Consider the following 68,973-nt stretch of genomic DNA (forward strand, 5'->3'; position numbering starts at 1 on the left):
AGCTTATTTGCTTGACCGGCCTTCCTACTCCTCTGCCCACATGCCCACCTATGCCTCTACTCCAAGATACTTATACAATAGAAAAACTATGGTAATAATAATATAGCCCAAGACAAAAAATATTAATCTTTCTAGACTGTATTAAAGTTCAGCACTTCGGAAAAATAGAATTATTTTGTATTTCAATAAAACAAAAATAATTACTGGTATCCACACACCCAACCAATGTAAATGTCACGGACGGTGTTAATTAGCTCCTTAATCACCATTACTTATTATATTTATATTTCACTTCACTTTATGCAATATGGCTTGTGTATTTTGTTTGGTTCTATATTGCCATTATTTTGTGTGTTGATTATCTTTCACTTTATTGTTTAATTTGCTATTCACTTAGTATTATTTTGATTGTTTGCACGCGTGCCTTATTATTTTTGTTTCTTCTTTCTTTCACAACTCACCTGGGTCCACCTGCACTCTTCACACGCGTCCCCACTTAATCACCCTGCCCTGGGAGAGGAGAGGATTATCTGCTGTAGTCCACTTTCCAATGTGGGAGGTCTCTGCGGCTCATATCTCATTCAATTATTTATTCATTTATCCTACATCAAGTTTATTTATTTTCCCACGTTTCATTCAATCACCATCAGAAGCTCTCTGTGCTAAAAGTGGCAGCACATTTGTCTCACACACATCAAACTCGCCTTTTCCTGCTTCCCAAGCCTTATCAACTTACTCAGACCCTCGTCAGCTTACTCAAACCCTCTTCAACTTTGGTTAACATTGCTCTGCATTCTAACAGCTATTCTTTCTCCTATTCTTAATTTCTTACAAGAAATGTATTCAGGTTTTTTTATCAATATGTTTTATTTATATTTATACAGATGTCACTCCATTATTCGTTTATTGAAGTCATATATGTACCTAACAAAATATTAGCCAATAGGCCATTGATCTCAATAATGATTCCCATAATCCTAGGACACCTTCTCTTTTACTCTTCCTTTCCATTCTTACTTTTCTCCTGTAAAGCATTTTATATTACTTGAGCTTACTTATTCTATAGTTGTAATCTTATACTTCTGCGGTATCTTACCCTTTTCCTACATCACTCATCTTAAAACCATGGTCTACTTTGACTTTCATTTCAGGTATTATATGCTAGGCACCAATAACCAAACATTTTCTGAAAGACTGTAACATGTCACCAGACTGTTTACATTCTCCTGCTTTCACAGGCTGTCAGGGCTGCACCAGGCTCTCTTCTAGCCTTTCGTTTCCTTGAATTTGACTTTTGACAGAGCTTGTCCATAACATGATGTTTAACAAACAAATTCTGGTTCTTCTTGTGGAGACACCATGACTATTTATGTATTACTATTATTATCCATCTGTTTATTCAATGTATATTTTGGATTACTTTTCTTATAATAGTCTTTCTTTCTGATTTCTGATGCTTGAGGCACTCTGTATAGAGCCAAAGATCCTCATGAATATGATAAATCTGTTGTTACATTTTTAAATATAATTCTAAAATGATTGCCAAAACATAGACATTTACCTTATATCACCTTCAAACTATACATATTCATAAACACACAAAGCACATACACATTGATATCTAAAGATAATTCAGATATCCGATCTGTGGCATGTTTTATTGACCCTGCAGTGTCTCAAACAGCCCTTATAACTTATTATTTAAGCTTATGATTATTTAGAATAAAATGTCAAATAATCCCACTCGATTATTTCATTATTTCACTATCTCAGTTTTCTTGATCCATTGTGAAAAAGTTCTGTTATTTCCTCCTCATCTGTAGAGGCTACATTAGCCCACTCCCCGGTCTGATATTCTCGTAGTAACTGTATCCAAATGTTGGGCGGACATTTAGCCTTCACGATGATGTGTACATCGTGCGGGTGAAGGAGGTGAATAACCATCTTTTCATCTAGAATATCCCAAAAAGTTGTGTTACCCTGGTTTGGTTTTAATTTTGGGAGGGACGCCCATATCATTTCTTTTTCTCCTGGGGAGAAGGGGACATGGGTTTTAGTCGTATAGACTATTGATTGACCTTCCTCTTTACTCTGTCTAGTTTTGACTTGCATGGGTGCAGCTGGGACCGTTTTCAGAGCGGTCAGATCTGGATACAATGTATTATTATAACCAAAATCAGTGATTGATTTATATTCCGGATTATATGGGGGAGGAGCGCTAGCAAAACCTCCTTTTTCATATTCCCATGCTTTGCGATCTAAATCATCCCAATCGGGCCTGTCGTCCTCGGAGTGATCTGTGTCGCGACGCGCTCCTAACACGGCAGCACATCGCGCACCTACACCTTCACCTTTTCTGACCACTTTTCTTGCCCTTCTAATTTGCCTTGTAGTTCTATTAATTCTATCGTATTTTTCACAACTTCTTCTCTCAATTCACATTACTGTTTATGATGATCTTCCATTTCTGTTATTTTCTTTTCTTGATTCTCACCAACCTGACACAATATCACAATTCCTTTCTCTGTCTTATCTGGTTGTTGTTGCTTCCACCAGTCCCGGAGCTCCTTCGGAGACCAGTCTTTCTCCCAACTTCCTTCCAACATTTTCTTCTCTACATTCTGTTTTTTTATTTCTCAAAAAACCAATAATGCTGGTGTCACTCACTGTGACGATTTATCTGAAATATTACATTATTATATATTATATTATGTATATATATTATAATAAAAACAAACACTCCAGTAAGGTACGGACACCCGTACATGACACTGGCTAAGGTAAGGGAACCCATAAACAACCATAAGCACCCCCGGACCTAGGACAGACTGTAACTTGCTAACTTGCTAACTGTTTTGTTTGCTTCACATCGTTTGCTGCTAGTTGCATGCCAAACGAGTTCGTTCTGTCCAAAATATAAGCTTTTTTCTTCTAATAAACTCAATAAAAATACAGTGCACTAGCAACTATTTCCCTTTCAAAAGTTGTAGTCCCGTTTCAGTTAAAACAAAATGTGTTCTTCAAACAAAGAAAATACTTGTGTTTCTTTTCCCTCTTTACCTGCTCTTATCACAAAGCTTCTCAACACAATCTCAGGTGCAGGTGCACTCTGCGCTATCCTTTGCCCGAGCTTTGTCCAGGAAAACTCACTGTAGCCATCTTAGTTCAACACGGGCTCTCCTTACCTGCGAGTCACACGGGTCCAGTTCACTTTGCAAGTGAACAGTCTCTTCTCAGAAACAATAAGGAAACTTGGAAAGAAACACAATCCCAGGTCGGTGTTAAAAAAAAGTTCTTTGTTTTCATATTAAAAGAAAACATTTGTATTTTCTCTGCACACTTCACAGCTCCAATTAGCACACTCAACTAATCCCTGCCCCCCTCAGAACCGTCACTAAAGAAAGGTACTCACAGTCATTTTAAATATGACATCCTGTAGTGTTTGTTTTCAAAATATGATCTTATTATCACTTGAACCAAATAAATCCTTTGACCCACTAATACCAAATTACAGTTAGGGGGGCCACAGATGTGATTTGAAAATACGATCTTCCATGTCTTTCTGTTGTGTTTTGACCTGGGGATCTGTAATTGTCCAAGTGGCTACTGCACATGTACTTATTTAATATTAAATGTGTTATTTAATTAGGCTTGGTTCTGATGAGCATGTACAAGACGTCAGCTTTTTAAATAACTGTGTGTATTGGATCATACACATTTTAGAAATACTCTCTCAAACTTCCCGCATTGGTACCTCACCAGGGAGGTAGAAAACAGCAATAGCATTGAAAAAGTGTGATTGTAGTTCTGCTCTTCTGCAATATATTTCTACAATATCTTTAACATCTTCTTTAACATTGTTTTAAAGGCTGGGACCAATATGGTGGAATATCTCCAACACACGGACATTGAGAGACTCGACCCCTTTGTGCTGCTGCTCAGAGACCAACTCTCAGTTGTCTCTGAGTAGGCTATGGATCAACTTCCTTTCCTAATATGAAGGAGACCATGGATACAAAACCTATGAAAAACAGGTGATTATTGTTATTCTTCTCATTATAAACTACTTAATACATCTCTCCCATAAAGTACAACAGGATAGTGGTGACGTCATTCAGGATTGGATTGCCATTGGTCAAAAGCCCTCTGAGAGAAATTGTGTGGCGACACTCCACACTCTTAGAAGAAATTGTTCTGCACAGAACCATAAAGGGTTCCTCGAGTAATCGCTCTGGTGGATCCCTTTATGGTTCTATGTAGAACCCCTTCAAAGGGGTTACATGAAGAACCCCCAAACATAGCGTTCTACACAGAACCATTCGTTTTAAAATGTTATATATAGAACCCATTCAAAAGGGGGACACGTGCTATACCTGAATTTGTTTTCCAAATACAATCTTTAAAAAATGTATGAGTTCATATATACAAACACACATACACAACGAAAAAATCGCACTACTAGTGAAGTAACTTCATTTACATTATATGCCACAACTCCTCAATTTGGAAAGCAAAAACAAGACATCTGATGTAAAAGTGTAAACTAATTACGAACAGCACTTTTGATTTTTATCTTCAATTCAGGGGCTACTTATTCGAACAGTAAACTGTATTCTCTCTTCAGAGTGACTGGAATGTTTTTGCCTACATTCAACTTAAATATGAAAGTTTCCAAAAACGGCATAGTTTTCTTTAAGGCTATTCAATGCCAAACACAAAATTCTCTCTGCTTTCAGTGCTTGTCCTTCAGCACAATTACACAGGTTCATGATGTTCTCATTTCAATACATTGTTTTCTTATTTAAACTATTTGACTTTGAGCTTACATTGAGAATAAAATCACTTTTGCAAGTAAAACCTGGCCAAGAAAGGAAGCAGCACTACAATAAAACAATACACAGAATACAAAGCAGTTCCTTCAAAAGTGAAAGTGATAAAGAGTGATGTCTGTCAGTAAATTACGTTGAGATACATATTGGTTATTTTGAATTAGGAGTCCAACTTCAATAATTTCTATTAACAAGCCAAAATACAGATCAGAATTACGGGTAATTGAAAATAATATGTAGCGCCTAGGTAAGCTTGGATGTGTTCAGAGAAACACTAAAAACGGACCTTCCTCACACCCGTCTTGTTGAGGTGGACGTGGTCATACAGGTGATGTGGCTGGATGTCTCAGTGGTGTGCCAGGTGGACGTTGGGGAGGAGGGCACATCTTCGGGATACTTCTGCGTTGATGGCCTGGATGATGTGCAGGGGCACGTCTGTGCGGGGCAGCAGTGTGGAGATGGTGATTTTGGCAGTTTGGAATTCCTCTGTGGCTTTCTTTGCCACCTGTCTCAGGGCTGAGGCCACATCGCCCCTGCGGGCACTCAGGTCGTTAGTGCCGGTGTGGATGAGGATGTGTTTGACCTGGCACAGCCTCCTCTTGGAGAGCAGCTCCAGGGCTCTCTGTGCTGTCGGGCACCAAAGCTTATTCACTTTTCGCCCAGGGAAGAGGCGCCTCTCATCCAGGAACTTCCCATTGGAGTCGCTCAGAATGACCACCTCTGTGTTGACCTGCCACTCCGGGTTTTGCGTCGGGAGTGGTGGGGGCAGCGGGTGTGTTTTAGGGGAGTGGCGTTTCAGGGGTTTGTGTATTAGTGGCAGGTCTGGTGATAGTAGGGGTGTCAGGAGTGGTGGGGAGTGTGGGTGGATCAGTGGGTGCGTCAGTGGGTGCGTCAGGGGTTGTAGGTGTTGTGGGGTCAGTGCAGTGCAGTCTCTGTGCTCCTCTCTTAGCTTCTCCAGCTGGCTCTGCAGGCTCCTCAGGTAGCTGTGCTGGGGTGTCCTGGTCAGCTCCTCCCTCGCTCTGTGCAGCTCCGTCCTCAGGGTTTGGCTCTGCTCCTCCTGGTCTCTCACTGCTGCTCTCAGCTTATGGATCTCAGCCTTGTGGTGCATCTTTAGTCCCTGAACTCCGCAAACTTCAGCTCCAGCACTGATAGGCATTCCTTTAGTGTTTTAATGTTGCTGGAGAGTTTTGGGGAGACAGGGGGGCAGTCTGTGGGAGATGGGGCACTGTCTGGCTCCGTGTGGCTGGGGGCAGACTGCAGGGTGGCCGGCTCTGGCTCGTGTTTCTCTACCTCAGTCTGCTGCTTTGAGGTGTGGAAGCCGAGAGATAATTGGTCCAGGCTGCTCTCGCTGTCCTGCACCATGATGGTCCCGTTGTGGTATACATTAAAAGTGAGCATCACACTGTCTGTGTCTTTCTCTACCAGCACTGAGATCTGCCTGCCTCTGCTAATGCCCCTCTTGTTGTTATTGGGGTATGTCTGGCACAGGGTTTTGTGAAAGGCGGTGGGGTACTGAGTGTAGAACAGTAGATTGTTCTTGACCCTGTTTTCTCCTTTACCGGTGTAGTCTAGGATGAGGGTCTCAGGAGATGCTCTCATCACAGCTTGTTTGTAGTCCTTATAGCCTGTGCAGAGCGAATGTCTTCAGGGTATCGGATTTCAAAAGGCAGCTCTGCAGTCAGACTGCTGTTCGATAGATTTGTATCAGTCTCAGTGGCAGTTGGGCTCTCTCCTACTGTCACTCTATTCAAATTGGAGCTCTGCATTTTCATTGGCTGAGTCAACTACTGAGAATGCTTATTTATTTTATTAATACATATTTTTTTGTTTAATTATTTGTCTCTATAGGTGAAAGGTCTTACCTCCAATTCTTGTCTTCAGCTTTTCTTTTCTGACTTTTCTTCCTGAACTGTCTCTCTGCTTTCTTCTTTTTGTGTTTCTCTTAAAATTATTATTTTTTGAATACTTTTTCTTCTGAATTTCTATTCCATGTCTTCTGTGTATGTTTATAGTGCTATATATTAATTTGTAAATGACAAATTAAATCCGCTTATGTATAAAAACAAATGTTTTTTAGGAGCTCATATTCCTCTCTCTCTCTCTCTCTCTCTCTCTCTCTCTCTCTCTCTCTCTCTCTCTCTCTCTCTTTCTCTCTCTCCCTCTCAATTCAATTCATTTGTATTGTCAAAGCAATTGGACATACATACATATACATACATACATACATACATACATACATACATCTACACGGAAAATAAATAATAGAATTATGAATCACAATAAGATGTAATGAAGTACAGAAAATGAAAATGTAAAAAAATGTGATCTTTAATACATACAAATAAAGAAAATAGGTTTACTATTTCCAGATTCCTTTTTTGAAATACAATGACATGCATAACAAACAAGTATTTACATTATATTTACAGCCGGTGCTCGTGTGTCACTGTGTCCCTCAGGCTGTGGTAGGCGCTGACATATTGGGCAGCCAGGGTGGCTGTGTGTCTCTCCCCCAGGAGGACTGGCGTTTTTCTTTTTTCTCAGTTTTGTCACAGGTTGGGTGGGCATCCATTATGTTGTTACAGAATTTGTCCCTTATTTTGGGCTAAAGCTTTCCGTGGAGGGGAACGTGGATCAGTTTGTACCATTTTTGGGAGAATCTGCCTTGTTGGGGCGGAGCTGTGACCAGGTGAACAGCAGATCGGGCATAGGTGGGCATGTGGGCAGAGGAGTTGGAAGGCCGGTCAAGCAAATAAGCTTGCTAAGGTACGCAGCAGCAGCAAGCATCCCCCACATCCAGCCAGCCAGCCAGTCTGGCTGGCAGTGACTGAGTGGTTGTCAGACGGCAAGCAACGGAATGTACGTGCTCTGTGATGTCATAGCAGTCAGCTGAGAGAGGCTCGTGGTGTCATCGCTGAGCTGGCTGGCTGGCTGGCTCTGTGTGTGTGTGTGTGTATGTCTCTGTGTGTGTGTGTGTGTCTGTTTGTCTGTTTTTCAGTCTGTCTGTCTCTCTCTCTCTCTCTCTCTCTCTCTCTCTCTCTCTCTCCCTCTCAATTCAATTCATTTGTATTGTCAAAGCAATTGGACATACATACATTCATACATATATATATATATATATATATATACATACATACATGCATACATGCTAGAAAGTCATTACTATGTTATCTTAAAGGCTAACTAAGCAGAACATATATCATTATAGAACAGAGTCCATAGGTCTACACATGGTTTTAGGGAACAGGCACGTAGGTCATACCGTTTGACATTGTTTCCAAGGTTCTCATCGTAAATAACAAACAGAAATCAAACTAGCTTCTGGCCTGACTTTCTAGCTTGACTCTATCTTTCCGCCTTATATACTTGGTGAATAATTGAGGAAGTAGCACCAAGTGACCACATTAGGCTGCCTGAGGGTTTCTGGGGAGTGTAGTTGTCTAGGGTCGGTTTTCTTCCCTAGAGTGCAGACCTTGCAGCAGACCTGGCCTGACATGTCTGCCATGTATGACCCTGCCCCTTGGTTTGTCCCACATCCTCCCCCCCAGCTGCGACCCCATAGGTCGAGCGACAGCCGCAAAAAAGCATGCACCCGGGACAGCCCATCAACATTCCCCATGGCCTTCCCTGGCCTGTGCTGCAGGGTGAAATGAAAATGTTGGAGACTCAAAAACCACCTCTTCACACGGGCATTCCTGTCTTTCGAACGATGCATCCAAGTGAGGGGGGCATGGTCAGTGATCAGGGTGAAGTGCCTGCCCAACAAATAGTATCGAAGACTGTCCAAAGCCCACTTCACTGCCAAACATTCTTCTTCAACTACCAAATAATTTATTTCATTGGATTCCAACTTTCTGCTAAGGAACAACACCGGGTGTTCGTGATCACCCATTCTTTGGGACAAAACCACTCCGATCCCCACCTCAGAGGCGTCCGTCTGGACTATAAATTCTTTCTGAAAGTCAGGTACCATTAAAACGGGGTTGCGGCAGAGCGCCTCCTGTAGGCTCCGGAAAGCCCGGTTTGCTGTATCACCCCATCTAACCATATTGGGTTCTGTAGCCTTAGTCATATCAGTCAGAGGGGCCGCTAAGGTAGCATAGTTGGGAATAAACCTCCGGTAATACCCAGTTAACCCTAAAAATGCCCTAACCTGCTTTTTATTGACAGGCCTAGGCCAAGAGTTTATGGCTTCAACCTTGGATATTTGGGGTTTCACCATACCCCTCCCTACTGTATAGCCCAAGTATTTGGCCTCTTCCAACCCCAAATTGCATTTGGTTGGATTAGCCATCAGGCCTGCTGCATGTATTGAATCCAATACCGCTTGGAGCTGAGACAAATGTGATTCCCAATCTGGACTGTGAATGACCACATCATCTAAATATGCTGCCGCATACGTCCTGTGTGGTCTAAGTATGTGGTCCATCAACCTTTGAAAGGTGGCAGGAGCACCATGCAGGCCAAAGGGCATCACTGTGTAGTGAAACAGACCATCTGGGGTTGCAAAGGCTGTTTTTTCTTTGGCACCCGGGGTCAAGGGAATCTGCCAGTAGCCCTTGGCTAAGTCAATAGTTGAAATATAGCGAGCATTCCCAATATTCTCTAACAATTCATCTACTCGGGGCATTGGGTATGCATCAAACTTTGAAATTTCATTAACCTTTCTAAAATCATTACAGAATCTCCAGGAGCCATCAGGTTTGGAAACCATGACTATAGGGCTGGACCACTCACTGTGGGATTCTTCAATAACCCCTGCCTCCAGCATTTCCTTAACCTCATTTCTAATAGTGTTCCTGCGAGCTTCTGGTACCCTGTAAGGCCTCATATTTACCTTCTTTCCTGGGAGAGACACAATGTTGTGAGAGACTAAATGGGTACGCCCCGGTATGCCTGAGAAAACTTCCCTATTACGTATTATCAAGTCGTTCACCTCCTTCAACTGGTCAGGTGACAAGGCAGCTGCAATATTCACCTTCGGTGTCCCTAGTGGCTGAGGGGGGTAAGTCAACATCAACACTTCCCTGTCCTTCCAGGCTTTTATTAAGTTGACATGATATATTTGTTCTGGGGGTCGGCGGCCGGGTTGCTGAACCTTATAGTTCACTTCCCGTATTCGCTCTATAATCTCATAAGGTCCCATCCACGTAGCCAGAAATTTACATTCTACAGTGGGAACCAACACCAACACCCTATCACCAGGCTGGAACACCCTCAGTGTAGCCTGACGATTATAGGCGAATTGTTGGTGTTCCTGTGCCTGCCTTAGGTGCTCTCTCACAATGGGAGTGACTGTGGCTATTCTCTCTTGCATAGCATTGATGTGCTCGACTACACTCCGGAAAGGAGTGGACTCGTGTTCCCACGTTTCACGGGCTATGTCTAATATCCCCCTGGGGTGCCTCCCATATAACAGTTCAAAAGGCGAAAAGCCCAGGGAAGCCTGTGGGACTTCCCTAATGGCAGACATCAAGTAGGGCAGCATGAATTCCCAATTTTTCCCATCCTTATCGATTACCTTTCTTAGCATGGACTTCAGGGTCCTATTAAATCTCTCAACCAACCCATCTGTTTGTGGGTGGTAGACTGATGTTCTCAACTGCTTAACCTGCAACAATTTACACAGATCGGTCATAACCTTAGACATAAAGGGTGTGCCCTGATCTGTTAATATCTCCCTCGGTATCCCCACCCTACTACACATCAACATTAGCTCTTTTGCAATACCTTTTGAAGCCATGGTCCGCAGTGGAATGGCTTCTGGGTACCTGGTGGCATAATCCAAAATAACCAGTATATACTGATGCCCTCTGGCTGATTTTGGGAGAGGTCCCACCACATCCATAGCTATCCTAGCAAAGGGGGTCTCTATGATGGGCAAAGGGACCAGTGGGCTTCTGAAGGCTGGTTTAGGAGCATGTAGTTGACATTCAGGACATGAGCTACAATGTTCTGTCACGTCTGCATGTACGCCTGGCCAGTAAAACCTCCTCAGGAGTCTATCCTTGGTTTTGTCCATCCCCAGATGTCCCCCCAGGATATGCCCATGTGCCAGATTGAGAACTGTTCGTCTGAATGGGGTGGGAACTAGCAATTGCTCCACAATGTCCACCCCTATCTTATTTACACGGTACAATAGGTCATTTTTTACCATAAAATAAGGATAAGCTGTTGGCGGGTCTGCAGTAGTCATAGGGGTCCCATTTACTACCTTCACATTTTCTATAGCATAGTGTAGAGTGAGATCTCGCACCTGTGCGCTGCCAAAATCAGTGGGGAGTCCCTCTAACACTGACACTTCTACATTGTCAGCTTCAGGGGTCTCTATGAATGGATTCTCACCCACCCTGCTAGTGCTGGGTTCCTCACCCTCCATAGGGTCATCTACGTCACTACATTCCACCCCTATGTTTTCAGTTTAATTTTCCCCAACCAAAACCTTCACTGTCGACTCAACTGGAACCAGGTCTACTTTTAGCTCTAGTTGTGGGATCGAGGCAACTTCTGGCTTACAGTTTTCAGTGTGCATTTCCAATTTACTATGTTTTCTATCTAGTTTTCCAAAATTAGGAAAATATCGTCCCAGTATCACATCATATGGCATGTTGGGTACCACACCGACTTCGTAATGTAGTTTCCCGGCCTCTGTCTGTATGTTTACAAGGGCTGTGGGATAGGGGCGTGTGTCACCATGTGTGCATGTGATACTGAGCTCCTGATGTCTATCCAGCTTGTTGGTCGCTACTAATTTTTCTGTGACCAGTGTAACCATACTGCCAGAGTCGAGTAGAGCAGCCACTTCTTTCTCATCGACTATCACTGTACACATGTGTTTTGGATTAGGTACTCCGCCTATGAAAACATCCGTCCCAACAGGGCAGGCATAAAATACCGGTTTCTCTTTCCCCATATCACACACATTACATTGCATTGGTTCCTCTCTACCTGGGCAGTGGGCCGCAATATGTCCTACTTTGTCACAATTGTAGCAGACAATTGGTTGTGATGGTGACCCCCTATAACCCTTAGTCTCGGCTTTAGGCCCCACCTTTGCCCCCCCCAGTCTTGCTCTTTTCTTCCAATCCAGCGCGTCATGTTTCCCAGAGTACTTTGGAACCATCTTACCCGGTCCGCTGGTTCGTCATGGCCTGGGGAACGAGTTTTTAACCTCCGGTACATGCTCTGCTGCTCCGGCTGTATAGAACCGCTCTACAATGGCCACCAAGGTGTCAGCGGACAGCACCTCATTCTGGCCAACCCAGCGTCGAACGTCCTTGGGCAAACAGCGTTGGTAGTTGTCAAGGACTATGGCCTCCACCACCTCGGCTGATGAATGGACCTCTGGCTGTAGCCATTTCCTGGCCAGATGGATCAGATCAAACATCTGCGTTCGGATTGGTTGTCCTGGTTGGTAGGCCCACTGCTGAAACCGATGTGCCCTCACTGCGGTGGTCACGCCCAATCGGGTCATTATCTCCGCTTTCAATTTATCATAGTCCTGGGCGTCCTTCAGCTCCAGATCAAAGTACGCTTTCTGTGCATCCCCTGCCAGATAAGGTGCCACAAGCCCTGCCCAGGAATCTTTTGGCCATCCCTCTCTCTGCTGTCCTCTCAAAGGTCATAAGGAAGGCCTCAACATCGTCCTGTTTTGTCATTTTCTGCAGAAAGTGATTGGTGCGGGGAGTGGAATGGGTTGCAGCCCCCTGTGGCCCAATCCTGGTTGCAAGTGCTTCAACACTCTCTTTCAGCTCTTTAGTCACCTTTTCCTGCTCTTCTCTAAACATTTTATTTGTATCATGCTGGACCTGCAGTGCTTCCTGATGCATCCGCATAGCATCCTGGTGAGCCACCTGCTGCACCCTGGTCGCTTCCTGTTGGGCTATTACAGCCTGTAGTTTTTTTTTTTTGGATAAAAAAATTCACTCAGCCAGTCTGGGTTTCATGAGGTGCTGCCCGCATTCTACACCAAATGTGACAAAACGCCTTGGCTGTACACATGTGCGGGTCTTCTCTGTGATCTTCTTAGGAGTAAAAACCAGTCATGACCCAGGGAGGAGGTTGCAAATACAGGGCTGTGCCTGTATGTTTACTTCAAACAAAACAAATCTGAAAACAAAACCTAACTCACACTGGAGTTGTAACTAATCTTACATAATCATTCTATTTTAAACAAAGTCTGGAATAAATAAGTCTTGGCTTTCTCCTTATGAGCTACCTCTGTTTTCCAGATAACTCACCCTATTGTCTCTCACTTCTCTCTCTCTCAGGCCCGCCTTATATACCTGGTGAATAATTGAGGAAGTAACACCAAGTGACCACATTAGGTGCTAGAATGGCTGCCTGAGGGTTTCTGGGGAGTGTAGTTGCCTAGGGTCGGTATTCTACCCTAGAGTACACACCTTGCAGCAGACCTGGCCTGACATATCTGCCATGTATGACCCTGCCCCTTGGTTTGTCACAATACATACATACATACATATACACGGAAAATAAATAATAGAATTATGAATCACAATAAGATGTAATGAAGTACAGAAAAAGAAAATGTAATAAAATGTGATCTTTAATACATACAAATAAAGAAAATAGGTATACCATTTCCAGATTCCTTTTTTGAAATACAATGACATGCATTACAAACGAGTATTTACATTATATTTACAGCCGGTGCTCGTGTGTCACTGTGTCCCTCAGGCTGTGGTTGGCGCTGACATATTGGGCAGAATGTGTCCCTTATTTTGGGCTAAAGCTTTCTGTGGAGGGGAACGTGGGTGAGTTTGTACCATTCTTGGGGGGCTCTGCCTTGTTGGGGCGGAGCTGTGATCCAGGTGAACAGCAGATCGGGCATAGGTGGGCATGTGGGCAGAGGAGTAGGAAGGCCGGTCAAGCAAATAAGCTTGCTAAGGTACGCAGCAGCAGCAAGCAGCCCCCCCATCCAGCCAGCCAGCCAGTCTGGCTGGCAGTGACTGAGTGGTTGACAGACGGCAAGCAACGGAATGTACGTGCTCTGTGATGTCATAGCAGTCAGCTGAGAGAGGCTCGTGATGTCATGGCTGAGCTGGCTGGCTGTCTGTCTGGCTGGCTCTGTGTGTGTGTGTGTGTGTGTGTGTGTGTGTGTGTGCGTGTGTCTGTCTGTCTGTCAATTCATTTCAATTCAATTCAAAGGTTCTTTATTGGCATGATCTATCACAATATTGCCAAAGCAGATACAAATGTTCTATCAATCAAGACAAAACATTGCAATACAAGATTCAGTGGAACAAATATAGTACACATTGAAATAAAATTAAGTAGGATATAAACCATATTTGTTGTTTGTATCAAAATTTGTGTCATGACATCAGAAAAATCACTGTTTTTATTTTGTTTTGCAAATGGAGTGCCACAGGCTGGTGTCTACACACTGTCTCGCAGGCTGTGGCAGGTGGATACATATTGCGCTGCTAAGAAGGCAGTGCGCTCCTCCTCTCCCAGCAGGACGGGGAGTTTGCAGCAATCGGGGATCATGCTGAACTCAGGGATATGCATTTTTAATATTTTAAAGTATGTCTCCCTGATTTTTGTGTATTTAGGGCAGGACAGCAGGAAATGCGCCTGTGTTTCGACCTCCCCTAGGTCACACTGGCTGCACAGCCGCTCTTCTCTGGCAACCCAGAATTTTCTGTAGCGGCCTTTTTCAATGGCGAGGCTGTGGTCACTGAGCCTGTATTTAGTTAGATTTTGTCTCTCTTTTATATTTTGGATTTTTAAGTATTCAGCCAATGTAATGTTTCTATTCAGGGCCCGGTAGCATTCCAATTTGTTTTGTAATTCTAATTCGTGTCTCTAATCTTTTGTGTATTTGCTTTTCAGGTACATGTCAATTTTCCCAATTGTTGTTGTTTTGGTCATTGTGTGTTCGGGCTCTGTGAGCCTCAGAGCCGTGGGGGCGTTTCTGTGTACGTGTAAGATGTTTTTATTAAATTCTAGGTGGAATATTTCCATGGGGCTTTTGTCCCAATTGTTGTTATTGAGGTTCATGAGGGGACCCCACACTTCGCTCCCATATAGCAGGATTGGTTGGATGATGGAGTTTAATATTTTAATCCAAATAGTTATTGGTATTGTTGTTTTCCCAAATTGTGTCTTTATGGCATAAAATGCCCGGCGTGCCTTGTCTTTTAATGCGTTTATAGCCAGGCTGAAGCTCCCTGACGCACTGATGGTCAGGCCAAGGTAGTTGTATCTGGTGCAGTGCTCTAATCCAGTGCTGCCCAGAGTGAAGCGGTACCTGTTTCCCTGAGATGGGGCTTTTTTCTGGAAAACCATAACTCTGGTCTTGTCCAGATTGACTGCCAGGGCCCATTTCTGACAGTACTGCTCTAGCAGCGCCAGGTTCTGCTGAAGCCCCTGCTCTGTGGGCGACAGCAGCACCAGGTCGTCTGCGTAGAGCAGGAACTTGATCTCTGTGTCATGGAGAGTTAGGCTGCGGGCGTCAGACTGCTCCAACACTGTGGCCAACTCGATGATGTAGATGTTGAACAGTGTTGGACTCAGACTGCAGCCCTGTCTCACTCCCCGCCCCTGAGTGAAGAACTCTGTTCTTGAGTTGCCAATTTGAACTCCGCATTTGTTTTCAGAATACATTGATTTAATGATGTCATAAACTTTACCCCCTACACCACTCTGTAGAAGTTTATAAAATAATCCCTTGTGCCAGATTGAGTCAAATGCCTTTCTAAAGTCTACAAAACAGGCAAATATTTTTCCTTTATTGTTTTGGGTATATTTATTTATGAGGGTGTGTAGAGTGTAAATATGATCGGTTGTGCGGTGTTTTGGTAGGAAGCCAATCTGACTCTTATTCAGGACACTGTGCTTGGTAAGGAAGGCCAGTATCTGGGCGTTGATGATACTGCAGAACACCTTCCCCAGGTTACTGCTCACACAGCTGCCCCAGTAGTTATTGGGGTCTAATTTGTCTCCACTTTTAAAAATCGGGGTGATCAATCCTTGATTCCCGACCTCAGGGAAACACCCGGCTCTCAGCACCAGGTTAAAGAGTTTGAGCAGAGCCTCCTGCAGCTGCGGGCTGCTGTGCTTCAGCATCTCAGGGCTGATGCTGTCGGGGCCGCTGGCTTTCCTGGGTTTGAGGATTTTGAGTTGATGTTTTAGTTCCTGTATTGTAAATGGGTTATCTAAGGGATTTTGGTTATTCTTAATGATTTCTTCCAATTTATTTAGGTTTTTTAATATTTTAACCTGTTCTGGCTTTGGATTGTTTTCAACATTTTGGTAAAGTTTTTCAAAGTGTGTTTTCCAGATTTCTCCATTTTGAATTGGTATTTCATTTTTTGTTTTTGGGGTATTTATTCTGCCCATATAGTGGTCTTTTTTCTTACTGAGGAGTTGCTTGTAGTGCCGCAGGGCCTGGCAGTAGCTGAGGCGAGCCTCCTGGTTGTCGGGCTCTCTGTGTTTAGTGTTGGAGAGATGTCTCAGGTGTTTCCTAGAAGTTTCACACTCCTGGTCACACCACTGTTCTTTTTTTCTTTTAGACGATTTCATATTTTGGTTTTTAATTGTTTTAATGTTTGATTTTAAAGCCAGTCTCTCAAATATTTCATTCAGTGTTTTGGTGGCTGAGTTTATTCCGTTTTGGTTTATTTGATAGTGTGAGGATTGATATCTGTCTAACATGTTTTCAATCTCATCACTATTCAGGGCTCTTGTGTAGTTCTCTGTGCTGGGCTCTGACCATCTCTAACTGGGTGGCAGGGAGACCAGTTTTGTGGGAAGTTTGGCTCTGACTTGTGGCTGCGCTGATCTTTTTAGGTAAAGTGTTATTTGGCTGTGGTCTGATAGTGGAGATTGTTGTCTGACTATAAACGCATTGTTGGCTTGTGGGTCCAGGTCAGTTATGGCGTAGTCCACCACACTGCTGCCCAGAGCCGAGCAGTATGTGAATCTCCCCAGAGAGTACCCCCTGGTCCTGCCATTGATGATATATAGACCCAGGCTTTTACATAGGCGCACTACCTGCTTCCTGCTCTTGTTTACCACGCTGTCGTGGCTGTGTCAGTGTGGAGGTGTGTGTGTGGCACAGCGGGGAGTCTCCGAACAGGTGTGTGTTCCCCTCTGTATTGATGTAGTCCATCTCTCTGCCAGTCCTGGCATTGAGATCGCCACACAGCAGTACAGAGCCCAGGGTCTGGAAGTGGCAGATTTCGTTTTGAAGCTCATGAAAGCCTTCCTCATTATAGTAGGGGGAGTCTGCGGGTGGCATATAAATTGCACATAGGTATATATCTGTGTTATTTTGTAGGGTGTCTTTTCTGATTTTCATCCACAGGTGTGTGTCTCCTCTCTGTACTGGGCATAGGGCTGCTCGGAGCTCCTCCCTGTACCACACGATAATCCCCCACGAGGCCCTGCCACACCTGACTTTGGGTTTTTTATAGGAGGGCACAATCAGCTCCCTGTATCCATTGTATCCATCCAGTGTATAGACATATCTGCACAGCACCAAGTCTCTACAAGAATGAAAACATCTGAACTATTTACAGTGTTGATCAGTTCAGGGCCTGTGCTCTTCATTCCAAAAGTTGAGGAGCGTAAACCCTGCATATTCCAACTGCTTATTTTAAAGGACATGTTAATATATTTTATTATACTTGTCTCTTCTACATAAGAAAGTTTAATTTGTGGTCTACAACTGATATTATATTACTATTAATAATTATATATGGATATACATAATAATCACTCAAAGATTTTATCTTTGCATCAAAATATCAGAATAATTAAATCACATTTTTTCTTACTCTCCATCTCCACAACCATATATATGTGTGTTGAGGCTCAGTTAACTCAGCAGTGTGGTACAGATGACACTGAGGAGTTGCCTTATCTGGGCCAGCTGGGCAGCATCGGGCCTCCAGGCTCTGGAAGCCGCTGCTGCGTGGCTGTGTGGCTGTGCTGGTCCCCGGCTGTCCGCTCTGCTGTGCTGGACGGGCCCTCTGGGGATGGGGGGGTGGGGAATGGGGCCGCGGGGTCTCAGGGGCTGGGGCTGGGGTGGAGCCGGTGGCTGGGGATGTGGCCGGGGGCTGGGGGGTTTGCTCCTGGTCTCACCCTTTGCTGCACTGAAATTATTCCATCCATTTTTCTTTTTTTATAATTTTTTTTTGCTGGAAGTTCCGTCAATACCCGCCAACCTTTAAAAGACATCATGCAGCCAGGCATCTCGGCTTGCGGCCACACCGTCCTGAAGACGCATGATATCGTCAGATCTCGGAAGCTAAACGGGGCAGGACCTGGTCAGTACATGAATGTGAGACCTCCTTGAAATACCTCGTGCTGCAAGCTTTTACGTCTCCTGGGTAACTTTATCGTAGCTCTTAATACTCTCTATCTGTCTGGAGGAGATATAATTGAAGTACTGTACACGTACCCAGCTACTGTCAACATCCATTGCTGCACTGATATTTTTCCCTCCCTTTTTCTATTTTTTTTTTTTTTTTTTTTTTGCTGGAAGTTCGTCAATATCCGCCAACCTTTAAGAGACATCATGCAGCCAGGCCTCTCGGCTTGTGGCCACACCGTCCTGAATGCGCCCGATCTCGTAAGATCTTGGAAGGTAAAAGGGGCAGGGCCTGGTCAGTACTTGGATGGGTGACCTCCTGGAAATACCTGGTGCTGCAAGCTTTTTTGTCTCCTGGGTAACTTCATCGTAGCTCTTAATACTCTCTTTCTGTCTGGAGGAGACATAATTGAAGTATTGTACACGTACCCAGCTACTGTCAACACCCTTTGCTGCACTGATATTTTTCAATCCATTTTTCTTTTTTTTTTTTTTTTTTTTTTTTTTGCTGGAAGTTCCGTCAATACCCGCCAACCTTTAAGAGACATCATGCAGCCAAGCCTCTCGGCTTGTGGCCACACCGTCCTGAATGCGCCCGATCTCGTAAGATCTCGGAAGGTAAAAGGGGCAGGGCCTGGTCAGTACTTGGATGGGTGACCTCCTGGAAATACCTGGTGCTGCAAGCTTTTTTGTCTCCTGGGTAACTTCATCGTAGCTCTTAATACTCTCTTTCTGTCTGGAGGAGACATAATTGAAGTATTGTACACGTACCCAGCTACTGTCAACACCCTTTCCTGCACTGATATTTTTCCCTCCATTTCTCTATTTTTTTTTATTTTTTTTTGCTGGAAATTCCGTCAATACCCGCCAGCCTTTAAGAGATATCATGCAGCCAGGCATCTCGGCTTGCGGCCACACCATCCTGAACTCGCCCGATCTCGTCAGATCTTGGAAGCTAAACGGGGCAGGACCTGGTCGGTACATGAATGTGAGACCTCCTGGAAATACCTGGTGCTTCAAGCTTTTACGTCTCCTGGGTAACTTTATCGTAGCTCTTAATACTCTCTATCTGTCTGGAGGAGATATAATTGAAGTACTGTACACGTACCCAGCTACTGTCAACATCCTTTGCTGCACTGATATTTTTCCATCCATTTTTCTTTTTTTTTTTTTTTTTTTGCTGGAAGTTCCGTCAATACCCGCCAACCTTTAAGAGACATCATGCAGCCAGGCCTCTCGGCTTGTGGCCACACCGTCCTGAACGCGCCCGATCTCGTAAGATCTCGAAAGCTAAACGGGGCAGGACCTGGTCAGTACTTGGATGGGAGACCTCCTGGAAATACCAGGTGCTGCAAGGTTTTACGTCTCCTGGGTAACTTTATCGTAGCTCTTAATTCTCTCTTTCTGTCTGGAGGAGATATAATTGAAGAATTGTACACGTACCCGGCTACTTTCAACACCCTTTGCTGCACTGATATTTTTCCCTCCATTTTTCTATTTTTTTTTTTTTTTTTTTTTGCTGGAAATTCCGTCAATACCCGCCATCCTTTAAGAGACATCATGCAGCCAGGCATCTCGGCTTGCGGCCACACCATACTGAACGCGCCCGATCTCGTCAGATCTCGGCAGCTAAACGGGGCAGGGTCTGGCCAGTACTTGGTTGGGTGACCTCCTGGAAATACCAGGTGCTGCAAGCTTTTTACGTCTCCTGGGTAACTTCATCGTAGCTCTTAATACTCTCTTTCAGTCTGGAGAAGATATTATTGAAGAATTGTACACGTACCCGGCTACTTTCAACAGCCTTTGCTGCACTGATATTTCTCCCTCCATTTTTCTTTTTTTTTTTTTTTTTTTTGCTGGAAGTTCCGTCAATACCCACCAGCCTAAAGAGACATCATGCAGCCGGGCCTCTTGGCTTTCGGCCACACCGTCCTGAACGCGCCCGATATCGTCAGATCTCGGAAGGTAAAAGGGGCAGGGCCTGGTCAGTACTTGGATGGGTGACCTCCTAGAAATACCTGGTGCTGCAAGCTTTTTTGTCTCCTGGGTAACTTCTTCGTAGCTCTTAGTACTCTCTTTCTGTCTGGAGGAGATATAATTGAAGTATTGTACACGTACACGGCTACTTTCAACAGCCTTTGCTGCACTGATATTTTTCCCTCCATTTTTCTTTTTTTTTTTTGCTGGAAGTTCGTCAATATCCGCCAACCTTTAAGAGACATCATGCAGCCAGGCCTCTCGGCTTGTGGCCACACCGTCCTGAATGCGCCCGATCTCGTAAGATCTCGGAAGCTAAACGGGGCAGGGCCTGGTCAGTACTTGGATGGCTGACCTCCTAGAAATACCAGGTGCTGCAAGCTTTTTACGTCTCCTGGGTAACTTCATCGTAGCTCTTAATACTCTCTTTCTGTCTGCAGGAGATATAATTGAAGAATTGTACACGTTCCCGGCTACTTTCAATACCCTTTGCTGCACTGGTATTTCTCCCTCCATTTCTCTTTTTTTTTTTTGCTGGATGTTCCGTCAAAACCCGCCAACCATTAAGAGACATTATGCAGCCCGGCCTCTTGGCTTGCAGCCACACCGTCCTGAACGCCCCCGATCTCATCAGATCTTGGAATTTAAACGGGGCAGGGCCTGGTCAGTACTTGGATGGGTGACCTCCTGGAAATGCCAGGTGCAGAAAGCTTTTTACGTCTCCTGGGTAACTTCATCGTAGCTCTTAATACTCTCTATCTGTCTCCAGGAGATATAATTGAAGAATTGTATACGTACCCGGCTACTTTCAACACCCTTTCCTGCACTGATATTTTTCCCTCCATTTTTCTATTTTTTTTTATTTTTTTTTGCTGGAAATTCCGTCAATACCCGCCAGACTTTAAGAGACATCATGCAGCCAGACATCTTGGCTTGCGGCCACACCATCCTGAACTCGCCCGATCTCGTCAGATCTTGGAAGCTAAACGGGGCAGGACCTGGTCGGTACATGAATGTGAGACCTCCTGGAAATACCTGGTGCTTCAAGCTTTTACGTCTCCTGGGTAACTTTATCGTAGCTCTTAATACTCTCTCTCTGTCTGGAGGAGATATAATTGAAGTATTGTACACGTACCCAGCTACTGTCAACACCCTTTGCTGCACTGATATTTTTCCATCCATTTTTCTTTTTTTTTTTTTTTTTTTTTTTTTTTTTGCTGGAAGTTCCGTCAATACCCGCCAACCTTTAAGAGACATCATGCAGCCAGGCCTCTCGGCTTGTGGCCACACCGTCCTGAACGCGCCCGATCTCGTAAGATCTCGAAAGCTAAACGGGGCAGGACCTGGTCAGTACTTGGATGGGAGACCTCCTGGAAATACCAGGTGCTGCAAGGTTTTACGTCTCCTGGGTAACTTCATCGTAGCTCTTAGTACTCTCTTTCTGTCTGGAGGAGATATAATTGAAGTATTGTACACGTACACGGCTACTTTCAACACCCTTTGCTGCACTGGTATTTCTCCCTCCATTTCTCTTTTTTTTTTTGCTGGATGTTCCGTCAAAACCCGCCAACCATTAAGAGACATCATGCAGCCCGGCCTCTTGGCTTGCAGCCACACCGTCCTGAACGCCCCCGATCTCATCAGATCTTGGAATTTAAACGGGGCAGGGCCTGGTCAGTACTTGGATGGGTGACCTCCTGGAAATGCCAGGTGCTGCAAGCTTTTTACGTCTCCTGGGTAACTTCATCGTAGCTCTTAATACTCTCTTTCTGTCTCCAGGAGATATAATTGAAGAATTGTACACGTACTAGGCTACTTTCAACACCCTTTGCTGCACTGATATTTTTCCCTCCATTGTTCTTTTTATTTTATTTTTTTGCTGGAAGTTCCGTCAATATCCGCCAGCCTTTAAGAGACATCATGCAGCCAGGCCTCTTGGCTTGTAGTCACACCGTCCTGAACGCGCCCGATCATATCAGATTTCGGAAGCTAAACGGGGCAGGGCCTGGTCAGTACTTGGATGTGTGACCTCCTGGAAATACCAGGTGCTGCAAGCTTTTTACGTCTCCTGGGTAACTTCATCGTAGCTCTTAAAACTCTCTTTCTGTCTCCAGGAGATATAATTGAAGAATTGTACACGTACCCGGCTACTTTCAACACCCTTTGCTGCACTGGTATATTTCCCTCTATTTTTCTTTTTTTTTTTTGCTGGCAGTTCCGTCAATACCCGCCAGCCTTTAAGAGACATCATGCAGCCAGGCATCTCGGCTTGCGGCCACACCATCCTGAACGCGCCCGATCTCGTCAGATCTCGGAAGCTAAACGGGGCAGGACCTGGTCAGTACATGAATGTGAGACCTCCTTGAAATACCTCGTGCTGCAAGCTTTTACGTCTCCTGGGTAACTTTATCGTAGCTCTTAATACTCTCTATCTGTCTGGAGGAGATATAATTGAAGAATTGTACATGTACCCGGCTACTTTCAACACCCTTTGCTGCACTGATATTTTTCCCTCCCTTTTTCTATTTTTTTTTTTTTTTTTTTTTGCTGGAAGTTCCGTCAATACTTGCCAGCCTTTAAGAGACATCATGCAGCCAGGTCACTTGGCTTGCGGCCACACCGTCCTGAACGCGCCTGATCTCATCATATCTCGGAAGCTAAACGGGGCAGGGTCTGGCCAGTACTTGGTTGGGTGACCTCCTGGAAATACCAGGTGCTGCAAGCTTTTTACGTCTCCTGGGTAACTTCATCGTAGCTCTTAATACTCTCTTTCAGTCTGGAGGAGATATTATTGAAGAATTGTACACGTACCCGGCTACTTTCAACAGCCTTTGCTGCACTGATATTTCTCCCTCCATTTTTCTTTTTTTTTTTTTTTTTTTTGCTGGAAGTTCCGTCAATACCCACCAGCCTAAAGAGACATCATGCAGCCGGGCCTCTTGGCTTTCGGCCACACCGTCCTGAACGCGCCTGATATCGTCAGATCTCGGAAGGTAAAAGGGGCAGGGCCTGGTCAGTACTTGGATGGGTGACCTCCTGGAAATACCTGGTGCTGCAAGCATTTTTGTCTCCTGGGTAACTTCATCGTAGCTCTTAATACTCTCTTTCTGTCTGGAGGAGATATAATTGAAGAATTGTACACGTACCCGGCTACTTTCAAAACCCATTACTGGACTGATATTTTTCCCTCCATTTTTCTTTTTCTTTTTTTTTTTTTTTTTTTTTGCTGGAAGTTCCGTCAATACCCGCCAGCCTTTTAGAGACATCATGCAGCCAGGCCTCTAGGTTTGCGGCCACACCGTCCTGAACGCGCCCGATCTCATCAGATCTCGGAAGCTAAACGGGGCAAGACCTGGTCAGTACTTGAATGTGAGACCTCCTGGAAATACCTGGTGCTGCAAGCTTTTACGTCTCCTGGGTAACTTTATCGTAGCTCTTAATACTCTCTTTCTGTCTGGAGGAGATATAATTGAAGTATTGTACACGTACCCAGCTACTGTCAACACCCTTTGCTGCACTGATATTTTTCCGTCAATTTTTTTATTTTTATTATTATTTATTTTTTCTGCTGGAAGTTCCGTCAATACCTGCCAACCTTTAAGAGACATCATGCAGCCAGGCGTCTTGGCTTGCGGCCACACCGTCCTGAACGCGCCCGATCTCGTCAGATCTCGGAATTTAAACGGGGCAGGGCCGGGTCAGTACTTTTATGGGTGACCTTCTGGAAATACGAGGTGCTGCAAACTTTTTACGTCTCCTGGGTAACTTCATCGTAGCTCTTAATTCTCTCTTTCTGTCTGCAGGAGATATAATTGAAGAATTGTACACGTACCCGGCTACTTTCAACAGCCTTTGCTGCACTGATATTTTTCCGTCCATTTTTCTATTTTTTTTTTTTTTTTTTTGCTGGAAGTTCCGTCAATACCCGCCAGCCTTTAAGAGACATCATGCAGCCAGGCCTCTCGGCTTGCGGCCACACCGTCCTGAATGCGCCCGATCTCGTCAGATCTCGGAAGCTAAACGGGGCAGGGCCTGGTCAGTACTTGGATGGGAGACCTCCTAGAAATACCAGGTGCTGCAAGCTTTTTACGTCTCCTGGGTAACTTCATCGTAGCTCTTAATACTCTCTTTCTGTCTGCAGGAGATATAATTGAAGAATTGTACACGTACCCGGCTACTTTCAACACCCTTTGCTGCACTGGTATTTCTCCCTCCATTTCTCTTTTTTTTTTTTGCTGGATGTTCCGTCAAAACCCGCCAACCATTAAGAGACATCATGCAGCCGGGCCTCTTGGCTTGCAGCCACACCGTCCTGAACGCCCCCGATCTCATCAGATCTTGGAATTTAAACGGGGCAGGGCCTGGTCAGTACTTGGATGGGTGACCTCCTGGAAATGCCAGGTGCTGCAAGCTTTTTACGTCTCCTGGGTAACTTCATCGTAGCTCTTAATACTCTCTTTCTGTCTGGAGGAGATATAATTGAAGAATTGTACACGTACCCGGCTACTTTCAAAATCCATTACTGCACTGATATTTTTCCCTCCATTTTTCTATTTCTTTTTTTTTTTTTTTTTTTTTGCTGGAAGTTCCGTCAATACCCGCCAGCCATTAAGAGACATCATGCAGCCAGGCCTCTCGGCTTGCGGCCACACCGTCCTGAACGCGCCCGATCTCGTCAGATCTCGGAATTTAAACGGGGCAGGGCCTGGTCAGTACTTTTATGGGTGACCTTCTGGAAATACGAGGTGCTGCAATCTTTTTACTTCTCCTGGGTAACATCATCGTAGCTCTTAATTCTCTCTTTCTGTCTGGAGGAGATATAATTGAAGAATTGTACACGTACCCGGCTACTTTCAACAGCCTTTGCTGCACTGATATTTTTCCCTGCATTTTTCTTTTTTTTTTTTTTTTTTTTTGCAGGAAGTTCCGTCAATACCCGCCAGCCTTTAAGAGACATCATGCAGCCAGGCGTCTCGGCTTGCGGCCACACCATCCAAAACGCGCCCGATCTCGTCAGATCTCGGAAGCTAAACGGGGCAGGGCCTGGTCTGTACTTGGATGGGTGACCTCCTGGAAATACCAGGTGCTGCAAGCTTTTTACTTCTCCTGGGAAACTTTATCGTAGCTCTTAATACTCTCTTTCTGTCTGGAGGAGATATAATTGAAGTATTGTACACGTACCCGGCAACTTTCAACACCCTTTGCTGCACTGATATTTTTGCCTCCGTTTTTCTTTTTTTTTTTTTTTGCTTGAAATTCCGTCAATACCCGCCAGCCTTTAAGAGACATCATGTAGCCAGGCATCTCGGCTTGCTGCCACACCATCCTGAACGCGCCCGATCTCGTCAGATCTCGGAAGCTAAACGGGGTAGGACCTGGTCAGTACTTGAATGTGAGAACTCGTGGAAATACCTGGTGCTGCAAGCTTTTTACGTCTCCTGGGTAACTTTATCATAGCTCTTCATTCTCTTTTTCTGTCTGGAGGAGATATAATTGAAGAATTGTACACGTACCCGGCTACTTTCAACACCCTTTGCTGCACTGATATTTTTCCCTGCATTTTTCTTTTTTTTTTTTTTTTTTTTTGCAGGAAGTTCCGTCAATACCCGCCAGCCTTTAAGAGACATCATGCAGCCAGGCGTCTCGGCTTGCGGCCACACCATCCTGAACGCGCCCGATCTCGTCAGATCTCGGAAGCTAAACGGGGCAGTGCCTGGTCTGTACTTGGATGGGTGACCTCCTGGAAATACCAGGTGCTGCAAGCTTTTTACTTCTCCTGGGTAACTTTATCGTAGCTCTTAATACTCTCTTTCTGTCTGGAGGAGATATAATTGAAGTATTGTACACGTACCCGGCAACTTTCAACACCCTTTGCTGCACTGATATTCTTGCCTCCGTTTTTCTTTTTTTTTTTTTTTTGCTGGAAATTCCGTCAATACCCGCCAGCCTTTAAGAGACATCATGCAGCCAGGCGTCTCGGCTTGTGGCCACACCGTCCTGAACGCGCCCGATCTCGTCAGATCTCGGAAACTAAACGGGGCAGGACCTGGTCAGTACTTGGATGGGAGACCTCCTGGAAGTACCAGGTGCTGCAAGCTTTTTACGTCACCTGGGGAACTTCGTCGTAGCTTTTAATACTCTCTTTCTGTCTGGAGGAGATTTAATTGAAGAATTGTACACGTACCCGGCTACTTTCAACACCCTTTACTGCACAGATATTTTTCCCTCCATTTTTCTTTTTTCTTTTTTTTTTTTGCTGGAAGTTCCGTCAATACCCTCCAGCCTTTAAGAGACATCATGCAGCCAGGCTGCTTGGCTTGCGGCCACACCGTCCTGAACGCGGTCGATCTCATCAGATCTCGGAAGCTAAACGGTGCAGGGCCTCGTCAGTACTTGGATGGGTGACCTCCTGGAAATACCAGGTGCTGCAAGCTTTTTCGTCTCCTGGGTAACTTCATCGTAGCTCTTAATACTCTATTTCTGTCTGGAGGAGATATAATTGAAGAATTGTACACGTACCCGGCTACTTTCAACACCCTTTGCTGCACTGATATTTTTCCCGCCATTTTTATTTTTATTTTTTATTTTTTCTGGAAGTTCCATCAATATCCGCCAGCCTTTAAGAGACATCATGCAACCAGGCATCTCGGCTTGCGGACACACAGACCTGAACGCGCCCGATCTCGTCAGATCTCGGAAACGAAACGGGGCAGGACCTGGTCAGTACTTGGATGGGAGATCTCCTGGAAATACCAGGTGCTGCCAGCTTTTTACGTCTGCTGGGTAACTTTATCGTAGCTCTTGATACTCTCTTTCAGTCTGGAGGAGATATAATTGAAGTGTTGTACACGTACCCGGTTACTTTCAACACCCTTTGCTGCACTGATATTTTTCCCTCCATTTTTCTTTTTTCTTCATTATTTTGCTGGAAGTTCCGTCAATATCCTCCAGCCTTTAAGAGACATCATGCAGCCAGGCCTCTTGGCATGCGGACACATTGTCCTGAATGCGCCCGATCTCATCAGATCTCGGAAGCTAAACGGGGCAGGGCCTGGTCAGTACTTGAATGTGAGAACTCGTGGAAATACCTGGTGCTGCAAGCTTTTTACGTCTCCTGGGTAACTTTATCATAGCTCTTCATTCTCTTTTTCTGTCTGGAGGAGATATAATTGAAGAATTGTACACGTACCCGGCTACTTTCAACACCCTTTGCTGCAGTGGTATTTTTCCCTCCATTTTTCTTTTTTCTTTTTTATTTTGCTGGAAATTCCGTCAATACCCTCCAGCCTTTAAGAGACATCATGCAGCCAGGCCTCTTGGCATGCAGACACATTGTCCTGAACGCGCCCGAACTCATCAGATCTCGGAAGCTAAACGGGGCAGGACCTGGTCAGTACTTGAATGTGAGACCTCCTAGAAAAACCTGGTGCTGCAAGCTTTTACGTCTCCTGGGTAACTTCATCGTAGCTCTTAATACTCTCTTTCAGTCTGGAGGAGATATAATTGAAGAATTGTACACGTACCGGGCTACTTTCAACACCCTTTGCTGCACTGATATTTTTCCCTCCGTTTTTCTTTTTTTTTTTTTTTTGCTGGAAGTTCCATCAATACCCTCCAGCCTTTAAGAGACATCATACAGCCAGGCCTCTTGGCTTGCAACCACACCGTCCTGAACGCGCCCCATCTCGTCAGATCTCGGAAGCTAAACGGGGCAGGGCCTGGTCATTACTTGAATGTGGGACCTCCTGTAAATACCTGGTTCTGCAAGCTTTTTACGTCTCCTGGGTAACTTTATCGTAGCTCTTAATACTCTCTTTCTGTCTGGAGGAGATATAATTGAAGTATTGTACACGTACCTGGCTACTTTCAACATCCTTTGCTGCACTGATATTTTTCCCTCCGTTTTTCTTTTTTTTTTTTTTTGCTGGAAGTTCCGTCAACACCCGCCAACCATTAAGAGACATCATGCAGCCAGGCCTCTCGGCTTGTGTCCACACCGTCCTGAACGCGCTCGATCTCGTCAGATCGCGTAAGCTGAACGGGGCAGGTCCTGGTCAGTACTTGGATGGGTGACCTCCTGGAAATACCAGGTGCTGCAAGCTTTATACGTCTCTTGGGTAACTTCATCGTAGCTCGTAATACTCTCTTTCAGTCTGGAGGAGATATAATTGAAGAATTGTACACGTACCCGGCTACTTTCAACACCCTTTGCTGCACTGATATTTTTCCCTCCATTTTTCTTTTTTCTTTTTTTTTTTGCCGGAAGTTCCGTCAATACCCTCCAGCCTTTAAGAGACATCATGCAGCCAGCTCTCTAGGCTTGCGGCCACACTGACCTGAACGTGCCCGATCTTGTCAGATCTTGGAAGCTAAACGGGGCAGGGCCTGGTCAATACTTGGATGGGAGACCTCCTGGAAATACCTGGTGCTGCAAGCTTTTTAGTCTCCTGAGTAACTTCATTGTAGCTCTTAATACTCTCTTTCTGTCTGGAGGTGTTATAATTGAGGATTTGTCCACGTACCCGGCTACTTTCAACACCATTTGCTCCACTGGTATTTTTCCCTCCATTTTTCTTTTTTTTGCTGGAAGTTCCGTCAATACCCGCCAGCCTTTAAGAGACATCATGCAGCCAGGCCTCTTGGCTTGCGGCCACACCGTTCTGAACGTGCCCGATCTCATCAGACCTCGGAAGCTAAACGGTGCAGGGCCTGGTCAGTACTTGGATGGGTGACCTTCTGGAAATACCAGGTGCTGCAAGCTTTTTCGTCTCCTGGGTAACTTCATCGTAGCTCTTAGTACTCTCTTTCTGTCTGGAGGAGATATATTTGAAATATTGTACACGTACCCGGCTACTTTCAACACCCTTTGCTGCACTGATATTTTTCCCTCCATATTTCTTTTTTCTTTTGTTCTTTGCTGGAAGTTCCGTCAATACCCTCCAGCCTTTGAGAGACATCATGCAGCCAGGACTCTCGGCTTGCGGCCACACCGTTCTGAACGTGCCCGATCTCGTCAGATCTCGGAAACTAAACGGGGCAGGGCCTGGTCACTACTTGGATGTGTGACCTGCTGGAAATACCAGGTGCTGCAAGCTTTTTCGGCTCCTGGGTAACTTCATCGTAGCTCTAAATACTCTCTTTCTGTCTGGAGAATATATAATTGAAGTTTTGTACACGTACCCGGCTACTTTCAACACACTTTGCTGCACTGATATTTTTCCCTAAGTTTTTTTTTTTTTTTTTTGCTGGAAGTTCCGTCAATACCCACCAGCCTTTAAGAGACATCATGCAGCCAGGCTTTTTGGCTTGCAGCCACACCGTCCTGAACGCGCCCGATCTCGTCAGATCTCGGAAGCTAAACGGGGAAGGGTGTGGTCAGTACTTGGATGGGAGACCTCCTGGAAATACCAGGTGCTGCAAGCTTTTTACGTCACTTGGGTAACTTCATCGTAGCTCTTAATACTCTCTTTCTGTGTGGTGGAGATAAATTTGAATAATTGTACAAGTACCCGACTACTTTCAACTCCCTTTGCTGCACTGATATTTTTCCCTCCATTTTTCTTTTACTTTTTTATTTTTTCTGGAAGTTCCGTCAATACCCGCCAGCCTTTAAGAGATATCATGCAGCCAGGCCTCTCGGCTTGTGGCCACACCGTCCAGAATGCGCCCGATCTCGTCAGATTTCGGAAGCTAAATGGGGCAGGGCCTGGTCAGTACTTGGATGGGAGACCTCCTAGAAATACCAGGTGCTGCAAGCTTTTTACGTCTCCTGGGTAACTTCATCGTAGCACTTAATACTCTCTTTCTGTCTGGAGGAGATATAATTGAAGTATTGTACACGTACTCAGCTACTGTCAACACCCTTTGCTGCACTGATATTTTTCAATCCACTTTTCTTTTTTTTTTTTTTTTTTGCTGGAAGTTCCGTCAATACCCGCCAACCTTTAAGAGACATCATGCAGCCAGGCCTTGCGGCTTGCGGCCTCACCGTCCTGAACGCGCCCGATCTCGTCAGATCTCAGAAGCTAAACGGGGCAGGACCTGGTCAGTACTTGAATGTGAGACCTCCTGGAAATACCTGGTGCTGCAAGCTTTTACGTCTCCTGGGTAATTTTATCGTAGCTCTTAATACTCTCTTTCTGTCTGGAGGAGATATAATTGAAGTATTGTACACGTACCCAGTTACTTTCAACACCCTTTGCTGCACTGATATTTTTCCCTCCATTTTTCTATTTTTTTTTTTTTTTTTTTCTTGCTGGAAGTTCCATCAATTCCCTCCAGCGTTTAAGAGACATCATGCAGCCAGGCCTCTTGGCTTGCAACCACACCGTCCTGAACGCGCCCCATCTTGTCAGATCTCGGAAGCTAAACGGGGCAGGGCCTGGTCATTACTTGAATGTGGGACCTCCTGGAAATACCTGGTGCTGTAAGCTTTTTACGTCTCCTGGGTAACTTTATCGTAGCTCTTAACACTCTCTTTCTGTCTGGAGGAGATATAATTGAAGAATTGTACATGTACCCGGCTACTTTCAACACCCTTTGCTGCACTGGTATTTTTCCCTCTATTTTTCTTTTTTTTTTTTTGCTGGCAGTTCCGTCGATACCCGCTAGCCTTTAAGAGACATCATGCAGCCAGGCATCTCGGCTTGCGGCCACACCATCCTGAACGTGCCCGATCTCGTCAGATCTCGGAAACTGAATGGGGCAGGGCCTGGTCAGTACTTGGATGGGAGACCTCCTGGAAATACCAGGTGCTGCAAGCTTTTTACGTCTGCTGGGTAAGTTTATCGTAGCTCTTAATACTCTCTTTCTGTCTGGAGGAGATATAATTGAAGTATTGTACACGTACCCGGCTACTTTCAACACCCATTGCTGCACTGATATTTTTCCCTCCATTTTTCTTTTTCTTTATTAATTTTTCTGGAAGTTCCGTCAATATCCGCCAGCCTTTAAGAGACATCATGCAGCAAGGCCTCTTGGCTTGCGGCCACACCGTCCTGAACGCGCCCGATCTCGTCAGATCTCGGAAGCTAACGGGGCAGGGCCTGGTCAGTACTTGGATGGGTGACCTCCTGGAAATACCAGGTGCTGCAAGCTTTTTACGTCTCCTGGGTAACTTCATCATAGCTCTTAATACTCTCTTTCAGTCTGTAGGAGATATTATTGAAGAATTGTACAAGTACCCGGCTACTTTCAAAACCCTTTGCTGCACTGATATTTTTCCCTCCATTTTTCTTTTTTCTTTTATTTTTTGCTGGAAGTTTCGTCAATACCCGCCAGCCTTAAAGAGACATCATGCAGCCGGGCCTCTCGGCTTTCGGCCACACCGTCCTAAATGCGCCCGATCTCGTCAGATCTCGGAAGCTAAACGGGGCAGGACCTGGTCAGTACTTGGATGGGAGACCTCCTAGAAATACCAGGTGCTGCAAGCTTTTTACGTCTCCTGGGTAACTTCATCGTAGCTCTTAATACTCTCTCTCTGTCTGGAGGAGATATAATTGAAGTATTGTACACGTATCCAGCTACTGTCAACACCCTTTGCTGCACTGATATTTTTCCATCCATTTTTCTTTTTTCTTTTTTTTCTTTTTTTTTTTTCTGGAAGTTCCGTCAATACCCGCCAACCTTTAAGAGACATCATGCAGCCAGGCCTTTCGGCTTGTGGCCACACCGTCCTGAATGCGCCCGATCTCGTCAGATCTCGGAAGCTAAACTGGGCAGGGCCTGGTCAGTACTTGGATGGGAGACCTCCTAGAAATACCAGGTGCTGCAAGCTTTTTACGTCTCCTGGGTAACTTCATCGTAGCTCTTAATACTCTCTTTCTGTCTCCAGGAGATATAATTGAAGAATTGTACACGTACCCGGCTACTTTCAACACCCTTTGCTGCACTGGTATATTTCCCTCTATTTTTCTTTTTTTTTTTGCTGGCAGTTCCGTCAATACCCGCCAGCCTTTAAGAGACATCATGCAGCCAGGCATCTCGGCTTGCGGCCACACCATCCTGAACGCGCCCGATCTCGTCAGATCTCGGAAGCTAAACGGGGCAGGGCCTGGTCAGTACTTGGATGGGAGACCTCCTAGAAATACCAGGTGCTGCAAGCTTTTTACGTCTCCAGGGTAACTTCATCGTAGCTCTTAATACTCTCTTTCTGTCTCCAGGAGATATAATTGAAGAATTGTACACGTACCCGGCTACTTTCAACACCCTTTGCTGCACTGGTATATTTCCCTCTATTTTTCTTTTTTTTTTTTTGCTGGCAGTTCCGTCAATACCCGCCAGCCTTTAAGAGACATCATGCAGCCAGGCATCTTGGCTTGCGGCCACACCATCCTGAACGCGGCCGATCTCGTCAGATCTCGGAAGCTAAACGGGGCAGGACCTGGTCAGTACATGAAAGTGAGACCTCCTGGAAATACCTAGTGCTGCAAGCTTTTACGTCTCCTGGGTAACTTTATCGTAGCTCTTAATACTCTCTTTCTGTCTGGAGAAGATATAATTGAAGAATTGTACACGTACCCGTCTACTTTCAACACCCTTTGCTGCACTGGTATTTTTCCCTTTATTTTTCTTTTTTTGTTTTGCTGGCAGTTCCGTCAATACCCGCCAGCCTTTAAGAGACATCATGCAGCCAGGCATCTCGGCTTGCGGCCACACCATCCTTAACGCGCCCGATCTCGTCAGATCTCGGAAGCTATAACGGGGCAGGGCCTGGTCAGTACTTGGATGGGAGACCTCCTAGAAATACCAGGTGCTGCAAGCTTTTTACGTCTCCTGGGTAACTTCATCGTAGCTCTTAATACTCTCTTTCTGTCTCCAGGTGATATAATTGAAGAATTGTACACGTACCCGGCTACTTTCAACAGCCTTTCCTGCACTGATATTTTTCCCTCCATTTTTCTATTTTTTTTTTTTTTTTTTTGCTGGAAATTCCGTGAATACCCGCCAGCCTTTAAGAGACATCATGCAGCCAGGCATCTCGGCTTGCGGCCACACCATCCTGAACTCGCCCGATCTCGTCAGATCTTGGAAGCTAAACGGGGCAGGACCTGGTCAGTACATGAATGTGAGACCTCCTGGAAATACCTGGTGCTGCAAGCTCTTACGTCTCCTGGGTAACTTTATCGTAGCTCTTAATTCTCTCTTTCTGTCTGGAGGAGATATAATTGAAGAATTGTACACGTACCCAGCTACTTTCAACAGCCTTTCCTGCACTGATATTTTTCCATCCATTTTTCTTTTTTTTTTATTTTTTTGCTGGAAGTTCCGTCAATATCCGCCAGCCTTTAAGAGACATCATGCAGCCAGGCCTCTTGGCTTGTAGTCACACTGTCCTGAACGCGCCCGATCATATCAGATTTCGGAAGCTAAACGGGGCAGGGCCTGGTCAGTACTTGGATGTGTGACCTCCTGGAAATACCAGGTGCTGCAAGCTTTTTACGTCTCCTGGGTAACTTCATCGTAGCTCTTAATACTCTCTTTCTGTCTCCAGGAGATATAATTGAAGAATTGTACACGTACCCGGCTACTTTCAACACCCTTTGCTGCACTGGTATATTTCCCTCTATTTTTCTTTTTTTTTTTGCTGGCAGTTCCGTCAATACCCGCCAGCCTTTAAGAGACATCATGCAGCCAGGCATCTCGGCTTGCGGCCACACCATCCTGAACGCGCCCGATCTCGTCAGATCTCGCAAGCTAAACGGGGCAGGACCTGGTCAGTACATGAATGTGAGACCTCCTGGAAATACCTCGTGCTGCAAGCTTTTACGTCTCCTGGGTAACTTTATCGTAGCTCTTAATACTCTCTATCTGTCTGGAGGAGATATAATTGAAGTATTGTACACGTACCCAGCTACTGTCAACACCCTTTGCTGCACTGATATTTTTCCATCCATTTTTCTTTTTTTTTTTTTTTTTTGCTGGAAGTTCCGTCAATACCCGCCAACCTTTAAGAGACATCATGCAGCCAGGCCTCTCGGCTTGCGGCCACACCATCCTGAATGCGCCCGATCTCGTCAGATCTCGGAAGCTAAACGGGGCAGGGCCTGGTCAGTACATGGATGGGAGACCTCCTAGAAATACCAGGTGCTGCAAGCCTTTTACGTCTCCTGGGTAACTTCATCGTAGCTCTTAATACTCTCTTTCTGTCTCCAGGAGATATAATTGAAGAATTGTCCACTTACTAGGCTACTTTCAACACCCTTTGCTGCACTGATATTTTTCCCTCCATTTTTCTTTTTATTTTATTTTTTTGCTGGAAGTTCCGTCAATATCCGCCAGCCTTTAAGAGACATCATGCAGCCAGGCCTCTTGGCTTGTAGTCACACCGTCCTGAACGCTCCCGATCATATCAGATTTCGGAAGCTAAACGGGGCAGGGCCTGGTCAGTACTTGGATGTGTGACCTCCTGGAAATACCAGGTGCTGCAAGCTTTTTACGTCTCCTGGGTAACTTCATCGTAGCTCTTAATACTCTTTATCTGTCTGGAGGAGATATAATTGAAGTATTGTACACTTTGTCTTAGGGACAGTCTGGCTAGCAGTGACTGAGTGGTTGACAGACGACAAGCAACGGAATGTACGTGCTCTGTGATGTCATAACAGTCAGCTGAGAGAGGCTCGTGATGTCATCGCTGAGCTGTCTGTCTGTCTGTCTGTCTCTCTCTCTCTCTTTCTCTCTCTCTCTCTCTCTCTCTTCCTCTCAATTCAATTCATTTGTATTGTCAAAGCAATTGGACATACATACATACATATATATATATATATATATACATACATACATACATCCATACATGCTAGAAAGTCATTACTATGTTATCTTAAAGGCTAACTAAGCAGAACATATATCATTATAGAACAGAGTTCATAGGTCAACACATGGTTTTAGGGAACAGGCACGTAGGTCATACCGTTTGACAATGTCTCCAAGGTTCTCATCGTAAATAACAAACAGAAATCAAACTATCTTCTGGGCTGACCTTCTAGCTTGACCGTATCTTTCTTAAGTATACAAGAGAGAAAAACAGGTGTAAGAAAATAATTTCTAATTTTCCTTCTACACATATATACATACATACATACATATGTAGCGTTATGTTGGGTGTATTTGGATAAGAGCATTTGGGCTCTGAGCTGAAGCACTGATCTAAAGAAGACCTCTCCCCCCCCAAAGTTATCAGATTTCCTTAGCTCATCAGCTTGGAACTGGTTTGCATCAAAGTGACAGTTTTGGGGAGGATGGCACCGAGAAGAGGCCAAATAGTTTGGAATTCTGCTATGAGATGTCTGGAGAAAGGGGCCTGTAGGTGATAAAAACTCTTTGAAGTGGATGAGAGCCGAAATCCCGACATAGAGCTACGAACCCAGGCCAACCGGCATTTCCAAAAGATGGCATGGATTGACATCAGTCATAAATAAAGCCTCCCTCCAATAGGACACTGGGGGCTGAAACCGAAATCCAATCTCAAGAACTCAGGGACCAATCACCTACTGATCTGACAGACTATAAGGAACAGCGGACAGTCTTTCTCTCTCTCTCTCTCTCACCTGAACCAGAAACTCGCTGCCACAGCTCAACCTGTAGCTCTGTTGCCAGAACCGGAATCAGAAACCAACCAAGTCTTTGCCGGCAACAGAAGAGTTAAACTGGGAGAAGGAGATTGAGCGAAGAATTATTTTAAAGGACTTTATTAAATAAATAACTTCACAGACCCACCTGATCAGTGGAGTTTTACAGCTGGACAATTGACTAAGTCGACTGAATACGAAAGTGTCAGTCACTTAAATAGCTATTTGAGTCTTAAGAAACTTGACCCTTGGAACAAACAGGGCCCTGCTTTCCTCAAAGACTTTGTCTTCAAGTAACTACGGTGGAACCCTGCTTACAAAGAAGATTTTGTGCACAACCTTGGAGCCTTCAAACCAATGGAAAATCTGTTTGGAAAAGACTCTACATTCGCGAAACCCCAACTTCCAGGTGCATCGACTGAGTGGAAGTTCTTGGACAAAGCCGAACCGGACTGCCTTTGTTCCAAACCACACGGACCTCGTGCCGTGTGCTGTTATCTGAGCCCGAAGCCAGAGAGGCCTCTCTGCGACGAAGTTCACATAAGTTTAACAGTTTGGAGTTTGTGATTCATGACATTTGAGAAATCAATTAGAAATGTTAATCTGTGATTCATAACTCTAGAATGTGTAATATCATTTAGTTTTCTTAAATATAAATGTGAGTTGCATTAAACTGTTTTGTTGATAATTTTAGAAATAAAATCTGTCAACGCCGAGAAATATCTTCTCATTCCTGTTTAACTGTTTAGTCTGAAATTGACACAAGTTAATAGACATTAGATTATTGGTGGCCCTGCCTATCCTTAATCATTGAATAATAATCAGTTAAGGGAAATTGTGGTAACAAATAGGATCTTTCTCGGCACCTAAACGTAAATGAGACTGATATATATATAACGAGAAGTTACCTGACATAAATACTAACCTGCGTAGTTATTTAATGTCTGACTAATAATACTAACGAGAGACTCACCTTCGTCTTACTAACCGGTATTGTAGTCAATGTGTTTATAACCTTTTTTGTTTAACGATTTGTTAAACGGAATGTACGTGCTCTGTGATGTCATAGCAGTAAGCTGAGAGAGGCTCGTCATGTCATCGCTGAGCTGGCTGGCTGGCTCTCTGTGTGTGTGTGTGTGTGTCTCTCTGTCTGTCTGTCTGTCTGTCTCTCTCTCTCTCTCTCTTACTCTCTCTCTCTCCCTCTCAATTCAATTCATTTGTATTGTCAAAGCAATTGGACATGCAAACATACATACATACATATATATGGAAAATAAACAATATGTGTACATCTCTTTCTGCATTAGTGGTGCCCTCACAGATGTGCAAGTTACATGACAGACAGACAGACAGACACTCACACACACTTTCACACACACACACACACACACACTTTCACAGACAGACAGACAGACAGACACACACACACACACACACACACACTTGTATACCTGACACGTATAGAAGACTGGATAGGGAGATATAAATAGCAATGGGGAGACTCTTGTACTTGGTGTGGCTCTATCCATATAGTGGGGCCAGCAGCCACTTAGCAGGTGCAGCAATAGAAGCTCAGCCTGGGGAGACTGGATTTAGCATTTCCTCTCCATTTTGATAACTATCCATAATCATTTCTGCAAAATACTTCTATGATACCTATGTATGTTTTTTACTTGTACTATATTATACTATCAAGTATCAGTGTACACATACAATGTGACCTGTTACATTAATACAGAGGCCACGGAAGGCCAGATCACTAATAGCCACTGTCCCCTGATATTACACTTTTTTACAATCACTTTGGCACTCATTTCAGAACCTTGATGTCATTTTTCAAAACTCTAGACACCCGATGATCAAAATGCACATTTTTCAAAACTCTAACACTTTTTTACAATTGCTTGGATACAATACACATCAACCTCAGATCATTTGTTCATTGAACTAAAATGACACAACTTAACATCAAAGTATTACCATTTCAAAATGCAATTCACACATTACATCTGAGATCACTGTCTATTCATTTCATTACAAAGATCTAACTATCAATTGATACAGCTGCTCAAAATGATAAGTGACTGTTGCATTACTCTTAATGCATAATTTTATGGAAACTGACAAACAATATTCCATGTTTCGATCATGAAAGTTTCAGGATAATGAGATCCATTGACATCAATAAACGAGGAGCATGAACCAGTTGGACTACATTATCTATGGATGTAATATTTCATCATCATTCATCATCATGTAGCACTTTTCCACACCATGTTTGCAGTGTGGAAGGAAAGTTAGAATTTTTTTCTCTAATACCTGTTTTTCTCTCTTGTATACTTAAGAAAGATAAGGTCAAGCTAGAAGGTCAGGCCAGAAGGTAGTTTGATTTCTGTTTGTTATTTACGATGAGAATCTTGGAGACAATGTCAAACAGTATGATTGAAGTGCCTGCTCCCTAATCCATGTGTTGATCTATGAACTCTGTCCTATAATGATATAAATTCTGCTTAGCTAACTTTTAAGATAACATAGTAATGACTTTCTGATTATAACCAGCTCTTTGATTTTTGTGTATAAAAGCTCTGACTGTTAAAATGAAGGCAGAGCGACTTTGGGATCTACTTGAGTCACTGTTCCTCTCCACGCTGCGTGTATTAAAGGCATTGCAACTAACGCTCCAACCTGGTTGAAGATGATTGTTCTTCCACATCAGATTTGACATTACTGTATGTATGCAGGCCCTTGTAATTGCTTTTCCAATACTGCCAACTGGTTATTGATGATTGATTTCACATTGTGGTACGAGTATCGAGTGAAATGAGTGCTATCCACCCCAGCAACACAGTGATAACATGGAGCCGGCAAGTCATCCAGGTCACAATAGAGGTCAAGCAGTGGGAGGAGGAAGACGTGGTGGTCAAAGGAATGGAAGGGGACATGCACCCCTTCTGAGAGGTGGTCGTGGGCCTCGTCATAGAGGAGGGCTTAGGCCTCACCAGAGAGGCAGCCATGGGCCTCATTTGAGAGGTGTTGGGGGAACGTGGTAGAGGACAAGGCCACGGACCAGACAGCGGCAGCAACAGCAAATAGTGTCCAGTGAAATCCGAGAAATAGTTGTAGAGCATGTTGTAAATCATGGCATGACCATGACTGAGGCAGCTACAATGATTCAATCAAACCTCAGAATCAACTCAGGATCAACTGTGGCCTCAATCATCAGAAATGTCCGTACTGAGAAGCGGCAAGTCTTCAGCATGCACTAAACATTAGGCTACTCTCAATTGTCAAATGACTGTATACTGCATACCAATGTGTAGCACAGAGTATAGTGTGCCTTTTGAAAGAAATGCAGACAGAGTGAAGCAGCTGATGACTGAGTATGTTCAGGTATGTTCAGTTTCAAGATGCCTCTTGTGAAAAATGGTTGTGAGAACCTGAACCTGAACACAGGGCTGATGGAAATTCAGAAGTACAGTAATCAATCCTTTGTTTTACACTAAGCCAGGTGAGGAACACTGCAGTTGACATTTTACTGTAGTTTTGTTCTTTTTTGTAGCTAATTATTGTTGCATGGCTTCAAAGAAACCTATGGTGTGATTTGATTGTATTGCATCAATACATTTCAGATTTTGTTCAATGATTCCACTGTGTCTGTAGTATTCTCTCTACTAGTCCTTTTACAGTGATGTATTTATGTGTAGTACCATAATGAAACATGTATCACATATTTTGTACTACAATATTTAATGATTGTACGAACAACTACACAGTGAAACTATCGGTATCTTCTGTGTGGGTGATCTAAATAAATGTTACTATGGTATTTCATGATAAATGAATTATTTGAACCAACAAGTCTGCAAGTGCAAGGTTTCTTTAAAGATATGAATGCACAATGCAATGTTTTGAACATTGGACAGCCTGTGTTACAAGTGATGACCGTTTTGAGTTTTGTGTCTAGAGTTTTGAAAAATGACATCAAGGTTCTGAAATTAGTGACAAAGTGATTGTAAAAAACTGTATATTCATCCTATTTAATGTGCTCTTTTAAAATGTACTTTTCTTTTTTATGTTGCCATTTTTGTTCTACCAATGTTTCAGTTGTTAGCCAAAGATTGACAGAGTACATCTCATACACACAGGCCAGACAGCAAGGATTTCTTTTTGAAATTCAATTACAAATGCTGCATGAACTCATCAATACGATTAGAGCTCCTGAAAGCAATATAACTAACTCACTCTACAGCATCTCATTAGCAGTGAAAAGAAACCAAGAAAGTTGGGACAGTCGACTGTTTACCACTATGTAACATCACCTTTTCTTTTAATAACACTTATTAAGCACTTGGGCACTGAAGACACCACTTGGTTAAGTTTAGCAAGTGGGATTTCCCCCCATTCATCCATTATGCATTTCCTCAGCTGCGCAACTGCACAGGGCCTTCGTTGTCTTAATTTGCACTTCATAGTGCGCCACACATTCTCAATTCGGAGACAGGTCAGGACTGCAGGCAGGCCATGCTAGCACCCGCACTCTCTGCCTACGCAACCATGCGCTTGTAATCTGGGCAGAATGTGGTTTGGCGTTATCCTGCTGAAAAATGCAGGGATGTCCCTGGAAAAGACGATGTCTGGATGGCAGCATATGTTGCTCCAAAATGTGTACATCTCTTTCTGCAAAAATGGTGCCCTCACAGATGTGCGAGTTACATGACAGACAGACACTCATACACACTGTCACACCCACACACACACACACACTTTCACAGACAGACACACGCACACACACTCACTTTCACACAGAGACAGACACACAAACACAGAGACAGACACACACACACTCACTTTCACACAGAGACACACAAACACATACACTTTCACACAGACACACACACACATACATACATACATACATACATATATAAGGAAAAGAAACAATACATTTAAAAATCACAAAAAGATGTAATAAAGTACAGAAAATCTAAATGTAATAAAATGTGATCTTTAATACACACAAATATGTATGGCTGGTCGGATGCGTCTTGGACTCGGGTTCCTCTTCATTACGTATAATGCTTTTGCCTTTTGCTATAGCTTTCCGTGGAGGGGATCGTGGGTGAGTTTGTACCATTCTTGGGAGGCTCTGCCTTGTTGGGGCGGAGCTGTGATCCAGGTGAACAGCAGATCGGACATAGGTGGGCATGTGGGCGGAGGAGGAAGGCCGGTCAAGCAAATAAGCTTGCTAAGGTACGCAGCAGCAGCAAGCAGCCCCACCATCCAGTCAGCCAGCCAGTCTGGCTGGCAGTGACTGAGTGGTTGACAGACGGCAAGCAACGGAATGTACGTGCTCTGTGATGTCATAGGAGTCACCTGAGAGAGATGTTTGTGATGTCATCGCTGAGCTGGCTGGCTCTGTGTGTCTTGCTGGCTGTGTGTGTGTGTGTGAGAGAGAGAGAGACTTTTTGACTTTTATCAGACTTCATTGCCTGTTTGCAACACGCAATAATTCATACAAAAGAAAATAAATAAATAAATAAAAAATAGTGTTCCCCTTTGTTTGTCTCCCCCCAACAAGCATTAACTCCGCCACTGATCTGTACACTTTTAAAGAAAGCAACCCAATACACACAACAAAACAACCATCAAATACTAAACCCTATAAATGAATTACATAATAAAAACCAACTCCCCGTCATACAATTCACAAAGGGCATCATTAATACACCAGACCTGTTCAAAACTCTCCAAATCATTCATCAGCCTGTAATAGTTAAACTCTAGTCTGACTCTGCACTTGACCAGCATGGCAAACACTCTCACTGCATCCTCACTGCCCTCCCCACACACTCTGTTCTTCCTAGTCTTATAGACGGCCATTTTAGCCTGGCCCAGCAAGAAGTTTACCAGCTGGTCCACATGTTTGGTCTTTCTGGTGTATCGCGCCCCTAAAATAAAAACCTTTGTGTTAAAAATCAGGTTAAGATCAGTAAAAAGACGAGTTAAAAGACTAAAAATGGGTGACAACCGAGAGCAAGTGCTGAAACAGTGAAACACGGTCTCTCTCTGAGCACAGAATGGGCAGGCGTCGGACACAGCAGGGTTAAGAACAGTAATAAAAGAATTGACAGCAATAATGGTGTGTAACACCCTCCACTGCAGATTGCCAGCTCTCTTATTGAGGGGGGCTTGTACAGGCTTCTCCAGGCGGGCGCAGTGTCTTCCCCCAGCCCCAGCCTGTAAAGTAATTTTAGGAATCACAAAGAAACAGTTGAAAGTGCTAAATAAGTATTTTGATGCACCATATTAATTTAGGAAATTTACATGTTGTTTTTCATCAGCTTCTGTATTTGATGGCTCAATATAACTGGTTGCATTAACAGCAACGGCACACTACAAGAAAATAACATTATATTTAAACATTCAGGACTGGTTTAGCATCACCTCGAATATCCCTAGCCCTTGAGGTCGATTGTTATTGTGGTCTTCAAGACCAGTGCTTCTCAACCTTAGTCCTGGAGGAGGCCCACTGTCTGCTGATTTTCATTACAACAACATTGTAGGTTATATCAGTGACTGTGGTCCTAAAGTACCCCTATGCCTGCTGTTTTTTTTCCAGTTGAGCTCTTAATTACCTAATTGGCTTAACTGAAGCCATTTAACCCTTTTCCCAGGTCTTTGGTTGTTGATGAGTTACAAAGAGCTGGATTGTGGCCCGCCATGACTGGAAGTGAAGAACACTCACTCTAGGCCTTTAACTTAATGTTCATATGTAGGGGCCTATCCATCTGATTTGTTTTTGCACATGTATTAACAGAAAAATTGATGGTACGTGAAATCATCTGAGCTGAAAAATATAATGTTCCACCAATAATAAAATAAATGTATTAATTAAAATTATAGAGATAATAGAATGTTCACAGATTATTAGTTCAGAAAACAAAATATTTTTTTATATCTTAAATAGAATTAACACTCAAATCAGTTGTAGGGTAAACAAGGTCTATTTTTTGGATTGATTTTATAATTATACATGTATGGCTGCATGAAGCTTACCTGAGAATCTGATATTTTAGTAACTTTGTTGCTTCTTGTTGGGTAGTCCACGTTTGCCGCCGTTCTTTTTCTGTAAATGTAAATCAAAAGGCAATAATTACATACTGTAATTAAAATACAAAAAGTATAAACATTGTATTATTATTTTTGTATCCTGTTTCTCCATCTCGATGCTGTTCTTTTTGGAATTGCATATCTAGGTTTACTTAAATACTGTTTATAAGATTGTAAACTCATCATCCAAATTTCTTCATTTGCCAAACTTTATGTAGTGCGCTTGCAGTTTCAGAAGAAGAAAAAAAACTGTAACAGATGGGATATGTAGTACTTTATACTCGAGTGGTCTATGCGATTACACCCTGTTGGTGTTATTAAGAACGCCAAGTACCAGAATGCAGAGCGGGACTGTTTTTTGTGCCGTGACTTGTCGGGGGAAAAACGCGCAGAAAAAACGGACGAGAAGGTGAAGGTAGTATGGCGGTGATGCACGCGTTGGTGAAGTGGGAAAGCGGGGTCGACAAAGACTCTTACAGCGTGATTCCCACTGCTTGCTTTCGCAATTTTGATTTATTCAGCATTGCTGATGATGACGAAGAGACGACTCGAAACTTCAGAGCAGAGTGGAGAGACACGAACAAACCTCCAAAAGGTGGATGGCCTGTCCATGAAGCGCAGATCATTATGACTGGTAACAATGTTTATTTAAAAAAAAAAAACATTAAAGTCTTTACATGCTATTTGATATATACAATCACAGTATATTTGAAATGAATGTTTAAGTTATTAATGTGTTGTACTTCTAACATACTCTTATAACATGGTAGGTGGTGGTGAGGGCACTAAAAACTCGTCATACATGACTGGCATTTGTAAGAACGATTTATTGTGTGTTGTGCTTTACAATAAAATCCCCCAAATCACAAAATAAATTAAACCAGATATAATTTAACTTCAGTTTTGATTCAGTGTTGGCTGTTCATCTTAATTTGTATGGTCAAAGCACAGTATTTTTATGACAAATAAATATAATCCCCAAATATCTGTGGACATAATGCAGGGTTTTATTTATTTTATTTTTATTTTAGGAAAAGAAGGCGAACTAAGAAGAAAACTTAATGACCTAACAAAAATGCCCTGTCCTAAAATGAAGACAGTACCTAAACCAAACAAAAAACTTCAAATTTCAGATGATAGTGACCTTGATGAACCACAGTTACCGGTGAGATAATTACTGCAAATATTAAATAAATGTATTGCAGGATTGTGTTTGCAGGATTGTGTTTTTTAAATCATTTTCATATATATATATATATATATATATATATATATATATATATATATATATATATATATATATATCTATATATATATATATATATTCATTTTAAACTCTTTTTCTCTCTGAATACAGCACAAAATAAGAAAGAAAACCGATGGAGCTTCAAGAATTAGATCCCGTCATATTCTACAGACATTTAAAGAGTCCAGTGAAGTTGAGCTACAGCAAAACGTTAAGCAGCTCGAAAAGGAAAACACAAGACTTAAAATTGAAAACCAATGTCTTCGAAACCGTATGGTTGATGGTAAGTTTTTTTATTTATAGCAAATAATTCCTTACCTTGATAAATGTTATTCTTCAGTAATTTAGATTCCAGAGTAATGTATTATAGTTGATCATACTGAAGTAATCTAGAACCACAATACAGACTCTTAATGTGCACTGTCTAATAGTTTAATAATACTGATTATTAAATAAAGTTTTTCAACATAACTTCATAATCCTACATTAATGACTATATGCATTACATTAGACCTGGTAATTCTTGTATTTTATCTCTTTTATTTTTTTCGTAGCTAATGTTAATGACCCACAAAAAGGTCAGTTTGCCAATAACATAGAGCAAGTCTCTCAAGTATAATTGCAGGCATTGATGGTTTTGTTTTCACTTTGTATTAAATATATTACTAGAAATGATTATCATTTAATACTAAGGTTTTTTTCTCCAGAGATTCCAGACCTTTTGGACAATCTGAAAAAAATTGTAACAAAAGCCACATTTATCAGCGATGAAGACAAAAGTGTGTCACCATCAAGTGGTTCTGACAGCCCCACAGCAAATTGTTCTGAATCTGACAAAGAATCACCAAAACAGGTATAACACTCTTGGTCTACAATATTACAAAGACAAGGTAAAAATATATATATTGAAAACAAATATTGGTTGTAAACAATCTAATGATGCTACATTATCAGTTATATTCATAGTTAAAGTTGATAATAAGAATGTAATTGAATTATGGGTGTCACAGATTCACTGACTTTATTATGTCTGTAAATTAATAAACTTAGAATTGAGACATACTGTGGTCTTTAATAACACATTTCTGTAACATAATCACAGCCTTACTGATAATGTATTCCACTTAACATAATATAAGAATAGTTTGGGGATAAACTTGTTTTTTATTTACCATTGTCTTTTAGGTGGAAATATTCCCAGGCACTGGAGTTTACATTGACAAACTGTCCTGGATCCTTGCAGAGAGGTGCAGCACGAATACGTCATATGCAAGAACCCTGACGGTTGCTGTCTTTGACTTTCCAACATTACTAAAGAGCAATCTTCGTGGTGGTGGCAGCAAGAGAGATCCAACTTCGGAGACATTAAGATCCTCATTGATGTTATTGAGGATCATATACAGCTGCCTTCGGAAGGACACGACGTGTTTCAGTTGCGGGGCTTTGCAGCCCAGCGGGACCCTCTTAATGCCGGACATCAGCTGCCCGAGCCGGTGCGGATGAACGGAGGGACGTTAGACAGCGTTACCTTCCGGGCAGGAGCAGCGAGCGGCAACACCGGGGTGAAAGTGTCGTCTAACACTGTGCCATTAGCCACTAGCTGATTCAGCAGATCAGTGGTTTTTAAGAAGATAACAATGGCAGCAGACTTGATATTTTCACACCCTGCTACCTCCCCAACCGCTAACACACACTGCTCTAGGGGGCAGAACTGCACCGGAGCGATCTTGACTCCATGGCGTCGGGTCAGTTTTTCAAAAGACGCATTCAGGGGGTCCGACCCCCCGACCCGGGAAGAACTACCGGTACTCCCCCCTCCCCTCCCCTGTTCCCCCACAATAAGAAAAGCACTGAAAACAGAAGACAAAATAAACAAACTGAAAAAAGTAAAGCAACAAAAAAACGCAGCCAAAGGACAGAGCTCTCAGCAGCACTCCCGCTCACTGCAGACCCCTCCCACACACTCCCAGCTGAGAGAGAGAGAGAGAGAGAGAGAGAGAGAGAGAGAGAGAGAGAGTTAGTGTCTGTCTGTCTCTCTCTCTCTGTAGATGCATCATAGGGAACATATGTAACAATCTCTCTTTTTGTTTACCAAAAATGAGAATGAACGTATTTCAAGTGGGTGTTGCCTTGGTTGGAAACGTTTTAAGATTATTTATGAAGTGTAAAGTGGATTTGTCTCAGTTCTCCGTAGTTTTCAATGTATGTGCCATTCAGTAGCGTTCATGTTACAGATGTGCCCTATGCAGTGGTAGGGTCAATAAAATGTCAGTAAAACTTTATTTTAGCAATTATGGAGGGGAAGAACTGCAAATAGAGGGTCCCCACTAATTATCTAACTTACCAACAACGTTTCAAATTAGGTCTTGCGAAGCTGCCAAATAATGCTGTATAATCGTATGTGTCTTCATACACCGGCTGCTATAGTCTGATAGCTTTGATTATATATATATATTTTCTCGTGAACCACAAATGCTATTTGCTTGATTTTTACAGAGTATGTTATAAATACCATTGTTATGAAGCCTGACAAATTGTATGCTGTAATTATGAATATTTTCAAATCATTTGTTTGTTTTTCCTAACATGTTACAAATGTTCCCTATGTGAAAGATGCATTATATCTTAATAACGTCTAAACAATTAAAGATATACAGATTATTATTTTCGGTAAAGTTATAACACATTGCTATTAACTATGTGTGTCAGTAAAAGTTTAAAAAATCCTAATAATTTTTTATTGATCCTGCAAAATAGGTGTTTAGGGAACATTTGTAACATTAGGGTTACGATTTGCCATAGACGTGGAATGAGTTTGATTGTGATGTTAAATGGGGTTTAAAGACGCAGTCGCCTCGGTGCTGATTACTATTGCTGTGTTTCTCCACTTCTACTCCATGCTTGGGAACGCCCACATCCAGTGACGTCAAAACCGGTGGAAAAGCGGGCCGGTTCAAAAAAGATCAGCTGGATCCCAGGCCGAGCAGCAGCTCCGGCTCCAGCACCGGCACCATGTCGCTGGAAAAGCGCTAAGTGAGCTCACAGTGAGCTCAGTGTAATGTCTGCTCTGGTGAGCTCACAGTGTGACCTAGTCGTGAGTTCACGTCTTCACTGGGTAGTCCATGACAACTTAATTGACTCAATTCTTGGGCTTAATTGGTCAAAATGACCATTGGTTGAAGGTACTCAGGGACTGATGTGTAGAGAGACTTATTAAACCTGCAGGATTGTGGTTTTCCCAGAACAGAATTAACCAGTGTAGCGTTATGTTGGGTGTATTCTGATAAGAGCATTTTAGCTCTGAGCTGAAGCACTGATCTAAAGAAGACCTCTCCCCCCCAAATTTATCAGATTTCCTTAACTCATCAGCATGTGAACTGGTTTACATCAAAGTGACAGTCTTGGGAGGATGGCACCAAGAATGGGCCAAATAGCTTGGAATCCCTGCTGTGAGATGTCTGGGGAAGGGGGCCTGTAGGAAATAAAAACTCTTTGAAATGGACGAGAGCCGAAATCCCGACACAGAGCTACGAACCCGTGCCAACCGGCATTTCCAAAAGATGGCATGGATTGACATCAGTCATAAATCAAGCCCCCCTCCAATAGGACACTGGGGGCTGAAGCCGAAATCCAATCTCACAAACTAAAGAACCAATCACCTATTGATCTGACAGGCGTATAAAGGGTAACGCACGGCATCTCTCTCTCTCTCTCACCTAAACCAGTAACTCGCTGCCACAGCTCAACTTGTATCTCTGTTGCCAGAACCGGAACCAGAAACCAACTAAGTCTTTACCAGCAACAGAAGGGATAAACTGGGAGAAGGAGATTGAGCCGTACGAAGAATTCTTTTAAAGGACTTTATTAAATAAAGAACTTTACAGACTGCGCTGCCCGCCTGTGCCCAGCCATCCAGCTGGACAATTGACTAAGTCGACTGAATACGAAAGTCATTTAAATAGCTATTTGAGTCTTAAGAAACTTGACCCTTGGAACGAACAGGGCCCTGCTTTCCTCAAAGACTTTGTCTTCAAGTAACTACGGTGGAACCCTGCTTACAAAGAAGATTTTGTGCACAACCTTGGAGCCTTCAAACCAGTGGAAAATCTGTTTGGAAAAGACTCTACATTCGCGAAACCCCAACTTCCAGGTGCATCGACTGAGTGGAAGTTCTTGGACAAAGCCGAACCGGACTGCCTTTGTTCCAAACCACACGGACCTCGTGCCGTGTGCTGTTATCTGAGCCCGAAGCCAGAGAGGCCTCTCTGCGACGAAGTTCACATAAGTTTAACAGTTTGGAGTTTGTGATTCATGACATTTGAGAAATCAATTAGAAATGTTAATCTGTGATTCATAACTCTAGAATGTGTAATATCATTTAGTTTTCTTAAATATAAATGTGTGTTGCATTCAACTGTTTTGTTGATAATTTTAGAAATAAAATCTGTCAACGCCGAGAAATATCTTCTCATTCCTGTTTAACTGTTTAGTCTGAAATTGACACAAGTTAATAGACACCAGATTATAGGTGGCCCTGCCTATCCTTAATCATTGAATAATAATCAGTTAAGGGAAATTGTGGTAACAAGTAATGATAGGATCTTTCTCTCCACCTAAACGTTAATGAGACTGATATATATATAACGAGAAGTTACCTGACATAAATACTAACCTGCATAGTTATTGAATGTCTGACTAACAATACTAATGAGAGACTCACCTTCGTCTTACTAACCGGTATTGTAGTCAATGTGTTTATAACCTTTTTTGTTTAATGATTTGTGTGTTATCATATGCGATCCCATGGTCTTTGATTTGGTCACGGAAGTGATTTGTCTTTGATTTGTTGATCTAGAGTTGAATTTTAATTAGTTTTTCCCTTTTGTATAATTAGTGTAGTGCTACATTTAGTCTTTGTTTTTGAATAAATTTGACAATTTATATCTTTGGAATTGGTGTCTGCATCCAATTATTACAGAAAATGAGTTCTACAAGATTCCAGGATTCGTGATAAGGTGATACTATAAATTCACTTCTTTAATTGAATTTTATAAGTGTACCTTACGCTACACCTTTGACCACCACGTCTTCCTCCTCCCACTGCTTGACCTCTATTGTGACCTGGATCACCTGCCGGCTCCATGTTATCGCTGTGTTGTTGAGGTGGATAGCACGCATTTCACTCGATACTCGTACCACAATGTGAAATCAATCATCAATAACCAGTTGGCAGTATTGGAAAAGCAATTACAAGGGCCTGCATACATACAGTAATGTCAAATCTGATGTGGAAGAACAATTCCTTTATCCCTCTGTTCTCCACCAGGGTTGTGCTGATCGCCTCGATTGGCAAGTTTGCAGTGTGAGGAGTGGATCCATGTCGTCGTTCCTAGGCACTTCACAGCTGTGTGGGTGGTCAGGAGCACCTGGTAGGGCCCTGTCCACCTGGGCTGTTGGGAGGACTTTCTCTTGTGTGCTTTGATATACACAGTCATCTTGCTGGAAGGGGTGGTAAACCTGCTGGGATGGTTCAGTCTGGGCGGCTTTCATCTGTGAATGGACAGCTTCGAAAGCACGTGTTAGTCCCATACAAAAAGACAACATAGCATCATCCATCAAGTGGATGTCCATTTCCCTTACAGACAATGGAGGAGTGATGGAGAGTCTCATAAGTCATCCCATAATAATCTCACACGGAGAAAGACCTGTATTTCTCAATTTGCTGACGATTTCATTGTCATTAGGACTATAGGAAGGGGATCTGGACGTTTGAGTCCTGTTTGTTTGCATATATTAGACAGCTTATTCTTTAATATCCCATTTTGTTTCTCCACTGCTCCAGCTGACTGAGCCTGATGGGGCAGTGAAAATGTTGTTTACCTCGCAGGGCTTTGCATAGTTCCTGCACTATTGTCCCAGTGAAGTGAGTGTTCCTATCACTGGAAATTTCCCTGGAATGCGAAATCTACATATAACATCCCTTAACTGTATTTTTGCTACTTTTACTACTTCAGCCTTCCTACGGGATAGGCTTCAACCCATTTAGAACACCTATATATTATTACAAGTATATATTCATATCCACAACATTTAAGCTTTTGAACACAATCTATTTGCATATTGCAGGATTATGAGCTTGACAAATGTGGCAAGTTCTACAATATTGCTAAGCTGTTACTATAAAACCTGGGGCAAACCAATTTAAAAGACTGATGCACACATCCCCCCTTTGCCCGTGTGGCCAACACCATGCGCCACATGGGCAAACCAGGGAAAGAGTGCCTGTGAGGCAACCAATGCATTAGCAAATGTTTGAGCTCTCTTATGGAAGGTGCAGTGGCCAGTTGCAATTTCCTGGAGCTTTTACAGTGCATCTCAAATTAAATTTCATCCAGCCCCAGGTCATAAAAGTCAAACCCTAGTTACGACATACATAACACATACATTTTGTTGCTTCAAAGAGAATACAAAAGTCAGCAAAACATTCTTTTTTACAAATTCAGTTTGTAAACTGTATTGTACATATATTTGTTGCGTTTTGATTTATAAACATTATACATTGTACAAATCTTAAGTGAAGGGCAATGGACTGATTCTGACTTCATGGCTGTCATTCTATTCATTTGAATAATGTGACATCTCCACTAATAGTACATTATAAATTAAACTATCAACAGAAGAATATGTGCTACTGCGGACGTCATCTGAGCAGTTTCACAATATATTGTAGATTCCTATAATCTGGAAAACCTTTAATTATAGTATTTTAACTTATTTCTCCACTGAGTCAAGCATCACTTCAGCGTAGTGGACCTCAGCATTGGTCTGTTCAAGTTGCTGTGAGGCTGTCTTTAAAGCCGCGCCCTTGGCCTACTGTGTCTCAACAAGAACACCAGCATCTTCTCCATATGGGTCAGACATCGGTTCCTTCAGGACACGATTCATAATATGCATATCTGCCATGTGGAATAAATCAGTCTGAAGACACAATGTGTGGTTCACACAACATCAGAGATCGTCCTTATAAAAGGCATCTCTATCACATTAGTTGACATTCGCACAATCTATAAGGTTTCTAGTAAAGGGACAATTCAAAATAATAATAATCTTGATTCCAATTTATCTCATTTATCAAATTATTTCAGTACAGCACTCAGCTGTCGTCAGCAGCATCATATCTCCTGTGTTTATTGAATCAGCTTTACTTCCTAGTGTAGATACTCTTTTTGTGTGGAGTTGTCAAAGTTTCAAAACAATGTGCTTATCTTTGTCCTTTTATCTAACTTAAATACCTGAGACCATTACAATAACTATTACAGCAGCTCCTTCAACACCATAGTTAATAGTAGTTGGGTAAATGATGGCAGTTATTAATCTTTGTTTCTCAATTCATTTTTTACCAATAAACCATAATTTGAAATTATTTCCATACTCCTATTATTCCTATTTTCATTATTATTAGTTTTATGCGGTTGTCATCTAGTATGTGACGTATTCGTCTGTATCAACATCAATATTATTATCATTATTAATACAAGCAGTGTAAATTACCATTCATTACACTCTTGCTCTGTTTGTAATAAGTTATGAACCCTTACACGTACTTACAGTCTCTGCCTTGTCTCTGACTTCTCTCTCTCTCTCTCTCTCTCTCTCTCTCTCTCTCTCTCTCTCTCTCTCTCTCTCTCTCTCTCTCTCTCTCTCTCTCATCTCAGGCTGCTTGTCTGCTCAGGCGAACAGGGGGAGCAGAGGAGCACATACGGCCCTTGCCCCCTGCCCCCCTCTTCCTAATTGATAGGGTATTTCTGTTTGTGAAAGGACTATTTCCAAACAGTTTTATAACTTGCCATGACTATGTTTCATTAAATTAGTTATGTTACACCTTTAGTTATACCTGTAGTAACTTCATTATTTTCCCTCATATTCCAGTCAATCACCATCAGAGTCTCTCGTGGCAGTACATTTGTCTCACACAGAACAAACTCTCCTTTCTCAACCGCTTTCAATTTTGGATAACATCGCACTGCATCCCAACAGCTGTTCTTTCTCCTATTCCTAATTTCTTACAAGAAAATGCAAGTTATATTTGATCGATTTGTATTATTACTATTTATATACATTTCACTACATTATTGTAGTTAATGAATGTATTTAATCTTTGGAAAATAAGCCTTTTCATTGATCTCAATAATGATGTCCAGGTACTTCAGGAAAGCACATTTTCAAAAAATGTGTCCAGTCAATGATTTCCCCAACTAAGAACCTGCGTGGGCACTAAGACTGTCCTCCTGCGCGGCTCATGTCTTTATTGTGTCACTTCCTCCTATTGAAGTCCAATCTACACCAGTACAGGTTCAGAAGAACTGTTCCCGAATCCAGATTGAACTGATCAATAGTTAATTTCTTACCTACACATTGTATTTAGGGATCTATTACTAGGGATTTAAAAACTCTTCATTGTGGAACTCATAGCTTCCAAATGAGCACATCGTTAATTTCCTGGAGTATCTGGTTATCTATTTATCAATATGTAAGAAACCTTCACCGAATGTTTGTGGTTGCCTCGGATTCCTATTTCTAAATTTGGCTCTAATTCCATTTCTAACATGTTACTTTTAACTTCTGTATTCGTAAGACCTATTTAAATAACTTAATTTTGTATTATTATTTCTGTTTGCAATAGCATTCTGTGTACAGTTAAATGCTGACTTTCTTGTAGGTCTGTTATTACAACATATTTAACTGGCGTTTTTTAGCTATCATTCTGTAACTATTTGTGACTTATGACTCTCTTAGTCATATTCTGGACTATACAGTACATGAAAAAGTCAAAATATGGACATTTACCTTGCGCAAACTGAAAACGTACAAACATACAAAGAGACACATATTAATTTATATCCATAGTAAATTCAGATACCATGGTTTTGGTTGGCATGTTATATTGACCTGCAGTGTCTCAAACTACCCTTATTTATTACTTATCTAGTAATTTTCCTTCAGTATCTTGAGGACTGTCATTTATACTGAAAAACATATATATATATTTTTAATTTGTCTTCGGGGCATTCAGATTGAATTATGCCTGTTGTCTTTTCTTTCTTTTCTCTAACAAATGTTTTAAGATAGCTAGCTTTGGTTTCTCATTTCTTAATGCTTTGTATTCCTATTTTGCAAAACCGTTTTTAGGTGCTCAAGTCTATCTGAATCAAAAGTCCCATCTTCTGGAAACCTTAATTTTCTGTCACCTATTGTCCAGTCAAACGCACCGCTTCACTCCATAGTTATCATACATGTACCTTACATGTGTACCTTTAAGTGGCGGGTCGCCCGTCTTACTAGAGCTGTTCCCACACAGTAACACGTTTTCCCATTTTCTATGTATCGTTTTGTACACAACAACCAAGGCGTGCAAGCCCGCAAAATAACAATAAACGACAGGGGAGAAAACATAGCAAAAAACAAGAAAACACAAATAATACTAAATCCTATATAGGAATAACAACAAACATGCTTTTCAATGTTTGCATTTATAGAACTTGTATATAACTTAATGACTTTTCTTCATTTACCATAAACACTATAAACTTCTATAAACTATAAACACGTTATTTTATATTATCACCGGCGTATCAGATATTGAACAATTAATTAGCGCTCCTTTTTTTTTTTTTTTTCTAATAGTAGGTCAAACCCACTTAAGCCTGCGGGAACCCAGACAGGAAAACGCAGTCCTGTTCCTTCACAAACAAGAAGACACAGTCAAGTCTATGGTAACCCTAAGAAACCATGCTCCTCGGTTATTGGTGTCAATGGATCTCATTATCCTGAAACTTTCATGATCGAAACATGGAATACTGTTTGTCAGTTTCCATAAAACTATGCATTAAGAGTAATGCAACAGTCACTTATCATTTTGAGCAGCTGTATCAATTGATAGTTAGATCTTTGTAATGAAATGAATAGACAGTGATCTCAGATGTAATGTGTGAATTGCATTTTGAAATGGTAATACTTTGATGTTAAGTTGTGTCATTTTAGTTCAATGAACAAATGATCTGAGGTTGATGTGTATTGTATCCAAGCAATTGTAAAAAAGTGTTAGAGTTTTGAAAAATGTGCATTTTGATCATCGGGTGTGAGTTTAGTGTCTAGAGTTTTGAAAAATGACATCAAGGTTCTGAAATGAGTGCCAAAGTGATTGTAAAAAAGTGTAATATCAGGGGACAGTGGCTATTAGTGATCTGGCCTTCCGTGGCCTCTGTATTAATGTAACAGGTCACATTGTATGTGTACACTGATACTTGATAGTATAATATAGTACAAGTAAAAAACATACATAGGTATCATAGAAGTATTTTGCAGAAATGATTATGGATAGTTATCAAAATGGAGAGGAAATGCTAAATCCAGTCTCCCCAGGCTGAGCTTCTATTGCTGCACCTGCTGGCCCCACTATATGGATAGAGCCACACCAAGTACAAGAGTCTCCCCATTGCTATTTATATCTCCCTATCCAAACTTATATACGTGTCAGGGTGGGGTGCCTATTCCCCTGCATGCTTTGAAACCTATAGCACCTGGGACGCACACTTGGGATCCGGTTCCTCTGCCCCTCACATACACATGAGGAATCCTAGGTGCTCAATACGTCATACTGTCTCGTTCATCTCATGTGTAAACTATGGACAAATACATGACTAAACGTGTTTAGTTGCTTTTCCCAGAATGCAAATATATGCAAATAACGGGGACTATGATTGGCTCCCTGACATTACCCACACTGCGACTGATGCTACCCATTTCACTACCCAACAAAGACCCATAATATGCATGTGTCTGTCTGTCTGTCTGTCAAAGTATGTGTGTCTGTGTCTGTTTGTGTGTGTTTGTGTGTCTGTCTCTGTGTGAAAATGTGCCTGTCTCTGTGTGAAAGTGAGTGTGTCTGTGTCTGTGTCTGTCTGTCTGTGAAAGTGAGTGTGTGAAAGTGTGTGTGAGTGTCTGTCTGTCTGTCTGTCTTTGAAAGTGTGTGTGAGTGTCTGTCTGTCATGTAACTTGCACATCTGTTAGGGCACCATATGCAGAGATGTACACATATTGTTCCTTTTCCATATACACTCACCTAAAGGATTATTAGGAACACCATACTAATACTGTGTTTGACCCCCTTTCGCCTTCAGAACTGCCTTAATTCTACGTGGCATTGATTCAACAAGGTGCTGAAAGCATTCTTTAGAAATGTTGGCCCATATTGATAGGATAGCATCTTGCAGTTGATGGAGATTTGTGGGATGCACATCCAGGGCACGAAGCTCCCGTTCCACCTGTAGCGTAAGGTACACTTATAAATTTCAATTAAAGAAGTGAATTTATAGTATCACCTTATCACGAATCCTGGAATCTTGTAGAACTCAATTTCTGTAATAATTGGACACAGACACCAATTCCAAAGATATAAATTGTCAAATTTATTCAAAACAAAGACTAAATGTAGCACTACACTAATTATACAAAAGGGAAAAACTAATTAAAATTCAACTCTATATCAACAAATCAAAGACAAATCACTTCCGTGACCAAATCAAAGACCATGGGATCGCATATGATAACACAAATCGTTAAACAAAAGAGGTTATAAACACATTGACTACAATACCAGTTAGTAAGATGAAGGTGAGTCTCTTGTTAGTATTATTAGTCAGACATTAAATAACTACGCAGGTTAGTATTTATGTCAGGTAACTTCTCGTTATATATATATATATCAGTCTCATTAACGTTTAGGTGGAGAGAAAGATCCTATCATTACTTGTTACCACAATTTCCCTTAACTGATTATTATTCAATGATTAAGGATAGGCAGGGCCACCTATAATCTGGTGTCTATTAACTTGTGTCAATTTCAGACTAAACAGTTAAACAGGAATGAGAAGATATTTCTCGGCGTTGACAGATTTTATTTCTAAAATTATCAACAAAACAGTTTAATGCAACACACATTTATATTTAAGAAAACTAAATGATATTACACATTCTAGAGTTATGAATCACAGATTAACATTTCTAATTGATTTCTCAAATGTCATGAATCATGAACTCCAAACTGTTAAACTTATCTGAACTTCGTCGCAGAGAGGCCTCTCTGGCTTCGGGCTCAGATAACAGCACACGGCACGAGGTCCGTGTGGTTTGGAACAAAGGCAGTCCGGTTCGGCTTTGTCCAAGAACTTCCACTCAGTCGATGCACCTGGAAGTTGGGGTTTCGCGAAAGTAGAGTCGTTTCCAAACAGATTTTCCACTGGTTTGAAGGCTCCAAGGTTGTGCACAAAATCTTCTTTGTAAGCAGGTTTCCACTGTAGTTACTTGAAGACAAAGTCTTTGAGGAAAGCAGGGCCCTGTTTGTTCCAAGGGTCAAGTTTCTTAAAACTCAAATAGCTATTTAAATGACTGACACTTTCGTATTCAGTCGACTTAGTCATTTGTCCAGCTGTAAAACTCCACTGATCAGGTGGGCACAGGCGGGCAGCGCAGTCTGTAAAGTTCTTTATTTAATAAAGTCCTTTAAAACAATTCTTTGTACGGCTCAATCTCCTTCTCCCAGTTTAACTCTTCTGTTGCCGGCAAAGACTTGGTTGGTTTCTGGTTCCGGTTCGGGCAACAGAGCTACAGGTTGAGCTGTGGCAGCGAGTTACTGGTTCAGGTGAGAGAGAGAGAGAAAGAAAGGCCGTGTTTGTCCTTTATAGTCTATCAGATCAATAGGTGATTGGTTCCTGAGTTCTTGAGATTGGATTTCGGTTTCAGCCCCCAGTGTCCTATTGGAGGGGGGCTTGATTTATGACTGATGTCAATCCATGCCATCTTTTGGAAATGCCGGTTGGCCTGGGTTCGTAGCTCTATGTCGGGATTTCGGCTCTCATCCACTTCAAAGAGTTTTTATCACCTACAGGCCCCTTTCTCCAGACATCTCATAGCAGAATAACAAACTATTTGGACTCTTCTCGGTGCCATCCTCCCCAAAACTGTCACTTTGATGCAAACCAGTTCCAAGCTGATGAGCTAAGGAAATCTGATAACTTTGGGGGGGAGAGGTCTTCTTTAGATCCGTGCTTCAGCTCAGAGCCCAAATACTCTTATCCAAATACACCCAACATAACGCTACATACCCCCTTTCTTGAATGGGACTGAGGTCGACTAGGGCGTTATCCCCTTCAAGACAAAATAAGACGTTAAGCATTTATCTCAAAGTTATGTAACAGAATTCAACAGTGGACTTCACCATTCATGACCCCGAGAAATCAAAGAAAACAAACTAATAGTTCATTATTTAAGCAGAATGTATTCCAATCAAATTGACAATCCTATACTAGCACATATACAGGTTACATATTATAACACAAGTACATTAAAACAAAAAAACAATTGGTATTACTCAGTATTGAGTATGGTTACTGACGGTAACCAATAGGTGGAAGTTGATTAACAGAGGGAGGTGACTGGGAATTCAGGTGTTATTCAGGCACCTGACCTTCACTATGTCTATAATAGTTGGTAGGGACCTGGGTTCGAATGGTTGGCTTACATGGTAAGCCGGTGCCCCCTTTAGGGACATGCACAAAAAATGGTCTCATTGGGAAGTTGTACCTTGGTGGCTGTATCATATCTGTCATTCAATTCCACCGGCTTTGGTGATTCAACTTGAGCCCACAACCTGTTCAATAGATCCTGACCAATGATCAACTTCTCTGTTTCAAATTTGGAAATATAAACTGGATGAACCAACTTAATCTTCCCAAAGGTGAACTCTAACAATGCCTTTTGAGTGAGCTGTGCCTTAGTCTCTGTGTAACTTGTAATGTTCACACTACAAGCTTCCACTTTCAGTCGTTGGTCTGAGGTTTCCATAATTTGTTTCAGGTTGCCCATTGTGGTGGCAGACATTAAACAAATTTCAGCCCCAGTGTCCAACAAGGCTCCTCACTCCCACACATTCTCAATGGTCACTTCTATGTAAACTTGCTTGGCTCTGCCTCTCTGTGTCAGATCACCCAGTAACATCACCAAAGGTTCAGCTTGCCTGCAGGCAACTTCCCCCACTGGGAGGTCCCAGTGGGCTGATGTGTCAGAGAAACCCCCCTGCTGTTCCTCACATCCAATCAAAAACACAGAGGCGGGGACAGGGGGTGGTTCCAGAGCTAGTCATTCCTTAGGTGGCGAGTCCGGCCCTTTACCCTGGCTACTAACTTCCAGTTTGGGAAGAGGGGGCAAAGGGAGCAGAGCTAAGCGTAGCAGTAGCTCAGAAACTGCAACATTGCTCAGAGACTGAGTTAACCCACCTAGGCTAGGAGCAGATTTCTTTTTTTTATTGTAAGCCTGGGTGTCTTGGATTCCATCCTTGGGAGGTTCTTTCCTTCTTTGAATCTCTGTCCCCTCTAACTCCAGTGGAGAAATAGGGCTCTCAGAGCGCCTTGCCAGTACTTGGGTGCTTGAATCTTTACGATCAGAAGTGCTATTGTACTTGCTTTCCCAAGCTTTCTGTGCCATTTTTTCGAATTTCAGCTATGTTCATATACGTTGCGTCTGCATGTAATATGATCATTTCCTTAATCGTTGGGAACAAATTAGCAACAAACAACCCTTTAAAGCTCACCTCTTCCTCGGCCCCGGGTCGATCTTGACCCGCAAAATAGGTTTTCCTAAGCTTTTCATAGTAATCACGGGGGGACTCATGCTTACCCTGTTTGATCTGGTGTGCGGCAGTCACTGCTGCCACTGGATCAATGAACCTGGAATAGTCCCTAACTAATGCTCTGCACAAGCGTTGAAACCTATCGCAGACCATGGACCCTTGCCTCTCCATCCAAGAATGGACTTGGCGAGAGGTAGTTTTGCGGATTAGGAGAACCTTTTCCTTCTCCGTAGCCTCAGGATAGAAACTCAAAGCATACTTAATGTCCTTAATATACGCTTCCACATTTCCTTCCTTGTCTGCTGGGTTAAAGGTTTCACAATCTTTAGCCAGTTCTCTCAACTGGCGCATGTTAACCTTTCGGTCTGGACTCTCGGGAGAGGAAGTTCGTCTGTGCGACGAGCTTCTTACCCTGGATGGAGAAAGACTACAGGGAGGGGTACGATCAGGACGAGGCAACCCGGGGCCTAAATGTGGAGACGGTGTGCGACTCCGTGCATTGGCCGGTTCCGGCTGTTCCTTTATGCTGTCAGGTGTCAGCTTTGCAGCCCACCAAGAGGCAGCTTTCAGGGCCCCTATTTGTTGCTTGAGACGCTCATTTTCAACTTCAGTTGATTTGAGTTCTCCCCTAAGCACCTGATTTACTCTCCTCATTTCTTCACTGTCCCTTTTTAAATGTATGACCTCGCCTTCGAGTATCTCCATTTTTACAGTGCCCAAATCTTTCTCCCTGACTGTTTTGCAAAGACGCATTTCCAAAACATCCCGGTCCTTCAAAACTATCCTTTCATTTTCAACCGCTTTACATCTGTCATTTTGCAGACCTTTTACTTGGATCAGAGTTGTTTCCAATTCAACTTGACATTGTCTTAAATCATTTCCTAATTGCTCTCTCTGTTCAATTAAGTCCTCTTTTTCAGCATTCAACACAATGACTTGTTTTCCACAAGTATCTAGCTTTCCTTCAAATTCTAAAACCATTCCATGCCGTTTGGCTCTTTCTTCTTTCGCTTTAGCATACTTTTCTCCTAGCTTTTTCAGTTTTTCAAACTTGCTTATGATCCAGTTCACTACCCTTGAGCTCGCAAGTGCTAAGCTAGCCATAACTTTCATCACCTCTATCGACTCTTTTTCGAGTTGCGTCGTAGTGTCGTTTACCAACTGAGTTCGACGCGACTCTACTTCAAAGTCCAAACTGCCTAGGCGTCCAAGGAATTCAGGAATCTCTGTTCCTGGTACCTTAACAATCAATGCTTCACATGGGGACATTTGGGTAATCATTGTTTTGGCTATTCAGTAACAACCCAACAGAACAGTACTCGATTAATCACCTAATGACTCTAATGCCAACGCTTAGGATATCAACAATTTATCACAAGTAACTAAAACAGACTTAATCTTTTGTGACTTTGGATTTATGACTGATGTCAATCCATGCCATCTTTTGGAAATGCCGGTTGGCCTGGGTTCGTAGCTCTATGTCGGGATTTCGGCTCTCATCCACTTCAAAGAGTTTTTATCACCCACAGGCCCCTTTCTCCAGACATCTCATAGCAGAATAACAAACTATTTGGCCTCTTCTCGGTGCCATCCTCCCCAAAACTGTCACTTTGATGCAAACCAGTTCCAAGCTGATGAGCTAAGGAAATCTGATAACTTTGGGGGGGAGAGGTCTTCTTTAGATCCGTGCTTCAGCTCAGAGCCCAAATACTCTTATCCAAATACACCCAACATAACGCTACACACCACATCCCAAAGATGCTCTATTGGGTTGAGATCTGGTGACTGTGGGGGCCAGTTTAGTACAGTGAACTCATTGTCATGTTCAAGAAACCAATTTGAAATGATTCGACCTTTGTGACATGGTACATTATCCTGCTGGAAGTAGCCATCAGAGGATGGGTACATGGTGGTCATAAAGGGATGGACATGGTCAGAAACAACGGGCCGTGGCATTTAAACGATGCCCAATTGGCACTAAGGGGCCTAAAGTGTGCCAAGAAAACATCCCCCACACCATTACATCCACCACCACCAGCCTGCACAGTGGTAACAAGGCATGATGGATCCATGTTCTCATTCTGTTTACGCCAAATTCTGACTCTGAAATCGAGACTCATCAGACCAGGCAACATTTTTCCAGTCTTCAACTGTCCAATTTTGGTGAGCTTGTGCAAATTGTAGCCTCTTTTTCCTATTTGTAGTGGAGATGAGTGGTACCCAGTGGGGTCTTCTGCTGTTGTAGCCCATCCGCCTCAAGGTTGTACGTGTTGTGGCATCACAAATGCTTTGCTGCATACCTCGGTTGTAACGAGTGGTTATTTCAGTCAAAGTTGCTCTTCTATCAGCTTGAATCGAGTCGGCCCATTCTCCTCTGAGCTCTAGCATCAACAAGGCATTTTCGCCCACAGGACTGCCGCATACTGGATGTTTTTCCCTTTTCACACCATTCTTTGTAAACCCTAGAAATGGTTGTGCGTGAAAATCCCAGTAACTGAGCAGATTGTGAAATACTCAGACCGGCCCGTCTGGCACCAACAACCATGCCACGCTCAAAATTGCTTAAATCACCTTTCATTCCCATTCAGACATTCAGTTTGGAGTTCAGGAGATTGTCTTGACCAGGACCACACCCCTAAATGCATTGAAGCAACTGCCATGTGATTGGTTGGTTAGATAATTGCATTAATGAGAAATTGAACAGGTGTTCCTAATAATCCTTTAGGTGAGTGTATATGTATGTATGTATGTATGCATGTCCAATTGCTTTGACAATTCAAATGCACTGAATTGAGAGAGAGAGAGAGAGAGAGAGAGAGAGAGAGAGAGTTGTAGTCCAGACCACTGCAAAATTCCTGCTGAAGTGATCTGGATCACCACCCAATGGCCCAAGGACCACTGCAAACTTGGATTTCAATGTATTTGTGTAATCTGTGTTGCAATAGCACCTACCATGTTCCTTTGTGGTGATCTGGTTAATTCTGATCTGGGAAAACCACAATCCTGCAGGTTTAATAAGTCTCTCTACACATCAGTCCCTGAGTACCTTCAACCAATGGTCATTTTGACCAATTAAGCCCAAGATTTGAGTCAATTAAGTTGTCAAGGACTACCCAGTGAAGACGTGAACTCACGACTAGGTCACACTGTGAGCTCACCAGAGCAGACATTACACTGAGCTCACTGTGAGCTCACTTAGCGCTTTTCCAGCGACATGGTGACGGTGCTGGAGCCGGAGCCGCTGCCCTTAGCCGGTGGCTAACCCACCTCTATGTTACAAATGTTCCCTAAACACTTATTTTGCAAGATCAATAAAAATCCTTTAGGAAATTTAAACTTTTACTGACACACATAGTTAATAGCAATGTATTATAACTTTACCAAAAATAATAATCTGTATATCTTTAATTGTTTAGACGTTATTAAGATATAATGCATCTTTCACATAGGGAACATTTGTAACATGTTAGGAAAAACAAACAAATGATTTGAAAATATTCATAATTACAGCATACAATTTGTCAGGCTTCATAAGAATGGTATTTATAACATACTCTGTAAAAATCAAGCAAATAGCATTTGTGGTTCACGAGAAAATATATATATATAATCAAAGCTATCAGACTATAGCAGCCGGTGTATGAAGACACATACGATTATACAGCATTATTTGGCAGCTTCGCAAGACCTAATTTGAAACGTTGTTGGTAAGTTAGATAATTAGTGGGGACCCTCTATTTGCAGTTCTTCCCCTCCATAATTGCTAAAATAAAGTTTTACTGACATTTTATTGACCCTACCACTGCATAGGGCACATCTGTAACATGAACGCTACTGAATGGCACATACATTGAAAACTACGGAGAACTGAGACAAATCCACTTTACACTTCATAAATAATCTTAAAACGTTTCCAACCAAGGCAACACCCACTTGAAATACGTTCATTCTCATTTTTGGTAAACAAAAAGAGAGATTGTTACATATGTTCCCTATGATGCATCTACAGAGAGAGAGAGACAGACAGACACTAACACTCTCTCTCTCTCTCTCTCTCTCTCTCTCAGCTGGGAGTGTGTGGGAGGGGTCTGCAGTGAGCGGGAGTGCTGCTGAGAGCTCTGTCCTTTGGCTGCGTTTTTTTGTTGCTTTACTTTTTTCAGTTTGTTTATTTTGTCTTCTGTTTTCAGTGCTTTTCTTATTGTGGGGGAACAGGGGAGGGGAGGGGGGAGTACCGGTAGTTCTTCCCGGGTCGGGGGGTCGGACCCCCTGAATGCGTCTTTTGAAAAACTGACCCGACGCCATGGAGTCAAGATCGCTCCGGTGCAGTTCTGCCCCCTAGAGCAGTGTGTGTTAGCGGTTGGGGAGGTAGCAGGGTGTGAAAATATCAAGTCTGCTGCCATTGTTATCTTCTTAAAAACCACTGATCTGCTCAATCAGCTAGTGGCTAATGGCACAGTGTTAGACGACACTTTCACCCCGGTGTTGCCGCTCGCTGCTCCTGCCCGGAAGGTAACGCTGTCTAACGTCCCTCCGTTCATCCGCACCGGCTCGGGCAGCTGATGTCCGGCATTAAGAGGGTCCCGCTGGGCTGCAAAGCCCCGCAACTGAAACACGTCGTGTCCTTCCGAAGGCAGCTGTATATGATCCTCAATAACATCAATGAGGATCTTAATGTCTCCGAAGTTGGATCTCTCTTGCTGCCACCACCACGAAGATTGCTCTTTAGTAATGTTGGAAAGTCAAAGACAGCAACCGTCAGGGTTCTTGCATATGACGTATTCGTGCTGCACCTCTCTGCAAGGATCCAGGACAGTTTGTCAATGTAAACTCCAGTGCCTGGGAATATTTCCACCTAAAAGACAATGGTAAATAAAAAACAAGTTTATCCCCAAACTATTCTTATATTATGTTAAGTGGAATACATTATCAGTAAGGCTGTGATTTTGTTACAGAAATGTGTTATTAAAGACCACAGTATGTCTCAATTCTAAGTTTATTAATTTACAGACATAATAAAGTCAGTGAATCTGTGACACCCATAATTCAATTACATTCTTATTATCAACTATAACTATGAATATAACTGATAATGTAGCATCATTAGATTGTTTACAACCAATATTTGTTTTCAATATATATATTTTTACCTTGTCTTTGTAATATTGTAGACCAAGAGTGTTATACCTGTTTTGGTGATTCTTTGTCAGATTCAGAACAATTTGCTGTGGGGCTGTCAGAACCACTTGATGGTGACACACTTTTGTCTTCATTGCTGATAAATGTGGCTTTTGTTACAATTTTTTTCAGATTGTCCAAAAGGTCTGGAATCTCTGGAGAAAAAAACCTTAGTATTAAATGATAATCATTTCTAGTAATATATTTAATACAAAGTGAAAACAAAACCATCAATGCCTGCAATTATACTTGAGAGACTTGCTCTATGTTATTGGCAAACTGACCTTTTTGTGGGTCATTAACATTAGCTACGAAAAAAATAAAAGAGATAAAATACAACAATTACCAGGTCTAATGTAATGCATATAGTCATTAATGTAGGATTATGAAGTTATGTTGAAAAACTTTATTTAATAATCAGTATTATTAAACTATTAGACAGTGCACATTAAGAGTCTGTATTGTGGTTCTAGATTACTTCAGTATGATCAACTATAATACATTACTCTGGAATCTAAATTACTGAAGAATAACATTTATCAAGGTAAGGAATTATTTGCTATAAATAAAAAAACTTACCATCAACCATACGGTTTCGAAGACATTGGTTTTCATTTTTAAGTCTTGTGTTTTCCTTTTCGAACTGCTTAACTTTTTGCTGTATCTCAACTTCACTGGACTCTTTAAATGTCTGTAGAATATGACGGGATCTAATTCTTGAAGCTCCATCGGTTTTCTCTTATTTTGTGCTGTATTCAGAGAGAAAAAGAGTTTAAAATGAATATATATATATATATATATATATATATATATATATATATATAATGAAAATGATTTAAAAAAAACAATCCTGCAATACATTTATTTTATATTTGCAGTAATTATCTCACCGGTAACTGTGGTTCATCAAGGTCACTATCATCTGAAATTTGAAGTTTTTTGTTTGGTTTAGGTACTCTCTTCATTTTAGGACAGGGCATTTTTGTTAGGTCATTAAGTTTTCTTCTTAGTTCGCCTTCTTTTCCTAAAATAAAAATAAAATAAATAAAACCCTGCATTATGTCCACAGATATTTGGGGATTATATTTATTTGTCATAAAAATACTGTGCTTTGACCATACAAATTAAGATGAACAGCCAACACTGAATCAAAACTGAAGTTAAATTATATCTGGTTTAATTTATTTTGTGATTTGGGGGATTTTATTGTAAAGCACAACACACAATAAATCGTTCTTACAAATGCCAGTCAAGTATGACGAGTTTTAGCGCCCTCACCACCACCTACCATGTTATAAGAGTATGTTAGAAGTACAACACATTAATAACTTAAACATTCATTTCAAATATACTGTGATTGTATATATCAAATAGCATGTAAAGACTTTAATGTTTTTTTTTTAAATAAACATTGTTACCAGTCATAATGATCTGCGATTCATGGACAGGCCATCCACCTTTTGGAGGTTTGTTCGTGTCTCTCCACTCTGCTCTGAAGTTTCGAGTCGTCTCTTCGTCATCATCAGCAATGCTGAATAAATCAAAATTGCGAAAGCAAGCAGTGGGAATCACGCTGTAAGAGTCTTTGTCGACCCCGCTTTCCCACTTCACCAACGCGTGCATCACCGCCATACTACCTTCACCTTCTCGTCCGTTTTTTCTGCGCCTTTTTCCCCCGACAAGTCACGGCACAAAAAACAGTCCCGCTCTGCATTCTGGTACTTGGCGTTCTTAATAACACCAACAGGGTGTAATCGCATAGACCACTCGAGTATAAAGTACTACATATCCCATCAGTTACAGTTTTTTTTCTTCTTCTGAAACTGCAATTTAGCACTTTCAACTGTTTCTTAGTGATTCCTAGAATTACTAACCGGTATTGTAGTCAATGTGTTTATAACCTTTTTTGTTTAACGATTTGTGTGTTATCCTATGGGATCCCATGGTCTTTGATTTGGTCACGGAAGTGATTTGTCTTTGATTTGTTGATCTAGAGTTGAATTTTAATTAGTTTTTCCCTTTTGTATAATTAGTGTAGTGCTACATTTAGTCTTTGTTTTTAAATAAATTTGACAATTTATATCTTTGGAATTGGTGTCTGCGTCCAATTATTACAGAAATTGAGTTCTACAAGACTCCAGGATTCGTGATAAGGTGATACTATGAATTCACTTCTTTAATTGAAATTTAAAAGTGTACCTTACGCTACATACATATATATATGTATGTATGTATGTATGTATGTCCAATTGCTTTGACAATACAAATGAATAGAATTGAGAGGGAGAGAGAGAGAGAGACAGACAGACAGACTGACAAACAGAAAAACAGACAGACATAGACACACACACACACACACACACAGAGCCAGCCAGCCACCCAGCTCAGCGATGACATCACGAGCCTCTCTCAGCTGACTGCTATGACATCACAGAGCACGTACATTCCGTTGCTTGCCGTCTGTCAACCACTCAGTCACTGCCAGCCAGACTGGCTGGCTGGCTGGATGGGGGGGCTGCTTGCTGCTGCTGCGTACCTTAGCAAGCTTATTTGCTTGACCGGCCTTCCTACTCCTCTGCCCACATGCCCACCTATGCCCGATCTGCTGTTCACCTGGATCACAGCTCCGCCCCAACAAGGCAGATCCTCCCAAAAATGGTACAAACTCACCCACGATCCCCTCCACGGAAAGCTTTAGCAAAAGGCAAAAGCGTTATACGTAATGAAGAGGAACCCGAGTCCAAGACGCATCCGACCAGCCATACATATTTGTGTGTATTAAAGATCACATTTTCTTACATTTAGTTTTTCTGTACTTTATTACATCTTATTGTGATTTATAAATGTATTGTTTCTTTTCCATATGTATGTATGTATGTATGTGTGTGTGTGTGTGTCTGTCTCTGTGTGAAAGTGAGTGTGTGTGTCTGTACGTGTGTGTGCCTGTCTCTGTGTGAAAGTGAGTGTGTGTGTGTGTGTGTATGTCTGTCTGTGAAAGTGTGTGTGTGTGGGTGTGAGTGTCTGTCTGTCTGTCTGTCATGTAACTCGCACATCTGTGAGGGCACCATTTTTGCAGAAGAGATGTACACATTTTGGAGCAACATATGCTGCCATCCAGACATCATCTTTTCCAGTGACGTCCCTGCATTTTCAAAAAGATCACATTTTATTACATTTTGTTTATCTGTACTTTATTACATCTTATTGTGATTTATACTTGTAATGTTTCTTTTCCATATATATGTATGTACAGTGGGGGAAAAAAGTATTTGATCCCCTGCTGATTTTGTACGTTTGCCCACTGACAAAGAAATGATCAGTCTATAATTTTAATGGTAGGTGTATTTTAACAGTGAGAGACAGAATAACAGCCAAAAAATCCAGAAAAATGCATTTCAAAAAAGTTATACATTGATTTGCATGTTAATGAGGGAAATAAGTATTTGACCCATTTTCAATGCCCTGGCTTAGGGAAGGAGGTTCTCACCCATGATTTGACGGTACATGGCCCCGTCCATCGTCCCTTTGATGCGGTGCAGTTGTCCTGTCCCCTTAGCAGAAAAACAGCCCCAAAGCATAATGTTTCCACCTCCTTGTTTGATGGTGGGAATGGTGTTCTTGGGGTCATTCCTCCTCCTCCAAACACGGCGAGTTGAGTTGATGGCAAACAGCTTGATTTTGGTCTCATCTGAGACCACTTTCACCCAGTTCTCCTCTGAATCATTCAGATGTTCATTGGCAAACTTCAGACGGGCCTGTACATGTGCTTTCTTGAGCAGGGGGACCTTGCGGGGGCGCTGCAGGATTTCAGTCCTTCATGGCGTAGTGTGTTACCAATTGTTTTCTTGGTGACTATGGTCCCAGCTACCTTGAGATCATTAACAAGATCCTCCCATGTAGTTCTGGGCTGATTCCTCATCGTTCTCATGATCATTGAAACTCCACGAGGTGAGATCTTGCATGGAGCCCCAGACTGAGGGAGACTGACAGTTATTTTGTGTTTCTTCCATTTGCGAATAATCGCACCAACTGTTGTCACCTTCTCACCAAGCTGCTTGGTGATGGTCTTGTAGCCCATTCCAGCCTTGTGTAGGTCTACAATCTTGTCCCTGACATCCTTGGACAGCTCTTTGGTCTTGGCCATGGTGGAGAGTTTGGAATCTGATTGATTGATTGCTTCTGTGGACAGGTGTCTTTTATACAGGTAACGAGCTGAGATTAGGAGCACTCCCTTTAAGAGAGTGCTCCTAATCTCAGCTCGTTACCTGTATGAAAGACACCTGGGAGCCAGAAATCTTGCTGATTGATAGGGGATCAAATACTTATTTCCCTCATTAACATGCAAATCAATTTATAACTTTTTTGAAATGCGTTTTTCTGGATTTTCTTGTTGTTATTCTGTCTCTCACTGCTAAAATACACCTACCATTAAAATTATAGACTGATCATTTCTTTGTCAGTGGGCAAACGTACAAAATCAGCAGGGGATCAAATACTTTTTTCCCTCACTGTATGTATGTATGTATGTATGTATGTATGTATGTAAGTGTGTGTGTGTCTGTCTCTGTGTGAAAGTGTGTGTGTGTGTGTGTGTGTGTGTGTGCGTGTGTCTGTCTGTGAAAGTGTGTGTGTGTGTGTGTGTGTGTGTGTGCGTGTGTCTGTCTGTGAAAGTGTGTGTGTGTGTGTGGGTGTGACAGTGTGTATGAGTGTCTGTCTGTCATGTAACTCGCACATCTGTGAGGGCACCATTTTTGCAGAAAGAGATGTACACATTTTGGAGCAACATATGCTGCCATCCAGACATCATCTTTTCCAGGGACGTCCCTGCATTTTTCAGCAGGATAACGCCAAACCACATTCTGCTCAGATTTCAAGCGCATGGTTGCGTAGGCAGAGAGTGCGGGTGCTAGCATGGCCTGCCTGCAGTCCTGACCTGTCTCCGAATTGAGAATGTGTGGCGCACTATGAAGTGCAAATTAAGACAACGAAGGCCCTGTGCAGTTGTGCAGCTGAGGAAATGCATAATGGATGAATGGGGGAAAATC

General features: G+C 42.5%; 10 non-coding genes and 41 pseudogenes across 10 annotated transcripts; 50 read left to right on the top strand and 1 right to left on the bottom strand.

Moving 5' to 3' along the window:
- Positions 1-18,393: 18,393 nt before the first annotated feature.
- Positions 18,394-18,512, top strand: LOC136730112 (uncharacterized; annotated as a pseudogene).
- A 223-nt stretch (positions 18,513-18,735) lies between these two features.
- On the top strand, positions 18,736-18,854 carry LOC136730016 (uncharacterized; annotated as a pseudogene).
- A 218-nt stretch (positions 18,855-19,072) lies between these two features.
- Positions 19,073-19,191, top strand: LOC136730363 (uncharacterized; annotated as a pseudogene).
- A 216-nt stretch (positions 19,192-19,407) lies between these two features.
- LOC136730116 (uncharacterized) lies at positions 19,408-19,526 on the top strand (annotated as a pseudogene).
- A 220-nt stretch (positions 19,527-19,746) lies between these two features.
- LOC136730057 (uncharacterized) lies at positions 19,747-19,865 on the top strand (annotated as a pseudogene).
- A 217-nt stretch (positions 19,866-20,082) lies between these two features.
- On the top strand, positions 20,083-20,201 carry LOC136730276 (uncharacterized; annotated as a pseudogene).
- Positions 20,202-20,409: 208 nt separating this feature from the next.
- Positions 20,410-20,528, top strand: LOC136729994 (uncharacterized; annotated as a pseudogene).
- Positions 20,529-20,738: 210 nt separating this feature from the next.
- LOC136730238 (uncharacterized) lies at positions 20,739-20,857 on the top strand (annotated as a pseudogene).
- A 219-nt stretch (positions 20,858-21,076) lies between these two features.
- Positions 21,077-21,195, top strand: LOC136730364 (uncharacterized; annotated as a pseudogene).
- Positions 21,196-21,421: 226 nt separating this feature from the next.
- On the top strand, positions 21,422-21,540 carry LOC136730117 (uncharacterized; annotated as a pseudogene).
- A 208-nt stretch (positions 21,541-21,748) lies between these two features.
- Positions 21,749-21,867, top strand: LOC136729998 (uncharacterized; annotated as a pseudogene).
- A 216-nt stretch (positions 21,868-22,083) lies between these two features.
- Positions 22,084-22,202, top strand: LOC136730164 (uncharacterized; annotated as a pseudogene).
- Positions 22,203-22,412: 210 nt separating this feature from the next.
- Positions 22,413-22,531, top strand: LOC136730292 (uncharacterized; annotated as a pseudogene).
- Positions 22,532-22,751: 220 nt separating this feature from the next.
- Positions 22,752-22,870, top strand: LOC136730126 (uncharacterized; annotated as a pseudogene).
- Positions 22,871-23,087: 217 nt separating this feature from the next.
- Positions 23,088-23,206, top strand: LOC136730291 (uncharacterized; annotated as a pseudogene).
- Positions 23,207-23,430: 224 nt separating this feature from the next.
- Positions 23,431-23,549, top strand: LOC136730147 (uncharacterized; annotated as a pseudogene).
- Positions 23,550-23,772: 223 nt separating this feature from the next.
- LOC136730183 (uncharacterized) lies at positions 23,773-23,891 on the top strand (annotated as a pseudogene).
- Positions 23,892-24,110: 219 nt separating this feature from the next.
- On the top strand, positions 24,111-24,229 carry LOC136730040 (5S ribosomal RNA). Its single transcript, XR_010809250.1, has one exon. It is a non-coding gene; the product is annotated as a 5S ribosomal RNA (ribosomal RNA).
- A 210-nt stretch (positions 24,230-24,439) lies between these two features.
- Positions 24,440-24,558, top strand: LOC136729999 (uncharacterized; annotated as a pseudogene).
- A 225-nt stretch (positions 24,559-24,783) lies between these two features.
- On the top strand, positions 24,784-24,902 carry LOC136730159 (uncharacterized; annotated as a pseudogene).
- A 219-nt stretch (positions 24,903-25,121) lies between these two features.
- On the top strand, positions 25,122-25,240 carry LOC136729959 (5S ribosomal RNA). The gene has a single exon (XR_010809217.1). It is a non-coding gene; the product is annotated as a 5S ribosomal RNA (ribosomal RNA).
- A 213-nt stretch (positions 25,241-25,453) lies between these two features.
- Positions 25,454-25,572, top strand: LOC136730018 (uncharacterized; annotated as a pseudogene).
- A 219-nt stretch (positions 25,573-25,791) lies between these two features.
- Positions 25,792-25,910, top strand: LOC136729945 (5S ribosomal RNA). Its single transcript, XR_010809203.1, has one exon. It is a non-coding gene; the product is annotated as a 5S ribosomal RNA (ribosomal RNA).
- Positions 25,911-26,124: 214 nt separating this feature from the next.
- On the top strand, positions 26,125-26,243 carry LOC136730030 (uncharacterized; annotated as a pseudogene).
- A 217-nt stretch (positions 26,244-26,460) lies between these two features.
- Positions 26,461-26,579, top strand: LOC136730170 (uncharacterized; annotated as a pseudogene).
- Positions 26,580-26,794: 215 nt separating this feature from the next.
- On the top strand, positions 26,795-26,913 carry LOC136730353 (uncharacterized; annotated as a pseudogene).
- Positions 26,914-27,129: 216 nt separating this feature from the next.
- Positions 27,130-27,248, top strand: LOC136730196 (uncharacterized; annotated as a pseudogene).
- Positions 27,249-27,464: 216 nt separating this feature from the next.
- On the top strand, positions 27,465-27,583 carry LOC136730365 (uncharacterized; annotated as a pseudogene).
- Positions 27,584-27,796: 213 nt separating this feature from the next.
- Positions 27,797-27,915, top strand: LOC136730391 (uncharacterized; annotated as a pseudogene).
- Positions 27,916-28,128: 213 nt separating this feature from the next.
- LOC136730313 (uncharacterized) lies at positions 28,129-28,247 on the top strand (annotated as a pseudogene).
- A 216-nt stretch (positions 28,248-28,463) lies between these two features.
- Positions 28,464-28,582, top strand: LOC136730226 (uncharacterized; annotated as a pseudogene).
- A 205-nt stretch (positions 28,583-28,787) lies between these two features.
- On the top strand, positions 28,788-28,906 carry LOC136729917 (5S ribosomal RNA). The gene has a single exon (XR_010809177.1). It is a non-coding gene; the product is annotated as a 5S ribosomal RNA (ribosomal RNA).
- Positions 28,907-29,121: 215 nt separating this feature from the next.
- Positions 29,122-29,240, top strand: LOC136730173 (uncharacterized; annotated as a pseudogene).
- Positions 29,241-29,449: 209 nt separating this feature from the next.
- Positions 29,450-29,568, top strand: LOC136730021 (uncharacterized; annotated as a pseudogene).
- A 216-nt stretch (positions 29,569-29,784) lies between these two features.
- On the top strand, positions 29,785-29,903 carry LOC136730101 (uncharacterized; annotated as a pseudogene).
- Positions 29,904-30,119: 216 nt separating this feature from the next.
- On the top strand, positions 30,120-30,238 carry LOC136730204 (uncharacterized; annotated as a pseudogene).
- Positions 30,239-30,459: 221 nt separating this feature from the next.
- On the top strand, positions 30,460-30,578 carry LOC136730392 (uncharacterized; annotated as a pseudogene).
- Positions 30,579-30,789: 211 nt separating this feature from the next.
- LOC136730010 (uncharacterized) lies at positions 30,790-30,908 on the top strand (annotated as a pseudogene).
- Positions 30,909-31,124: 216 nt separating this feature from the next.
- On the top strand, positions 31,125-31,242 carry LOC136729923 (5S ribosomal RNA). The gene has a single exon (XR_010809182.1). It is a non-coding gene; the product is annotated as a 5S ribosomal RNA (ribosomal RNA).
- A 216-nt stretch (positions 31,243-31,458) lies between these two features.
- LOC136730143 (uncharacterized) lies at positions 31,459-31,577 on the top strand (annotated as a pseudogene).
- A 225-nt stretch (positions 31,578-31,802) lies between these two features.
- Positions 31,803-31,921, top strand: LOC136729920 (5S ribosomal RNA). Its single transcript, XR_010809179.1, has one exon. It is a non-coding gene; the product is annotated as a 5S ribosomal RNA (ribosomal RNA).
- A 209-nt stretch (positions 31,922-32,130) lies between these two features.
- On the top strand, positions 32,131-32,249 carry LOC136730135 (5S ribosomal RNA). The gene has a single exon (XR_010809259.1). It is a non-coding gene; the product is annotated as a 5S ribosomal RNA (ribosomal RNA).
- Positions 32,250-32,460: 211 nt separating this feature from the next.
- On the top strand, positions 32,461-32,579 carry LOC136730339 (uncharacterized; annotated as a pseudogene).
- A 209-nt stretch (positions 32,580-32,788) lies between these two features.
- On the top strand, positions 32,789-32,908 carry LOC136730120 (uncharacterized; annotated as a pseudogene).
- A 219-nt stretch (positions 32,909-33,127) lies between these two features.
- On the top strand, positions 33,128-33,246 carry LOC136730252 (uncharacterized; annotated as a pseudogene).
- Positions 33,247-33,461: 215 nt separating this feature from the next.
- Positions 33,462-33,580, top strand: LOC136730216 (uncharacterized; annotated as a pseudogene).
- A 209-nt stretch (positions 33,581-33,789) lies between these two features.
- LOC136730329 (uncharacterized) lies at positions 33,790-33,908 on the top strand (annotated as a pseudogene).
- A 215-nt stretch (positions 33,909-34,123) lies between these two features.
- Positions 34,124-34,242, top strand: LOC136729915 (5S ribosomal RNA). The gene has a single exon (XR_010809175.1). It is a non-coding gene; the product is annotated as a 5S ribosomal RNA (ribosomal RNA).
- Positions 34,243-34,458: 216 nt separating this feature from the next.
- On the top strand, positions 34,459-34,577 carry LOC136730172 (uncharacterized; annotated as a pseudogene).
- A 6,181-nt stretch (positions 34,578-40,758) lies between these two features.
- LOC136729871 (U5 spliceosomal RNA) lies at positions 40,759-40,873 on the top strand. Its single transcript, XR_010809133.1, has one exon. It is a non-coding gene; the product is annotated as a U5 spliceosomal RNA (small nuclear RNA).
- Positions 40,874-66,555: 25,682 nt separating this feature from the next.
- LOC136729861 (U5 spliceosomal RNA) lies at positions 66,556-66,670 on the bottom strand. The gene has a single exon (XR_010809123.1). It is a non-coding gene; the product is annotated as a U5 spliceosomal RNA (small nuclear RNA).
- Between the last annotated feature and the right edge of the window lie 2,303 nt (positions 66,671-68,973).

Source organism: Amia ocellicauda, unplaced genomic scaffold (assembly GCF_036373705.1).
Source record: "Amia ocellicauda isolate fAmiCal2 unplaced genomic scaffold, fAmiCal2.hap1 HAP1_SCAFFOLD_31, whole genome shotgun sequence".
Lineage (NCBI taxonomy): Eukaryota > Metazoa > Chordata > Actinopteri > Amiiformes > Amiidae > Amia > Amia ocellicauda.